Source organism: Dermochelys coriacea, chromosome 2 (assembly GCF_009764565.3).
Source record: "Dermochelys coriacea isolate rDerCor1 chromosome 2, rDerCor1.pri.v4, whole genome shotgun sequence".
In the NCBI taxonomy this organism is placed as follows: domain Eukaryota; kingdom Metazoa; phylum Chordata; order Testudines; family Dermochelyidae; genus Dermochelys; species Dermochelys coriacea.
In genome coordinates this window covers 205,302,339-205,357,271 of record NC_050069.1, presented here as the reverse complement: position 1 = coordinate 205,357,271, position 54,933 = coordinate 205,302,339, and the positions used below count along the sequence as shown (strand labels likewise).

Sequence of the window (54,933 nt, the reverse complement as noted above, 5' to 3'; positions counted from 1 at the left end):
AGTGGATGTTTCCTGTGTACCTGGCTGCTGTGCAGCAGAGTTGAAAATGATCACCAGATCTGTCACAACAGAGCATTGAGAGACACTTCCTGGAAGCCAATTCAGTTGACATACACAACACTGCATCTATACTGCCTCTCTGTTGACCCATCAATATCAAATTAAGCGCTATGCCTCTTGTGGAGGAGGAGTAATTAAGCTGACATAACAGGTGAGTCAGGTAGGCAGAAAGGACCAGTGAGTGTAGGCACATACATTATGAGGTTGATGGAAGGCAGTTTCCATCAACCTAAGTTTGTAGCGTAGACCAGACCTAAGATAGCTCTACCTCTACCCTAGAGCTTATTGTACATATGCACTGAAAGTCCCCTAGCCTGCCTGACTGTAGCAGCCAAAAAGAGTATGGTAAGGGAGAGAGGCGATCAATCTAAAGGATTAGATTATGAAGGACTTTTATTTTATATACCACTATTAAGACCTTAACTTGTATCCTTTGCTACACAGCAGCCAGTGTGGATTGCAGACCCCATAATAAAAACCTTGTTTGTTCTAGTGCCTAGAAAAAAAGGACCAAATTCAATAGTTATGTGCTAGCCTTGGCTCCATATTTCCTTATTTATGGGAGTTTTGTGTCTCTGTCTTACATTAAACTCAGATATTTAAATAATGTTAAATCTGATTATTAGGCCATGGAAGTTGTGCTCCATAATCCAAGATGTCATTTAAATTAAAAAAAAAAAAAATTCTAGTCATTTAAATGTGAGGATAACCTTCCTAACGCAACCAATGCTGAAAATATTTGTCTGTCTAGGAACAGCCTGCAATAAGATCTCTGTCCCTCTCAAGTTTCAGAGTAGCAGCCGTGTTAGTCTGTATTCGCAAAAAGAAAAGGAGTACTTGTGGCACCTTAGAGACTAACAAATTTATTAGAGCATAAGCTTTCGTGAGCTACAGCTCACTTCATCGGATGCATTTGGTGGAAAAAACAGAGGAGAGATTTATATACACACACACAGAGAACATGAAACAATGGGTTTATCATACACGCTGTAAGGAGAGTGATCACTTAAGATAAGCCATCACCAACAGCAGGGGGGGGGAAAGGAGGAAAACCTTCCATGGTGACAAGCAGGTAGGCTAATTCCAGCAGTTAACAAGAATATCAGAGGAACAGTGGGGGGTGGGGTGGGGGGGAGAAATACCATGGGGAAATAGTTTTACTTTGTGTAATGACTCATCCATTCCCAGTCTCTATTCAAGCCTAAATTAATTGTATCCAGTTTGCAAATTAATTCCAATTCAGCAGTCTCTCGTTGGAGTCTGTTTTTGAAGCTTTTTTGTTGAAGTATAGCCACTCTTAGGTCTGTGATCGAGTGACCAGAGAGATTGAAGTGTTCTCCAACTGGTTTTTGAATGTTATAATTCTTGACGTCTGATTTGTGTCCATTCATTCTTTTATGTAGAGACTGTCCAGTTTGGCCAATGTACATGGCAGAGGGGCATTGCTGGCACATGATGGCATATATCACATTGGTAGATGCGCAGGTGAACGAGCCTCTGATAGTGTGGCTGATGTGATTAGGCCCTATGATGGTGTCCCCTGAATAGATATATGGACAGAGTTGGCAACGGGCTTTGTTGCAAGGATAGGTTCCTGGGTTAGTGGTTCTGTTGTGTGGTGTGTGGTTGCTGGTGAGTATTTGCTTCAGATTGGGGGGCTGTCTGTAAGCAAGGACTGGTCTATCTCCCAAGATCTGAGAGAGCGATGGCTCGTCCTTCAGGATAGGTTGTAGATCCTTGATGATGCTTTGGAGAGGTTTTAGTTGGGGGCTGAAGGTGATGGCTAGTGGCGTTCTGTTGTTTTCTTTGTTGGGCCTGTCCTGTAGTAGGTGACTTCTGGGTACTCTTCTGGCTCTGTCAATCTGTTTCTTCACTTCAGCAGGTGGGTATTGTAGTTGTAGGAATGCATGATAGAGATCTTGTAGGTGTTTGTCTCTGTCTGAGGGGTTGGAGCAAATGCGGTTATATCGTAGCGCTTGGCTGTAGACAATGGATCGAGTGGTATGATCTGGATGAAAGCTAGAGGCATGTAGGTAGGAATAGCGATCAGTAGGTTTCCGATATAGGGTGGTGTTTATGTGACCATCGCTTATTAGCACCGTAGTGTCCAGGAAGTGGATCTCTTGTGTGGACTGGTCCAGGCTGAGGTTGATGGTGGGATGGAAATTGTTGAAATCATGGTGGAATTCCTCAAGAGCTTCTTTTCCATGGGTCCAGATGATGAAGATGTCATCCAACAGACTCCAACGAGAGACTGCTGAATTGGAATTAATTTGCAAACTGGATACAATTAACTTAGGCTTGAATAGAGACTGGGAATGGATGAGTCATTACACAAAGTAAAACTATTTCCCCATGGTATTTCTCCCCCCCACTGTTCCTCTGATATTCTTGTTAACTGCTGGAATTAGCCTACCTGCTTGTCACCATGGAAGGTTTTCCTCCTTTCCCCCCCCTGCTGTTGGTGATGGCTTATCTTAAGTGATCACTCTCCTTACAGCGTGTATGATAAACCCATTGTTTCATGTTCTCTGTGTGTGTGTGTATATAAATCTCTCCTCTGTTTTTTCCACCAAATGCATCCGATGAAGTGAGCTGTAGCTCACGAAAGCTTATGCTCTAATAAATTTGTTAGTCTCTAAGGTGCCACAAGTGTCCCTCTCAAGTGGGTGTTAACTTTGAAATCTAATTATGTAAATTTCACGGTCAACTGTTTAAGTATTAACTATTTCACTCCTGATCATACTAATCTGCAGTTAACATGTTTATCCAACAAACCCAGAATCCCATATCTTCCCACATTCAAAAGGCCCCAGCTGTCCACAGCTTTCCAAAATAGTCATGTTCCCCAACCATTTCTATAAATACTTTGTAGTTTTAGTTTGTACTAAAAAAATTCTCCAGTGTATTAAAAATGTAGGGGGCAGAGTAACTAGATAATGTTGGGTTTGTATTATTCATTTTCATATTTCAGTAAACAAATACCTAAATTTTAAGCTTATTGGAATCTGCCAAAGAAATTCCAATCTCCTACAATGGAGTATTGCAGAATGCAGAGTTCTTGGTATAGAATTTACACAGGCTATCTGCGGAGCATAGAGCTTCCCTATTATTAGCCTGAAGCGGACAGTAATACGAGAAGTTATGACCCCACCCCCAGCTGGCTCTCTGTTGGTACAGGATTTCCCCATGCAGGATCAGGGCCTAAGACTGCAGATTTATAGGAAATCTTTTAAGGCATTATCATTTCAATTTTTTTTAACATGTGAAATAAGGTTTTTTGTTTTTGTTTTTTTTTAAATATATACTAGAAACATATCTTTTGTGTAAACATGGGGAGGCTACCCACCAAAGTCCGCGGTCAAAAATATTGCAACTGTTTAGCCTTATGGTGGACAAAATCAGTTAGGTGTGGAATGGAGGATGTGTCAAAAAATATTTTGCAGACTTGCTAAAAAATAGTAAGGGTGAAGCCAAACAAACAACACTCTCCATAGCAAGGGGAGAGAAAAAAGGCATCATCATTACCAAGGTGGATTAGAAATTATGTAATACAGCATTGCCAACTCTTGCAATTTTATTGTGAGCCTCACGATATTTGGTGTTATTTTTTTAAAGCCCCAGCTCTTGGATTCAGGTGACTAGGTAAGAATCTCAGCTTTCATTTTTTAAAAAAAAGTAAGTTTCTAGTCCTATTGGTTGTAAAGACAAGCTTGAAAATATGACCCTTGAAGGCTCCAACACCAAAAGACAAATAAAAAGACCTCAATTGCTATTAAAATCATGATTTTGGGGGGGGGGGTAACATGTAAATTTTGAATGCCTAGAATTAACAACATTGTTAATATAAATTAAAGACTGTCATGAAACTGACCTGGAGAAGAAAATGGAATAATTCTCTTTTTCAATAACCTGAAGTACATAAAACAAAAATAGAAAATATGGGAAGAGTTATAGGAAAATTAATTAGTTTACAAAGGGCTGGTACCAATGATGAACTATATTTAGTGGTTATTCCCTTTATGCAATTAGTTTCCCTACAATTATCATCCAGTATGTAGGTCTGTATTCTTTTACTACCAGGAGTATAGACGCAAACTTTATCAATGTATTTAAAATGTCATTCACTACAATAGCCTCATAAGAAGCAGATCTCTTTTTAAGTCAGGGTCCCAAGAGGGAGAAACTACTGCAGGCTGTTCAGACTCAAGCAGACGTTGCAGAATTGGTTTGTACTCCCTTCCGAAACTTAAATGGCTAGAATATTTTTTTAAAGGACAGTTTGGATTATGAAGCACAAGGGGTAGATACTGGGGCAAATTCCACAGCCTGGTAAGGTTTAGCATTACTTTAATTTCTGAGTTTAAATTAAAACAGACACACAAAATTCCCATAAATAAGGAAATTTGGAGCCAAGGGTAGCACAAAATACATAGGTAATCTACCAATATCCTTCACGTACCAGCTGGGCTATTGCTTCCAGCTCTGTATTTATCATCTCTCTGAAGAAGCATAATTTATAAGTTCTTGGTTTACTACCGGTAAAAATATAAAACCTTGTTACTTTCTTGGAACAACTGTCATGTCTAGAATCCCTCTCTTCGATTACTTAATGATAATAGTATGTGTAGAAATACAATAGGTATAATGATACAAGCAGACACTTGACAGCACAGTCCTGTTCATCACTTTTGACCCACTCCCATGACTACAGATGTAGTGTAGCTGGAAAATAGGATTTTTCTGATAAATTTAGTACAAACAAAGGAAGGACATTTCTTATATTACACTAGTGGGCAGCCAGTCCCAGTAGGGTTACTGTGATTATTGGACCTAAAAATGTACCCTGAGCTCAACTGTGTGAAGTACATAAAAGTTCACAAAATGTAACAACCACCTAAGACTTTCTGCCTGCCTAGGAATTAACCATGGAAAACGGATCAAGTTGTTTTTAATAAATGAATGTTATGGACAGGTGAAAGAAAACCAAATAGAAAAACTGAATTAGTCCAAATAAAAATGGCCTACTGATATAAGTCAAGGACTGTGGTGAGATATTTAGTAAACAAGAAAATGTGGGAACAAAGTTACCTATGCCAAGTGTGGCTTTACAGAAATAGATTTAATTGGTGTACAAAATAACGAGGATAAAATGTGTCATCCACTGTTACTACCTTTTTTGGGGGGACGAGGGTGGTGGGGGCAGAAGGGAGATCTTAAAAAGAGATTATCCACAGCTCATCTCCCAGCTTGCCAGCATTGCAACTCATCTCAGCAGCCTCAAGTCAGAAAGAGTAGATGAGGCTAAGGGACTTTCTTCTCAAGAGGAAAACCAGCTACCCTTATTCTTACTTAAGGAACTTTGTTTTCATCTGAGAGTGCTGAAAGTCATTGCATCATCATGACATCCAGTCTTCACGCAATCAGTGTGGAATCTCTAATTGCTTCTTCCCTTGTTGTATTGCTTTCTATCCCCCTTCTTTACTCTCTCATTCTCTGGGCTTTTCATTGAATCCTGAAATTAACTATACTGCATTCATCCTTCCTTGTTAAGGAGAAAGGATCCAATCAGATGACCTCCATGACCAGAGCTTGAACCAGGGTGTAAGCAGCAGGTGTCATGGTTGACTTGCCAGCTAAAGCATCCACTTGTAATGAACCAGCTGTCCAGTCTTCCAAAAATATCAACAAAAAGACATGTTTCACCCATTTATTTTCTACCCTGTTTCTACACTACCTTGTATCTCTCTGTTAACAGCAGGGTAAGTGAATGCCCTTCACACATCAGGAAGATTATTAATGTTGTTTTTACTCTAAAAGGAAGGAGACTGATAGGGTCTGACTAAGTTTGTTTTGTATAATCACTCAACCACAGTTTCAATATAAAAATTTGTTTTAATTCCTTATTCTCTTTTTTGTTTAATCAATCAACTGTCAACCTGAATTAATGCTTTTGCGTGTCTGCCAGTAACCAAGTAAATCCAAGGTTCCTGTCAAAAATAACTCTGAGCCTATCACCGTTTAATGCTGGATGGTGAAAGAGTTTACAAAGATCTTTAACTCCTTAGGCCTTTAAAATCAGTATCAATACAACAGGACCCACTGTTCTAGGTGCTATACAATCAGAATAAATGATGGTCCCTTACAATTAATAATACAGTTTGAAAAACTTTCATTTAAATAAACATAATAAATATTTGTAAAAAATATATTTTAAATAAATCGAGACCAACAGCAGTTTTTAAACATAGGAATCCAGCACCAACCAATGAAACAATTATTTGTTAGAATCATAGCATCATCCAGTTCAGATTCAGAACTTTTAGTTAATGGAAACATTTTGGAACCATCTAGGTTTTGCAAAAACAAGGTTTTACTAACCCTCATAATTTTTTCCATGATTTTGTTCACATGTAGTTATTCCCCTCTAACACGTACAAACTCACTTATTGCAAGATTGGGTTAATACAGGAAAGCTAGAAATAGTGAAACGGACTTTTTTATATTCAGTGCCCAAGATGAGTGACGCGAGTAGTAAACAAACCATATAAGCGTTATAAAGTATAAATCTGTAAAGCAGCCCAAGAATAAAGTGCTTTGGAGTGTGTTCTTTCAAGGTTTTCTCTGTCTTAAGACCACCATTTGCAAACCTGTACTCATGAAAAGACTCCTGCTGGGAAAGCACTTACTGGACCAGGGTCTACATTGGTAAAGCCTAATATAAATGTTGAGAAGTACAACAGAAACATAGCTACACTATTCGTACATTGACAAACAGCACTGAGAATAACTTGCAGCCTTATTGACTGATGTAGTAGGGTCAGAGGAGTTCATCCAAGTTGTTCAGAAAAAAGTGGATCAAATGCTACTCACAGGTACACTTATTCACCCCACTGGGAGTGAAGGTGATTCATGGGAAGTTACCAGGACTGCATGAGTATTACTGAATGTGGCCCACCATGTTTCTCTTCACACAATCTAAACAAGGGAATCAGAAGTTATCTAGTTTGTTTTAAGTAAGTTTAGCTTGGTAGCCATTACCACATGATTGCTTAAGACTCTAGGACTAAAGATGTGTTTACTTTAATGCAGCAAGCAACAGATATGACAGGTTCCACAAATAAGTTGTACCTACTGAAGGCAGAAACTGCAGCTGTTTGTTTCTAACCAGAACACTGTCTATTGCCCAACCAGAAAAATTCTTCTACAATTCTAACAGTCCAACTTTCTCCATGTGTGAACCATTTTGTAACATATATAATTAATAGAGCCCACCTTTTCTTAAGCCCCCAGCGGTTGATGATCCACCTATTTCATTCTGTGCAGAAACAAGGTCCAGAGACTGGAGAACAACTACTCTTTAGCTAGGCCTAGTATACAAATTTCACAACCTTATATGCAATAGACTGGAAAAAGCTTTTGTTGATTTGCATCCTATCCTGGAGAGCTTCTCAAAGTCTTTAAATTATTGTAAAATGTTTTAAGAATTATGCGCTTTCAGGCACAAACCCACTTATGTTTTGGCTTATTTCACACTACTAGAGACAGTTGATTGATAGTAGCCAATCACTGCACCGGTATTTGAAGAGCAAACATCTCTAGAAGTACAGAACTCTGCGAGTCTTTTCCACATTGAGGTTTTTTTGTTCAAGAAGAGCAGAGTCCATATAGCATTCATCAGCATTTAACCAATTCCTTGCTTGTAGGAACTGAGACTACTTCACCACACACAAACTGTTCCTAAAAAAACAAAAATGAATAGTGTTATAACTAATTTCCACTGCCACCCCCACAAGCAGTATAATGCAAGATAATTTTGTTTAATGGCAAAACAGTTTTATTATAGGCACGGTTGAAACTGAAGCCTGAAATTAAACTTTCATATAAAAATACGCAAGAACTGATAACATACAAGTATGTTTAAATAGGCTTGTCACTTAGCTAACTAAAAAACATCATTGCTAATTTGGATTATGGATTGTAATTTGCTACAATTAAGGTTGTAACTAGCTTCCTATTATAAGAACCATTTTATGTACCCTCCTACCAAAAAGGAGTTTATTTTAAAGTATGTTCCAACTTGGTAAGAGGGAATTGGGGAAAACAATTATTAACATGTGAATTTTGGAAAAAAAAAAATCTAATTCAATATTTATTTTCAAAGTTTTAAAAATACTATCAACAACAACTAGCTCCTGTATATGGCACAGAAACTTCACATTTGATTTATGTGAGCTCCTTGACATGATCTAGTTAGCGCACAGGACTGTTTCTGCTAGTTTGAAATGTTTATTCACTCTGGGTTTTTGAACATATGCATATACGATTAGATCTCAATTATCTTTATGAACTTCAAAGCTGTGCTGATGGACGGCTGGAGCAGCGAAATGTGAAAACATTTATTTACAATACATGACTTTATCCTTAGAAAGCCCCTTTAATTTATAAAAAAGCCCAAAAGAATGAATCTACAATGACTTTTTTTCTCATGGAAGATCTCCCACCATTGCTGGCAATGGTGGCAGCATAAATGTAAATTGGCTGTTGGCATTACCACTGTTGTGTCACATAATTGTCTGGAACAGATCTAGCCACATGAGGGAAAGACTGTCTGCAGCCATCTATACTAACACCTATGCGGGTGGTACCAGTGCAACCACACTGGTTGCTGAAATACAGATAAGAAATTTCCTAGTGTAGACAGGGCCTGAGTGCAAATTCTCAGGAGACAGTTACCTACCTGGATGAGCCATTTATAGCTACCAGTGGCAGCTGTATGCCTGCAGTCAGATGTCCAGGCTCAGAACTTGTCCAGATGAAAACAGTGTGTCAACCAACATGTTAAAATTAACATGTTTTTAAACTAGTGTGGAGGTTTAACATCTTCACAAGTGTTTTACACAGTCACAGCTGACTCTAGGGGGAGCTTGGGGTCCTCTGGGACAAGCCAGCATGCTGTTAATATGATAAACCCTGATAGGTACATCTTTAAAACCCTGACACCTGTTTGCCTTGACGGTGTCACCCGCTGCCACAAAGCCACCAAGGAAGACAGACACTTGCATCCCCACGCTCCCGCTCACCCCTAGGCTGGCCCCATTCTCACCTGGTCATAGATCACCCTCACAATCAAGGAGCAGCTGGGGCAGGTGGCCACATCCTCCCCATTCTCCAAATCCTCCTGCAACAGAGCCAGGGACACAGTCATTGCTCCGCAACTGTGCTGCACTGCTGGTGTAAGGTTGCATTCCTCCACCTGAGCCAATGTGCTGCTTAGCTATTATAAGCTTGCTCATGTGAGCTAGAGTGCTCACCAATATCTGCTACCTTCACTCTGTCCTTACTGAGGATTAGCTGCCTTGCTAGTCACGAGGACTAAAGGGAGCAAATTGGAGGGGAGGGATGGACAGAATCATCCCACCAAATGCATCCGATGAAGTGAGCTGTAGCTCACGAAAGCTTATGCTCTAATAAATTTGTTAGTCTCTAAGGTGCCACAAGTACTCCTTTTCTTTTTCAGATATTCTTGTTAACTGCTGGAAATAGCCTACCTTGCTTGTCACCATGAAAGGTTTTCCTCTTTTTCCCCCCCCTGCTGCTGGTGATGGCTTATCTTAAGTGATCACTCTCCTTACAGTGTGTATGATAAAACCCATTGTTTCATGTTCTCTGTGTGTGTATATCAATCTCCCCTCTGTATTTTCCACCAAATGCATCTGATGAAGTGAGCTCTAGCTCATGAAAGCTTATGCTCAAATAAATTTGTTAGTCTCCAAGGTGCCACAAGTACTCCTGTTCTTTTAGTGGATTACAAGTTTCACTCCTTTAAATGATTTACTTTTAAAATGTTATTTTTATTACTCTTAGTACTTCATCATTTACCTTTGTTAATACTGTGCAGATGGATGTTACTGTTTGTTTATATTTTTAATAGCAAATAAAGTATCAGTGAAAATATTGATAGTTGCTAGTAGCTTTAGCAATCACATCTCACAACATTTCTAGTATTGTGATATTCCTTTTTAATTCTAAATTTGTGTTTCTGGTATTTTTTTTATTACACAATTTTATTCTTTGGCGTCAGATGACTTCCAGACTGACTGATTTCTTGGGTTCAGTGTCAAAACTTCTTCAGTTTCCTTTGATCTGCCAACGGGGACTGTCTTTGTCAACTGTTATTTGCCTCCCTATTCAGCACCCTAGTGCTTTTTCCATGTGTCACTACTTGTGTATAGAACGTGGCTCCAAAATAATCACTAAAGGCCAAATTTTTAAAGGTTGAAAGCACCTAGATGCCTTTGAAAATCCCCCTAGTCACCTAAATACCTTTAAAAATCTGGTCCTAAAGGCACTGTTCTACCTTGTATGAAATCCTTCTCACAGGCAAATTTTTACTGTAAATTTTTATATGCAATATACAATAAAATATACAACCCCAAGATGGATTCTTGTGGTTCTCAATCTAACAATCGTGTTATGCACCTGAAAGTCACGAAATTAAAAAAAAAAAAAAAACAAAAAACAAACCATAAAAAACATTTCTTGCTATTTTCCTTTTTGTTTCTGTGCCTTCTGGGGCTCTAGCTTCATACTTTGGTTGTTACCTCTCCCAAATAATCCATATACAGTAAAAGCTGTTTCATCCGGCACACTGGGGGGCTGGGGCATGCCAGTAAGTGAAAAATGCCAGTTAACTAAGAGGGAGGGAGTTTGGGTGCAGGACTTGGGCGCAGGAGGAGGGTTAGGGTGCCGGATCTGGGGAGCGCTCACCTCAGGCGGCTCCCTCCAAGCCGTGACCTGTCCCAGCTGCTCCTAGGCGGAGGCACAGCAGCCAGCTCTGCACACTGCCCCTGGCCCTGAGCGCTGGCTCCGCAGTCCCATTGGCTGGGAACCATGGCCAATGGGAACTGCAGGGGCAGTGCCTGCAGGCAGGGGCAGCGCGCTGAGCTGCCTGCCACGCCTCCGCCTAGGAGCAGCCAGGACAGATTGAGGCTTGTGGGGAGCTGCCCGAGAGAAGTGCTCCCCGGATCTGGCATCCCGAACCCCTCCCGCACCCCAACCCCTCTCTCATACCCAACTCCCTACAAGAGCCCACACCCCGTGCCTCACTCCGAACCCCTCATGGCTGTTCCTCTGCCTAGGAACATTTCCGGGGAGCCACACGGAGCCAGGTAGGGAGCCTGCCGACCCCGCGCCAGCCGGACTATAAACCGAACTTTCTATGAAGATTAGAAATACCAGCTGATAAAACTTTCCAGATGGTACAGGGCCGGATAACAGAGCTTTTACTTTACTTAAAATGGATGTACATTCCTATAACATTAAATATGGGTTTGAACCTCCAGGAATGTGATCCCCCCATCCGTTGTAACTGAAAATTTATTAAAAATCCTAATATCTGTAAGTAATCTCCCATCCTCTAAACACTATGGTGCACAATTTAGTCTTCTATTACTTCACTTGTTGCATACATAGATGTTGATTTTTCTAGTAGATTATTTATACTTCTAATTGCAGATTTTAATTTCACACCCTTTTATGCATGCTACATATTTTGTTATATTTCAGTGATGTTCTTCATTCTGACACAGTGACTGTTTTGTACTGCCAAAAATAAAGGATTCTTAAAAAATGAATGATCCCATTACTCTTTTTCATTGAGCTGGGTGGGAGGGCCTACCGCTGAGCTCATCTAGTTTGCTTTTTGGTGGAACTAAAGTGCCTTGTCTGACTCTACACTATGTTTTTCCAGGGGGATAGGTAATACATGTTCGTTACCGCGATGGAAAAATACACGTTTTCTTAGCACCGAGGACACGGATTACAATGCTGACTCAGGTGTTAATGAATCATTATTATTCACAGTTGACAACTCTTAACACTGACTGTTTGGCTAACCCTGTTTCTAAGTCATCGGAAGTATTTGTCTCTGAATGTCTGCAGCCCCACCCCATTTGTACAGGTGTCATAGATAACTAGTTAAAACTGGGGGGGGGGGGGGAAATGATGAGGAAAAGGCCTGAGAAACTGTATTTGAAACAAAACCAGAGGGCAGCCTGCTCATGCGTTTGTGCCCAATTACTGCAGACTCTCTGTGTCCTACCCTGCAGTGGAAAGAGGCGAAGGAGGACTGACAACACCTTCCTCCCGGCTTTTACGTACAACAGCCCCGCGGCTAACGCCTGCCCAAGAGGCAGGAATATCCTGCCTTTACCTGGGCCACGCGGGCCGCAACCCGCCCTCTGCCCCCCATCGCAACGCGCCGCCCCCGGCCCGAGAACGAGCGCGGCAGCCGCGCAGCGCACCGGGCTCTCAGCCACGGCTACCGCTGGCAGGCCGAGCCGGCGGCCGTTGGTAACGTTTCCCCAGCACCGGGGCGAACCCCAGGGCGGGCCCCGCGCCCCGATCGGGAGAGGCCGCCCCGCGCTCCGTACCCGGGTGATGAGGAAGCGGTCCCCGCACGGGCACGGGTAGCTGTAGGTCTCGGTCTCCTCATCGTACTCGAAGTCCTCGATCTCCACCTCATCGTGAAACACCGACATGGCCCCCCCACGCCGCCGTCGCCTCTCAACTACGCATGCGCCGTCCCTCTGCCGCGGTACTCAGGTCAAGTAGGCCGCCACGCCCCTTCCGGGCTTGCTCTTCTGTGTGCGCCAATCGCCCGTCAAGCCGGAAACGCACTGCGCGTGCGCCGGAATCCGTTTCCCAGCGGGCCATCGCTCACGTGCCATTCGCTGTCGAGACGGCGGGGGGCGTTTCTGTGACAGACTGCGCCACATGCGTCACAGCCCGCGGGGAGCCAATAGGGAGAGAGCAGAGCCTGTGTCAGAACTAGCGAGAGGGGAAAATGGAGCTGCTGGTCCCGTCAGCGCAGCTCCGGGGCAAGCACAGTTATTCCCCCAGAACCCCCCCCCGCCCTGGGGCACAGGTCCTGACGGGGCAGGCGGTAGTTCGCCTGCGCGCTTCGGGCCACTGGTCCGTAGGCGCCTGGGCGAGCGGCGGGGGCATGGCCTCGATCACGTGACTCTGGATGGCACTGGCGTCGCGGTTGGCGGGCGCCCCCATCACATGATGCGGATGCGCCGCCGGTAGGGCAGCTGGGGTGCCGGGAGCACGTGCGCGGGAAGGCGGTTGCGGGAGGAAGGGGGAGTGAGTTGCCCGTGTGCGTGCGTGGGCAACAAATCCCCGGGGACCCCGCCGCTTCTTCCTGGGCTGGCGGCTGAGGCTTGGCTGGGCCCCTCTTCTCTGTCTCCGCCCGGGGGGAGGCCCAGGCGGCCGGGACCTGCCTAGGCAACCCGTCGCAGGCGCGGGCGGAGAAGCGGGGCAAGGCCTTGCCAGAGAGCGAGGGAAGAGAGGTGCGTCGTGCCGCACTTAGCGCCCAGAGCGGCGCCGGGGCTCGGCGCGGAGCCTGAGCCAGGGAACCCCCCAGACCCGGGCGCTGGGCCCGCGCGCGCAGAGCGGCCCTGTCCGCGCGGCGCCGCTGAGCCGGGCCCGGGACTCCGTGAGCAGAGCGCGCAGGGAGGTCGGGGGTGACATGGGGCCCAGCTGTCAGCGGGAAGCTAAGGTGGCCGGGTAGGACCGGTGCATTTCCTGCGGGAAGAGTCGTGCTCTGGGAGAAGGGGCGGAGATAGTTTGGTCCTAGCTTTGGTCGGATGTTTCCTGTGCTGCGAGTTCCACCAAGTGTGACAGAAATATAATAAAAAGAAAAGGAGTACTTGTGGCACCTTAGAGACTAACAAATTTATTAGAGCATAAGCTTTCGTGAGCTACAGCTCAGTGAGCTGTAGCTCACGAAAGCTTATGCTCTAATAAATTTGTTAGTCTCTAAGGTGCCACAAGTACTCCTTTTCTTTTTGCGAATACAGACTAACACGGCTGCTACTCTGAAACTAGAAATATAATACAGGCCAATAGCAATATCGGTTCCAAAAGTGACATTCGTAAGTGGATGTGAGTGGCTGAAAGCAAATGTTTCCACGTGATGCTACAACCTAATCTAGCGGTGTTGATCCCATATAATGGGTTGCACACATGTATGTACGTACATAAAACCTATTACTTATATATGCTCATTATCAGTGACAGCAACCAGTTTCAGGATACCTCTAAAATAAAAGTTTGCAATTGTGACTCTTCTACAGAAGCGTTTGTTTTTAAGGCCCTTTTGTTATGCTATTAAGAAAGAGGAAAAGACGCCTGGCAGCTTTTTGTAGGTACAGTAGAATCTTGGGTTTCAGAGTAGCAGCCGTGTTAGTCTGTAGTCTCAAAAAGAAAAAGGAGTACTTGTGGCACCTTAGAGACTAACAAATTTATTAGAGCATAAGCTTTCGTGAGCTACAGCTCACTTCATCGGATGCATCGGATGAAGTGAGCTGTAGCTCACGAAAGCTTATGCTCAAATAAATGTTAGTCTCTAAGGTGCCACAAGTACTCCTTTTCTTTTTAGTAGAATCTTAGTTATGAACACCTTGGGAATGGAGATTGTTCATAATTCTGAAATGTTCATAACTGAATAAAACATGGTTCTTTCGAAAGTTTACAACTGAAAATTAACTTAAGATGGCTTTGAAACTTTATGGAAGAAAAATACTGCTTTTAACCATCTTAATTTAAATGGAACAAGTACAGAAACTGTTTCCTTACCCTGTCAATTATTTTAAACTCCCTCTCCCTTTTTTTTTTTTTGAGTAGTTTACATTTAACACAGTACTGTACAGTATTTGCTTTTTTGTGTATGTCTGCTGCTGCCTGATTGCCTGCTTCTGGTTCCATATGTGGTGGTTAACTGGTCAGTTCATAACTTCACTGTTCATAACTCAGGTTCTACTATATGTTGTTTTCTAACAGAACATTAGTGGAGTGAAATTTACAGTAGTGCACTCTACAAACATATTTTACTGTCATCTTCTAAAATGGCTTACTGTCCTTGAGACAGTTGATACTGTTTGGAGAAAAAAAATATATACTTACCGTGGTCAAACAGAATTTTAGCCCTGGGTGAGTGGGCCAGGAGTAAAGCATCTCCTGAGTTACTTGCTCTGTTCTTAGAGAGGGAGCAAGCAGACTGGATCCACTGTAGTGCTGTCCTGAGTGGAAGGAGAGGAACAAGGAAGTAGCACCACATCTCTAATAGGATTGAGGGGGAAAGGGAGGAATAGAGTGATTGGAACTGCTGCTGCTTTTCTTGGAGGGAAGGAAGAGGAGTGGAAATGGGAATAAGGAATGGAACAATTCAAATGAAGAGGTGCTGGGCAAATTAAAGCCCTTGTGCCCATCTAGGAGGGCAGTAGCTCCAAAATAACACATTTTATAGAGTGCTTATTATCAAAGCACTTCATCATTTTTTTTTTTTTTTAAAGATGCGCTGCAAAGGCATTCAGTTTGGCTGATTTGTTTTAAACAGTTGTGTTTTGAATGTGTTTGTTTCCCTTCAGTAGTTTGATAAAGTTGAAGCTAAATCTTCTTTCCACCTTTACTTGACAGTGCTATGGTTCATTAATAGGCGGGAATTAATTAATGGGAACAGAAAACATCCAGAAGTAATTTCTAGGATAGAATATCTAGCGCAGAATTCATTAGTTTAGGGAGAGGAACTCAAACTCATTTATAGGAGAGTTTGGAATTTATTAATTATAGGGTGATGTGTTAGAATTGATTTAGTTGGGGGTGGGAATTAATTTACATTGCCATGTTAATCATGTAGGGGTAGCTTTGAGGGAGCATGCTTGGTGGAACAGATTTTTTTCCACTAACTAGTAGGCTTAGCCTGGGTCTGTGCTACCAACTTATGTTGGTATAACTGTGTTGCTCGCAGGTATGGAAAATCCTCATCCCTGAGCCATGTAGTTATATCGACCTAACTCTAGGTGTAGACAGCACTATGTGAGCAGGAGAACATAGCTACTGCCTTTTGGGGAGGTGGCGTACCTACACCAATGGGAGAAGCTTTCCTGTCAGTGTAGGTAGCATTTTCACTAAGCGCTACAGAGGTGCTGTAAGTGTAGACAAGCCCTACAGTCATGTTTACGCTACCACTTGTGCCGGCAAAACTAATGTTAGGGGTGTGAAATAGAACACCTCCTGAGCGACATAAGTTTTGCCCGCATAAATGATAGTGTGCATAGTTCTATGTTGGTGGGAGAGCTTTTCGTTACGTGGCTTTATTATGTTGGCAGGAGAGCTCTCTCCTCTTGACAGAGTGGCTACACAAGTGATCAGTACAGCTATGCCGCTAGAAGCTAGCTGGTGTAGATACGGTCTTAGTCTTTAGCTGACTATTGTGTGTGTTAAGGTAAACTTTCAAGCCCTGACTGAGTATTGCAGCTCTTACAGCAAAACTGAGTCTATTTCTTTGTGTTCACTATAATGACTTACTATTCAGTTCATATTTTGGCCTTGCCTTCCCCCATTTTTAAAGTCTTAATTTAAAGATAAAAACCACTCCCCTCTTGAAGGAAATGGCACTGTCAAATAGGGCTGGCCTTACCATGGGGCGAACTGAGGCAGCCGCCTGAAGTGCCAGACTATGTGGGAGTGCCACTAAGACCCAGGGTTTAGAAAATTGTATCTGCTGCTGGTGCATATGTATTCTCTCTGCCCTAGATGCACAGAGATGGTGGAGTGCTGTGCTGGAGGAAGGAGGGCACAAGAGACATAAGAGGCAGGCAGGAGAAAAGGTGAGAGGGAATAACAAAGCAGCAGGAGCTGCAGGGAAAGAGGAGGACGAGCCTCTTATGTACCTTTCTAACACCCCCAGGAGCCTGGACTGATTAACACCAGCTTCTCAAGGAGTTTCCTGCTGCTTCCCTGAACCCACTTGCGGAGAACAGGCAGTCAACTGAAGTACCAGGAGCCAGTTAGGCCCTTAAGATGCTGATATCTTCCCTCACTCAGGCCCTGCTACCAGCCTACTTATTTGTCCCCTTCAATTGAGTGTTGAGAGTCACTATAGCTGGCAAAGAATAGCAGTCATGAGTGAAAGAAGAAAATGTCCTTCTGGGGCAGGATTTAGAAAAAGAAAGAAAGCAAAGGAAGCTTTTCTATCTATCTAAGCAGGAAGGAGCTCTCCTGAGATACATAGACACAAATGTTCACGGTGAGCCTTCCAGCCCCAGTGAGGATATGAGTGGTGAGGAGATGCCTGATCTTCCAGTTAGTCAGAGCGCAGATGACCTGGTAGCTACTGTAGCATCTGTATCTCCATCTCAAATGGATGTAACCATGCAGATTCCTGAAGAAAAGTGTAGATCAGAGAAGAGTGTGGTGGAGGCGCAAGAAACAGCTGCTGCTGAGTTTAGTTCCTTAAGTCTAAATGATCCAGGACTGTGGACCCACTTGAGCAATAGCCTGAGGGACTTCCTTGTACTGCCTGGGCCACAGCAAGTGAAAAACTTGATGTTCCCCAAAGACAATGAAATAGAAGTTTCTATCCAACACATTACTGGTATGAAATCCCTAATGGTGACATAGTGGAGAAACCATGGCTTATGTACTCAAAAACCCAGAATGCTGTTTTTGTTGCAAACTCTTCCAGTCTAATGTTCCAGCCACATTGGGTTCTACAGGAATAAAGGACAGGAAAAATCTGGCTAGAAATCTGGCATGCCATGAGAAGGCAATAAATCACCAGAGAGCATTCCATAGGTAGAAAGAGCTTGAGATGAGACTAAGGTTAAAGGCCACCATAGATGATCAGCATCAAGAGAAGATTGCATCAGAGTCTCTTTACTAGCAAAATATTCTGAAAAGGCTCGTTGTCATTGTGAGAGTGCTCGCTACTCAAAACCTAGCACTGCGTGGCACTTCAGATCAGCTGTATGTGCCAAACAATGGAAACTTCCTTAAAACTGTGGAGCTGATGGCTGACTTTGATGCTGTACTCCAGGAGCATCTAAGAGCAGTCACCACCCAAGTAATGTACGCACACCACTACCTTGGAAAAACAAATCAAAATGAGATCATACAGTTATTGGCAACAAAAGTCAAACAGAAGATTGTGGCAGATCTGAAGTCAGCAAGATATTACTCGATTATTCTGGACTGCATACTTGACATATGCCATACGGAACAAATGACTTTAATGGTGCGTTTTGTAACAACAACAGAATCTACTGAAAATGTCCTTGCAGTGGTGACTGTCAGAGAGCATTTTCTAGAATTTGACATTGATAAAACTACAGGAGCTGGTCTGACAAATGTGCTTCTTAAAAAGCTGGAAGATACGGGAATTGCAATAGCTGACATGAGAGGTCAGGGCTACGATAATGCTGCCAACATGAGAGGAAAGAACAGAGGAGTGCAGACACGGATCTGAGAGTTAAACCCTCAAGCTTTTTTTGTCTCATGCAGTTCTCATTCATTGAACTTGGTGGTCAGTGATGCAGTATCAGCTTTTAGTGAGGCGGCAGAATGTTTAATGTAATTCAAAGCATCTATGTATTTTTCTCTGCATCAGCTCATCGATGGCAAATTTTGAAGCAGCATTTGGGAACATCCTCTCTGACACTGAAACCTTTGAGTGCCACACGATGGGAAAGTCGAGTGGAGGCGATAAAGCCTATCAAACACCAAATTGGGAAGATAGATGATGCCATAGTTGCCATTATGGAGGATAATGCTATGACAGGAACTGTTCGTGGGAGAACAGTGGCAGAGGGAAATGGAATCACCAGAAACATACGTAACTTCAAATTTCTGTGTGGCTTAGTGTTGTGGCATGACATACTGTTTGAAATAAACATTGTAAGCAAGAGACTCCGAGGTCTTGATAGTGATATATCTGGAGTAATGGAACAGCTAGACAAAACAAAGTCATCCTTACATTCTTACTGGTTAGATGAGGGATTTCAAAACATTCTGAAGAGTGCACAGAAGTTGGCAGAGGAACTTCACACTCAAGCTATTTTCCCGCCAATTCAAGAATACAAGAGTCACCGAAGAAGACGACATTTTGATTACGAAGCATGGGATAATCCCATAAGAGACCCCAAACAACAATTCAAAGTTGAATTCTTTAACCAGGTGCTAGATTGTGCAATACAGTCAGCTGAACGTTTCATGCAGCTCAAGGGACACATCAGTATATTTGGGATGTTGTTTTATATTCCAAGACTCCTCACTATACCTGAAGAAGACCTACACCAGCAATGCACGGCACTAGAGTCAGTGTTAACACATGATGACATGCGTGATATTGATGCAAGTGATTTAGGTGATAAGTGAAAGCCTTTTCAAGATACATTACAGCAGGATCAACTCCAAAGGCTGTTCTGAAATATATGTGCACAAATAAGATGACTACCCTCTTTCCAAATGCTTTTGTTGCTCTGCGCATACTTCTAACACTTCCTGTAACAGTTTTCCAGTGGAGAACACAGCTTCTCCAAGCTGAAGTTAATAAAAACACATCTATGCTCCAAAATGACACAGGAGAGGCTGGTCGGCCTTGCAACCATCTCAATAGAGCATGAGCTGGCCCAGACAGTGGACCTTCAGCAGGAAGCAGTTCAAATCTTTGCAACCAAGAAGGCACAGAAAGCACCACTTTGATTATTCAAACAGATAAAAATGCCAGTGTTTACTATGCAGACAAGAAAAGTTACATTTGCTGTACAAAGATGAAGTGAGCTGTAGCTCACGAAAGCTTATGCTCAAATAAATTAGTTAGTCTCTAAGGTGCCACAAGTACTCCTTTTCTTTTTGTGAATACAGATTAACACTGCTGCTACTCTGAAAACTGTCAGTTGCTGTACAGGCGTTTGAAAATTAAGTGTTACTTACAATTTTTGAACAAGGCATTTTAAGTCGTTATTTCTCCTTTATTGGGATAGACAGCAGAGCAGTACCATGAGAGGAGTAGAACAGGAAGAAGGCAGAATTGAGACCTTTATAAATTTTGGCCCAAGCGAGGGGGCATGGGAGCATCAATTTGAGCTCCCCGCCTCAGGTGCCAAAATGTTGTGGGCCGGCCCTGCTGTCATATAAAGGTGGAAAGAAAGTTAGCTTCAATGTTATCAAATTACTGAAGGGAAGCAAACGCATTCAAAACACAACTGTTTAAAACAAACCACCCAAACTGAATCCCTAAAAGTAAGTTGCAGTGGGATTCTGAAGTTAGGCCATTTACCAGCAGATGTTGTTATGGTTAGTAGAACTGGTTTTTAAGGATATTGGGGGATTAAACAAGAAGCATCTTTGAAAAAGAACAGTGATGTTACTTGTTTTATAATTTTGTCAATTATGTCAAAAAGCCTTAGATATTCTGATATCCCTTATTAACAGTTGGCTATTGATTTTCTGAAATGTACTTAGCATCTTTGCTATTGTGATGTTGTCACATGATGTTAGTTATCTGCCAGTAGCAGGGTTTGAAGTTAAGGGAAAAAGCTACCTGCTGCCTATTCAAGTCTTTTCCTGTGCTGACGTATTCCAGTCTTTTCCTATGCTTTTCTTTTTGCGAATATAGACTAACAGGGCTGCTAACCTGACGTATTACTGTGGCTCTTTGGCAATGTACATTGGTAAATTCTGGCTCCTTCTCAGGCTCAGGTTGGCCCCTGTTCTAAAGCATATACTGCAGCAAAAAGTTTATAAACCATTGTTCAGTCCTGCTGCCTTATGACAAGACACTTTTATAGAATCCTATATTAAAAAGTTGCAGTGTACTGTGCAGATAAACACTACAAAGTTATCACTAATTGAGAAATGTTAAGTAGCAGCATCAGCAAACACTTCTTAAGTCTGAAATTGGGCATTTTAAATAAATAATAAATGCATTCCATTTGAGGGATCTACTTAAGAAAGCTCTGCTTTTGATTTTCACGAGAGACTTTATTCGGTAACCAGCCAATGCAGTTCTTAGTGAAAGCCTAGGAACATACAGTATAATCAGGCATACCGGATTGTTGCCATTTTAAAGAATTCACAGTGAGGGGAAAAAAAATCCATTCTAAAATCAATACACAAATCCAGTGTATGTCAAAGTAAGATTTTTAAATGTGAATGAGAGATTAAGAATACTTGTAGACATGAAGAGGCTGCGACATCAGTAAAATGCATCCTAAAAATGAGATCAAGAATTATGGTAATTCAATCTAAAAAAACCCAGAGGCATGTACTAACAGAAAGACATATTGGTTCATTGGGGGCCTGATCCTGAAAGTGAAGCCAAGGGGATTTCCTAGTTTGTTTTCTTGTACTATTCTTGATCACTTTGGTTTTGTCTGGTTGGTGCAGCTGCTTGTTCAGATAGTAGGAGGATTTGAATCTTAAAAGCTATATTCTTACCGTATTATGTAACTGCACCTTCAGATGAAAATGTACTGCTTAGGCTTTTACAAACATGAGTCTTATTGAGAATATGCAAATCACTATAGTGCAATATTATGCTTATTGCATCATCATGCTGTATGTTCGTTAGGAAAGATCAGGGTGTGTGCAAGTGTCCTAGGCAGTTGCTATATAAGCTTTCCCTTGCTGTCCAACCAGTATGCCCTCAGTGACGACCTGGAGGGACGACTTGTAAGGGTGAGAAGATAGCAAATAATTGAACAGGCATGGAGACAACTATCTTTGATATTACAATTTTGGTTGTGATTTTTATGCTGTGGGCACCTGCCCCTTGGGAGCAAACTGTGACCAACCCATTCCACATGGACCGCTGAAAGAAAAAAACTTTATTTTTAAAAAAAAATTAACTAGTATTTGATGGATATAAAATACATACTCAAAATTAGGTATGTTTTATAGTTTAGGATAAAGGGGAGATGTTTACTGGATATTGGAGGTTTTGAACTGTTTTCAAACCTGATGCCTATTGATTTACAGATGAAAGCAATCAAGTTGAATAATAAGAAATTGTTGAATAAGTATTTTAAATTGAATTTTTTCAGGAGCTGGTGACTTTGACCAGGGAACACCATGGCCCACACTACCATTTCTGCTGCTTTTGCTATTCCTCAGTTACTGAGAGGTACTGCTCGAATTTTCCCCACTCTTTCTGCATTGTTACGGTTGAAGTACTCTGCTTTGTGTTACTGCACAATGAATGGGTAGGTTATCAGTCTACAAACACGACTAAATATTTTGTTTTTAAAGAGATTGTGATGATAAATGTCATGAGTGTCAGAGGCTGAACAAACTTTAAGGAACTTTAGAAATACTCTATCAATCACCTGGTTGTATTTTAAATTAGTAAGTAGGGCTGGCTGGCAAACAAGAATTCCATTCACAAAAAATGTTGGTGTTCAGACTGGGTTTTTGAAATCTTTCAACAATTTTTGTGAAAAAACATGAGAGGGAGACAGGAATAACCTAATGTGGGCATTTACCTGGGTTGTGGGAAACCCTGGTTCAAGTGCTTGCTCTGCCTGACCCAGATGAGTGCCCTAACTACCAGGCTATAGAGTTACTCTCTGTCTATCTCTACTATTAGAGTTGCTCCATTTTGTATAACTAAGTAAATATTCATGGGCGAGAGGTTCTACAGCCCAGTAGTTCTCAACTAGGGGAACATGTACTCTGAGGTCTTCCAGGGGGTACATCAACTCATCTAGATATTTGCCTAGTTTTACAGCAGGCTAGATTAAAAGCACTAGCAAGGTCAGTACAAACTAAAATTGCATACAGACAATGACTTGTTTATACTTTTTTTTTATTTACTATACACTGCAATGAAGTATAATATTTATATTTCAGTTGATTTTATAATTATATGCTCAAAATTAGAAAGTGAGCTATTTCAGTAGTAGTGTGCTGTGATACTTCTGTATTTTTAGGTCTGATTTTGTAAGCAAGTAGTTTTTTAAAGTGAGGTGAAACTTGAGGTACACAAGACAAATCAGACTCCTGAAAGGGGTACAGTAGTCTGGAAGGGTTGAGAGCCACTGGTGGTTAGGGCACTCACCTGGGATGCAGGAGATCCAAGTTCAAGTCTCCGCTCTTAATCAGGCAGAACATGGACTTGAACTTTGGCCTCCCAAATCACCGGTGAGTATTCACCAGGCTTGGCTGTTATGGTGCGTGTCTGTGGATCTCTCTTTCTCTGGTTGTGACCAGAATTTCCACCCTGGACCAGAGAAACCTGTGTGATGAAAGTTTTGTCAAAACAAATGTTTGTGAAAAGTTTTTGTTTTTGGAAAATGAGGATTTTCTCTTGAAAATTTCCCAACCAGCTCTAGTATTAGCATTGAGATTAAATCTGAGGTGAGATTAGTGTCTGACTTCATTTAATTTTTGTTTAAATTAACATAGTGTAGAATGGCAGCTCGATTAAAGTGGTTACATTGTCAATAGAAACTTCTACCATTTAAGCGAAGCACTAATACTTTGCAGTTGCAATAATGACGTTAATCTTGGTTTGCTTTTTGTTGAAGCACAATGAAATCCAAAAGGAAAACGGATCATCTGGAGAGAACGGCAAATAACTTTCGACAGGAGGTTAGTGTTCTGTTCTACAGAAGGGAAATGTTGTTGTTTTGTGTTATGAAGAGACTGGATAATCCTATTTGATGGTGATCAGGCTTCTTTCTTTTCTATATGAGATTGTGCCATTTGTCATTTTTCTTTTTTGCATTTATATTCCAAAGACACTGTTATAAAAGGGCATGTTTTCTTTTGGATGGGTGAAACAAAATGATGTTAAAGAATCAATGGCTGTCATTCCTTTTTGACATGTTTAATCAGGAATTAGTGGTCCTCTAGTTCAGTTTGGATCGTTTTAGTTAAGGAAATCTTAGGCTCTTATTGTTTGTGGTACCATCATTGATACATAGGCTTTTAAGGAACCATGCAATTTTTCCCTGTTTTTAATTTTATTTTCTAGTGTTTTAAAGGTTTCCTGGAAAGAAAGAAAAATAGCTCTTGCCTTCTTATATTATGATGTATAAAGAAGGGCTGAAAAATTCAGAGATCATTTGGTGAGGGAAGGATTTTTCTTTGCTTATGTTAGGTTACAAATATAAGGAATGTCAAGTCTTGTCCTTCATCAGAACCAAAGAACATCTTCTAGAGGTTTCTTATATGTACAGTAACTCCTCACTTAACGAAACATTAACTGGGACGTCATTATTAGGTCATTGGTCTATTAGAGAACATACTCCTCTTATGTCCTGCAGTGTTCCCTTAGAATGATGTTTGGCTCCCGCTGCTCCGCCCACCCAGTGCTCCTGCCGGGGAGTGGGATGAGGGCACGGGGGCTTGCCCCGTTCTGCCTGCCCGGTGCTCCTACCGGAATCCACTTGCCCCAACTCCACTCCCCTCTGGAACGCCGGACAGGCAGAGTGCAGCAAGCCCCCATGTCCCGACCCTGCTGTGCCCCTGCCTCAACCAAGCTTCACAATCATCATTGGTGAGTACAGTATTAAATAGATTGTTTAAAGTTATTTAAAACTTATACAGTGTATGTATGGAATGTCTTTTTTCTGGTGAAAAAAATTTCCCTGGAACCTAACCCTCCCTGTTTACATTAATTCTTATGCGCAAATTGGATTCGCTTAAAGTTGCATTTTTCAAGAACATAACTAGGATGTTAAGTGAGGAGTTGCTGTATTGTGAACTTCCCTACACTTTTGATTTAAGGGGTGAAAGTGCTGCATCTTTAACATACAATTTTTTTCTTCTATTTTGTAATGAATTAGTTTAAATAAGTTAACAAACGAGTTGTAAATATTCTGAATATAAATAACTTGCTTTCTCCATTAATAAGGTTTCACTACTAGAGTGATTCTATATCTTTTTTTTGAATTTCAATGTGGCTGGGAAGTGGAGGTATGTTAAGGGATGAGGATTGGTTAGCTTGAAGAGAGTATGAAGAACTATGCAGGGCAAGTAAAGGAAGAAGGGTTCAGTGCTGCTACCTCAACTTTCTGGAACATCTGGGAAATTATTTTTTCCCATGCTTAATTTATTCTTAGTTGTTACATGTTGTCACTTGATTTCTGACCGGTTAGAAACTGGTCAGTTCAAATCTCCTGTTTAGCTGTATATTCTATGTAATTAGCTTCCCTCTCCACATTACCTTGCTTGGTTTTTGTAATCCTTTGGAAAGATTAGTGGAGGATATTTCTGTGTTGCAGTAATGTGGATGAGTACACTAACTATACATACTCAAAGATATAGCATAAGTAGCAAATGCAAGAAAGAGGGGCTGAAACTTTGTCCTCTTTCAATGAGATCCAGATTAAAAGACCCAGACATTCTTTTTTATTTTTTTCTCCTGCCAAAACTTGATCTGGGCCAGTTGGTTACTCTTATGGATGGTGAGAATCTTCTTTGAAGGTCCTTGATCACCCTACATCAAACTTAGTTTTCTGCACTAACTTACTTCTGAGTAATAATTAAAATTCCAGTGTTTTGTCAAAAATGTAGGCCAAAGAACAACTCAGGGGGGGCGTTGGGGAGGGAACGGGAGAAGGGATGTCAAAAGTCTATGCACATTTCCTGCACTAAGACCTTTACATAAGAGAAACATTTAAATAGCCTACCTGACACTTGTCTCGTTATCCAGTGTGACTGCATTTCCTGTTTAATATTGTCTATTAAAGTGGAAAAGAAAAGTACACTTTAACTTTGTTTTAAGTTGGCAAGTGTCCTGTTGTTTTACTGGACAGTAGACATGTTCAAATGTTGTTTTATGGAGAAATTCATTTCCTGCCATGTGTTTTAAATTAGAGCAAGACTGGTTAAAGTTTCATTTGTTAAATTATTTGATCTTGTACAGATGAGAAATGGCACAATCACGTGTTGTAGGAAACATCAGACTGGGAGAGCTAATGTAGTAGATGGCATTAAACATTTTTTTAAATGCTTTACAGCCTAAGACATAGACTGGCCTATTTACTAAATTAGTTATAGTAATTCTGTTTTGCTGAATTTTCAACAATAACTAAAAAGTCTGTAGGGGAAGGAGGATGGACAGGTATCATGCAAGTTAGCTGTTAATATTATTATAAAACAAGAATTGTATGTTTTGATACACATTGCTGACAGTCTGTTTGTATCCCTGTATTACTGAACATTAGTATGATTGTTTTATCCTGTAGATCAGGGTGGGCAAACTTTTTGGCCCAAGGGCCACATCAGGTTTCTGAAATTGTATGGAGGGCTGGTTAGGGAAGGCTGTGCCTCCCCAAACAGTCAGATGTGGACCAGCCCCCGCCCCCATCCAACCCCCCCCTGCTTCTCACCCCCTGATGGCTCCCCCAGGACTCCTGCCTCATCCAACCCCCCCCAGTTCCCTGTCCCCTGATGGCCCCCCTGGAACCCCTGCCCCATCCAACCATCCCTTCTCCCTGACTGCCCCTGGAACCCCTGTCCCTGATTGCCCCCTGCCCTATCCAACCCCCCCTCTCCTTCCTGACTGCCCCCCCTGGACCCCCATCCTCTGACCACCCCGACCCATATCAACACCCCAGACCACCACCCCAAACTCTCCTGCCCCCTTACCGTAGTGTGTTTGTGGAGAAAGCATTGATGATCCTGCAACAGGATCAACTTGCCCATTGAAGTAAACAGGAGGGTTCAGCCTATGACAGCCTCCATTGTAAGATCTGCCCCTTATTTAATATAGGGTTATTCGTCGTAGCTTGTCATTAGCCTTTTAGCTGTAATATTTAGTAAGTCAGAACTATGGGTTTCAGGTACCCCACTCACAACCAGAGTCTTTGCTTTCTGCCAGCAAGAAAAATATGCTTGTATAAAAGTTTCCCTCCATTCTCAGTGACATATTTGGCCTTGGGCAAAATGCTGTTATGTCACAAGTGGTCTCATCGAAACACAGAAGTTCATTATTTAGCTCCCTTTAGTGTTCAGCCATTTATTGGATGATCGAGTAGGATCACTTTCCCAAATGCTAAATATCTCAGGTTTTTGATTGTTTTAAGAAATCTTTTATTTTAGGAGGTATTGTGGTGGTTAAAGCATAAACACGTACCCTAGAATGAGGTTAGTTTCTGCCAGAATCAGGTATAGATGAGAGTTTGGGTACAGTGAGGCAACATATATTAAATTAGATATTTGCAACTGGATGGCATGTATTCATTGAAGAAGAAAATCAGAAAAAATAAACTGAGGTTTAAAATAGGAAACACAGCATGAAAACAAAACACTGTAGTGATGCTGGCCACTGAACAACATTTTTAACTGTAGCTTTTCCCCCACCAAGCCTCAGAAGTAGGACTCAAGATTTCCAAAATATTTTATTACTGACCATGCAAATAATGGTTTCTTAGCTTCTCTGGTAATTGATCCACATTATGTCTGTAGGTTCCATAATGTAAATGTGTAAATTCATGGCTAGATGCAGGTTAAACTGCATCTTGTACAATAAGCAGTCCTATGACATGAGGCAAGGGGAAAGATATGCCACTAATGTTGTGGAGATTCCAGTGACCATAGTGATTAAATTCTGTTTGACTGACTGAAATGGAAACAAGTAAATATATTAATCTACAAGTGAAAAGTAAGTTTTCATTCAGAGCTACTGAAAAAACAGATTGAATTAAATAAAATCACAAGTTTAGGTTTGTTTTTTCTTCGGTCATTTTATATATCCAGTTATTTATGTAGAATAAATACTCACTCCAAACTTCTCCCTGTGATACTAGTCAGTTACTAGTCTCCTTTTAAAGGTTGCCTTTGTCAACATTTTTTACTTGAAGATTTTCTACCCATTTGTTTTGATGACTTTTTTTGCTCTCAAAACCAAAAATAAACTAGGCTTTACTTCGTTTCAGTCAAAACATTTTTATGTTGCTGGGCCAAGATTTTCAAAAATGACTAGTGATTCTGGGTGCCCGTCTTTATATGGTAAAGGGGTTTGTTTTCCAGTGTGCTCAGTGCCCACTTCATGCAAATAATGCCCCCTTAAAGTATCTTGAATTGGACACCCAAAATCCCACGTTTCCCTTAGACTGGTACTTACCATAGGTCTGTATAAATCAGATTTACACTTTTTGGTAAACTGGAAGGAATACTTTTACAGTTAGAAGTGAACTATTTACAGATAATTATTTCTGTCAGTTACACACTGAAGTTTGCAACAGAGAACCTAAGTGTAACATTATGAAGTAGTAAAAAAATAAAAGTTAAACTTTATTCTGAGGAGAAGAAGGATTATGGGTAAGGAATCGGGAACAAGCAATATATAAAGATCGCATTGTATTTGTTAAATGCACTAGACCAGGGTTTCTCAGAACAAATTATTTGGTGGCCTCAGAATGTGACCACCAACTCTTGCTGGTGGCCACTCTGACAATTTTTCGTAAAAGACTTGATTAACTTCAGGAAAAACATAAATATGCACATACACATCCAAAGCATTGCAATTCGTTTATTGGTAGCTAGTAAGTCTGCTGTGAAAAGCGATATTAACAAATATACAAGTATCACTTTTCACAGCAGACTTACTCAGCCCTGGCAAGTTTGGGGACAAATTAGGCCCTGGATGGGGGGTCAGGAGAGGTAGTGGGGGCAGGGAGGCAGCAGGGGGTTAGAACCCAAAGCCCTGGGGCCAGAGGACAGAGCCCAAAGCCACACAGCCATAGCCCACGGCTGGAGACTGAAGCCCCACAGCCGGAGCCTGCTGCCCCGCCACCCCAGGACTGAAGCCCAAAGCTTGAGTCCCACTGCTCCTGGGAAGGTAGGGAACTCACCAACTGCTTCTCTAGTGTTGTGCCCCAGATGTCTCCAGAGGGGGCAGGGCCCAACCCCTGCTGGCGACCCCAGAAACCAACACTAAGGTGGTGTATCTAAGAGCACTAGGAAGGGGGAGTAGCCACTCCTTCCCCATCACAGCCCAGGAGGCTGTGGCCACAAGAAAAGCCCCTGGTGGCCGCATGCAGCCATGTTTGAGAAATGCTGCACTAGACTGAGGGGAGAATGCTTATTCTGTGAACAATCTCATGATTCTTATTGGGAGATCTCTCCTTCAAAGATACCATTCTGAACAGATCTTAGGTATATTTTTATTTTCTGTTAGTGAAACAGTTTTACATAACTAGGTAACCCAGCAGTTTCCGAACAATGGGTCATGATCCCAAGTAGGTCACAGTAATCCTGAGTGTGGGGAAAAATGCCACTTTACAAAATGGCATCCTTCACATAGCATGACCTTCCATGTACCTTTTGTGCAAGGACACGCTGGGTGGAGGATGCCATTTTATGGCACAAATTGGCATCTTCAATGTGGCGTGACCTCACACTGTGTCCTCCATGTTCTCTGGTGTCATGGGAAGCAATACATCTGAAAATAGGGTCATACAGAGCGTAATGGTCAGTGCTTGTACTTGGAAGTATCACCTAGTGATTAGGGGCTGGGCCCTTCTTAATGCAGAGAGGGATGGTAGGGGAGCCCAGACCCTCCCACTCCACCAGGCTCTAGCCCAGGGCTTGTAAGGTTTCAGCATTCAGGAACATCTTAAGGCTGCCCTCCCTGGGACCTTTTCTACCACCCACTTTGTTTTCCAAGTTTTGCTCTCTTTTTCTATTACCTTTTCACAACAGAGTCTAGCAGATCAGCTCATCTTCTCTAAGAGTTGGCTTGTGCAGTACCCCTCCTCAGGAGCTAGCAGGGTGGCCTTCTCTCTGCCTCGTAAGCAACTCTCACCTTCTGAGTTGTTTGGCTTCCGTTTAAGCTCCACTTTAATTTGGAGCATGCTCTGCAGCTGCGGCTGGGCGGGGTCATCAGAGCACAGAATTGCTCTTTAAACCCTTCAGCTCTTGTATGCGGTTTCCCATCACACAGAAAAAGTTTGGGAACCACTGGTTTTAGCCCCAGATTCACCAAAGATCACCTCACATCCAATTTAGCAAGCACAGTAATAGTCCCACGAAAACTGATGGAACAAGGTACCTTGCTGAGTCAGGGCCATAGTGACTGTTTAGAGTAGTTCCATTTTAGAGATTTTTGGATATCTGAAGAGTCTTTATTTTGAAGATTACTTCACGATTTCCCTGTCATTCAGTTCACGCTATTTGGTGTGTGTGAATGTTGTACATTATAGATGTTCAAAAAAATAGCCAGATGGGGATAATGTTGCACGTTTGTATCTAGATCAGGGATGGGCAAATTTTTTGGCCTGAGGGCCACATTAGGGTTCCAAAACTGTATGGAGGGCCAGGTAGGGAAGGCTGTGCCTCCCCAAACTGCCTGGCCCCTGCCCCCTATCTGCCCCCTCCCACTTCCTGCCCCCTCCCGGGACCCCTGCTACTAACCGCCCCTCTGGGAACCCATCCCCTATTCAACCCCCCCGTCGCCTGACTGCCCCAACCCCTATTCACACCCCCGCTGCCTGACAGGCCCCTTGGGACTCCCATGACTATCCAACTGCCCCCTGCCCCTTATCCAACCCTCCCACTCCCCGCCACCTTACCATGCCATTCAGAGCACCAGGACTGGCATCCACGCCACCTGGCTGGAGCCAGCCACACCATCGTGCAGTCTAGAGCACTGGGGCAGGCCGGCGGCTTTCGCAGCCGCACTGCCTGGCAGGAGCTCACAGCTGCGCCACCCACAGCGCTAGCTGCACAGTAAACTGAGGCTGCAGAGAAGGGGGAACAGCAGGGGAGGGGCTGGGAGCAAGCCTCCCTGGCCAGGAGCTCAAGGCCAAGCAGGAGGGTCCCATGGGCTGGATGTGGCCGGCTGGCCGCAGTTTGCCCACCTCTGATCTAGATTTATTTATTTATTTATTTATTTATTTAAAAAAGAGGTAGCCAGTAATCTAGAATGTATATAGTTACATTATTTTAAGACAGATTAAATTGAATTTTATACACAGGTTTAGATTAACCCTGATTAAAATTTCCAAAAAATCTTGGAGTTGTAGTATACATTTAATGAGGTGTGGTTTTCTGTGTGTTTCCATTATTATTTTGCCACTGTGGTGGATACTTGTTAATGTTTTAAAATTATGAAAAGCTATAGTTAATGACTCATAATTTCCATGGACGGTCTCAAGCACATTTGCTGAAAATGACACCACTGTAATATAATGATTCATTCTCATTTCTCTAGGTTATATCTCCAGCAAAAGTGTGTGGTATCACCAATGAATCTGAAACAGTTAAAAGACTTCGCTTGGCTGTCACAAATAAGGATTTTACTTTTAAAGCAGGACAGTGGTAAGACTTCTCTCTGATTTTGTGGGGGAAAAATTGCTTACAGAAAGCCCAGGATGATGAAATGATAAAAGGAAGATACTGGGATAATACATCTCCATTATATTTATATAACATACTATTTTAGTCATAAATGCTATATAAAACAGCTGATAAATTCAACCTCATAATTGTAAACTATGCTTTATTAAATACATCTATATTTCATATAAATAGAAACAATAAAAATCAATATTTGCCAGTTTTCATTCCTTCAGTGATGACCTGTGGTTTATATCCATCAACTTTTTGCTATATGAACATCTTTACACACTACTTGTATTCCATTACTCTACCTGTACAGTGGAGCAGAGACTGAGTGCTGCAAATTTGAAAGTTAATTTTAATTTGGTTTTACAGTTTTATAATTAAAAAACCCCAAAAAGTAATGTTGACCTTTATCCCCCTAAAATTAGATCTGCTGGGTTAGTTTGGGTAGGCGTATACTTGAAAACAAACCCAATTCACTACTTAGGCCATTCTATGGATTAACTGTTGACACTTCCCAGGGATACCCAGGGCTTTAAGGCTCCTTGCTACCACCTGTCTTTATCATGAAGAAGCCTTGTCTGTGCCTTTTGGGGGTTAGCTCCCCAATTCTACTGGCCATGAGCAACACAAGTACTCCCCTCTAAGCCTTGCAAGTCCTGTAGTTACTCTACAGGTAGCAATTGGCACACACCAATCCTCTAGCCCTCTAATCATTTCACTGGAATGACCAGCCCCTCGTTCGCTGGATGCTTGCAGTGTTCACAGATTTGCTTCTTCCAAAGAAACAGTACACCCCAGTTTACCAGTTCCACCTCAGATTGCTGCTCTGCTGAACAGATATATTTAGATATATTTATGGTGAAATCAGGAATAAAAGTTTCTTTAACAAAGCATGGAGATTCAAAGTAATAGCAAATAGAAGTATTGGAAACAAAAATGGTTACATATAAAATAAAACTATAACATGCATGCTAGACCCTAAACATAATTAACAAGATATTTCATGTCTAATTAAATTTTGCTCACCCAAAAATTCTTGCAGCGATTTATAGCTAGGCTGGCTGTGATCCTACTTTTACGAGATAAGCATGCTGTCAGCTTGCCTTCTCGGTGAAGGACCTGGGGGTTTGCTTGCATCCAATATATAACAGACCCATCCTTTTTATTTATTCATAAACCAGAGCACCCCTCACCCAGGTGTATGTTGCCTTCTGGGAATTCACTCTTTTCTAGATTTTGCAAGCTCTTAGTTAACCTGTGGATCAGTAGGCAAATAGGCATCCATTGTGAGGTATACAACACACAGATGACCAGACAAGGACATAAGTGTCTGTTACCTCCTGCCTGAATGGAACATTTCTGTGTTATGTCATCTGTCTTAATTCAAGACCTCAAGAACGTAATTTTTAGTATAGATATATAACTCCTTAAATATTATCTTTGTGTACATTTTGCACGGAGTATGATGACCAGTGGGTGAACTATTATGCATACATCTGACGGATACCTGTAAAAACCTATGCACCCCCTGTGCCCTCTGGCAGTTGGCACCAAGCAGTCTCTGGGTCACAATTGCTATTTAAACAATGTTACAGTTTTAGGAGTGTTAGAATTTTTCAGGATCAGGAGGAATTTCATGTTTCAACTCAAATACTATTTTGTAGGATAAGTTTTATAATCTGGATCTCTCACTCTTGACAGTGAGAGACAAGGTGGATGAGGTAATATCTTTTATTGGATCAACTTCTGTTGGTGACAGAGAGAAGCTTTCAGGCTTACTCAGAGCTCTTCTTCGTTTCCCAGATCTGAAGAGGAGCTCTGTGTAAACTCGAAAACTTCTGTCACCAGCAGAAGGTGGTCCAATAAAATATATTGCCTCGCCCACCATGTCTCTCTGATATCCTGGGAGCAACACTGCAAACAACTCTTCACAGTGGTCCTTTAACTTTTTTTTTTTTTTTTTAAACTTCCTGTTGGTTTAGTCCAGCTGGAAACTGCTTTTGCTGGAATCAAAGTTTAACTGCTAGGGTGTTAACAGCATGTGTTACCAGTGTAGTCTTAATATCCAGACTCTTACATTTAGAACCAGAAAAACAAGATGTTGATTGCAATAATTTTTGTTTGTGGAGCAATTTGTTGCAGTTTTTGCACGTGTGGAGTGACGCATATTGAATTTTTGCTTTCCAGTTCTTCGAAAAACACATTTAACCATCAAAAACGTTTTAGCAATTATCACTCTGAAAAATGAAAGCTTTAATTATAATTACTCTTTTCATATTTTTTTTCTTTGAAAGTATTCTGAGGCTGTTTTTTGGCATGGCAACGTCTCTGTACTGGAAGCTATAAACTGAGGTCATGTTTTCTGAGGAACAGTGCCAAGAATCAACAATTTCCTGAATAGAAAAGCCTAACCATGTCGGTGACATACGATAGTGAGATGCCAGGAGCTAAAGTTTGTCTTCACAGCATAAACACAGAAAATGCAGCTTTCCTAATCTTAGTTTACATAAACAAAAAAGTTGATTTGTTGTCCCAGGATATAATAGACTTTTGTCGTCTATCAGGTTACAAGTAATTAAAATGAGATTTGTTGAGAAGAGATTTGTTGCTGTAATAAGGCATTTTGAATGTGACAGATTGTGCATGCATATGTTTGTTTGTAAGTATCATGAAGGACAAAGGACCAGTAACTTTTAACTCATCTTAATACTTCTAACTTCTTATTCCAGCAACTGTTGGATATTTATCTCTTTTCTGAATCTTTGACTTTAAAAACTTTTAAGAGACAAAGGAGGATATGTGACTGAGACATACCTACAAGTTTACAAATTCTCTTTCCTCTTTTTAAATGCAGCATCTTCCCTTATCTTGGCTTCCCCTTGTTGGATATATATATTTTTCTAGAATTACTCCGCTTAAACCATCACCAGTAGTGTATTACTTTGGAAGTCCTCCCATGTCTTCTCATACATGTTAAAGTAAGGCAAGCCTTCGGAAGCAGCAGTCAGTTTAAGATGATATACTACAACATAGTACATAGCCCACTAAAATGTCTGTTGTCTGTAGTGAGCTAGGTTTAAAACATTATATATTTTTTTAAAGTACACACTTGCATAAATACTATTTTAGAAGGTAAAATCTTTACTTAAAAGTCATGCTTTTTAATCATTTTTGTTTGACTTTAATATGATCTCAAACAGGGTTTTAAGAAACTAATAATTTCTGCTGTCCATAACCAGAATACTTACTTTGGCATGATTGTGGACCATGATTTGTGGTTTAAGTGCCCTCTATCCTAGTATGAGCATTCCAGTTTATTCCTTTCCTGTAAACAGTGGTACAGAGCTTTAGTATCCTCAGTTGAGATGTTCTTTGGTACAGTAAGTATTACAGCACAGAATTGGATCATCTTTACTCAACTTCCCAGTCTAATTACTTTAGAGCCTGTTTACCAGAGGTGCTCAGTACTGACATTTCCATTTGAAGGCAATGGGAGCAGCAGGCACTGAGGACATCTGAAATTCAAGCCCTTAATTTCTCTAGATTAGGTAGTTTCCTCAGGCCTCCTGTCCTGTAAAACAATGCATCTCAGCCTTTTCAGATTGGCAACCCAAAAAATGACGACAGTACATATACTATAAAAGAGTAAAATAAATGTATTAATGATAAGCCTATGTAACTTGTGTGTGTGTTTTTGAGAGACTGATGGAGAATACTTCTCTCTGAAGGGCAAGGGTGTGCTGTGAGTGGATATGAGAGTTTTTCTGTGCTTTAGATAATAAAATTGTCAGTGCCTTGCCTCCTAGCCTTCACCCAGCTGCCGTTTATAATCTTTTTTGGGATCACAACCCACCAGTTGAAAACACTGCTCAAAAACACCCATGCAATAGAAGTTAAACCACACTACTACCATCCTCATATAACTAGCCAATTTAATGATTCATTGTGCATTATCTGGGGCTATTAAAGAAGCTGACAGACATAATTTTGATCAGAACTGAATATTTACTTTACAGCATTTTGTGTGGGGTGTCATCTCAGGCCTTAATTGACTAATCAGTCATTCTACCATATTTAGCAGTCATTACCACTGTGCTCAGTTCACAAAGTGAGCAGCCCAACTGACTAACATAAAATTTATAATAAAAGAGTCCAAATTTTGGTGTTTGCAGCAGAGAAGTGGGAATGTTTTTGACTGCTTACATATTAAGGCATCTCTCTTTAGGATTTGAAAATCACCAATAGAAGATTCCGAGTTAAGACCTGATTTTCAGAGATGATGGAACATCACAACTCCCATTGACCTTGGTTGATGCTCATCACTTCTGAAAATTACCCCTAGTTTTCTGAAGTTATTTAAACTGAACTATGAGGTATCTGTCTCTTTTGTTTGTGAGTGCAGCTGGATGAAAATGGAAGACAAAGAATTTTAATGTTGTTGAGCATTGATTTTGACTTTTATCTGCTCTGAAAGTAACATGACCTTATTTTTCAATACGATGTGAAACACATTTACTAAGACTCCAAATTTTTTTAGTAGGCTTCTTATATTTTATAATATATTGTTGTTCTATAGCTTTACTAGCATCATTTTGGAATGATCCACATGCAGAGAGAACCCCTGATGGCAAAGGCTTGTCTTGTAACTTGCCAGCCACTGATATACCTAACATTTTACAACATGTTAATTTTTGAACTTTTAAGTTCTTAAGTGTGTGTTTTAAATTTAGTTTAGACCAACACACATTATAAGAATGCTTCTTGTACGTTATCAAAATGTTGTATGTCACTAGAGGGTGCTGCAGTTTAGCATGTAAAGCGGTATCGCTTATTTTAGTAGCTTTCATTTTTTGACATGTAAAAATAAATAGGTATGTAAAGAATTTTTTTATAGTCATTTCTTACTCTCAGAAGAATGCATGTGTATGCCATTAAAATCTGTTTTCCTAAATTAGTTTTCCAATCCCTTTCCCAGTAAGGTACAGTAGTTTGAAAATGAAAGGGAGTATCTGTGGTGCTGAAAATGGTGGGAACTGAGTCCTCTGGCTGGACCATATTGACTTTTTAAATACATAGCTAGACTTAAGTAAATGACTAATAATGTAAGATTATAGTACCCCTTTTTTATACATTGCAGTTAAGCCTCAAGAACAACCTAGAAATGTGCCAATATAATACAGATGTATTTTACTTTCTGGGAATCTGGAAATAAAAAGAAATAATCCTGTCCCTTTACATTCATAGGTGAAAAGAATTCTGATTTAATGGCATTACTCAAGCTGTGTGTTCGGATGCCAAATGCTTCTTATTGTTAAGCTAGTAATAAAAAGTGGTTACTCAACTTTGTAAAAAAAAAAAAAAAGTTTTGTTCAGTTATTTTGTTAATCAAAACATACAAATACAAAAACTGCTAGTGCACTGCCTCTGTTGGGTTCTGAACCTTATAGAAATCAAAATGCACACATTTTGGTAAATATAGAGTAGTTGAGATCAAGCCAACCGCTTTCTGTTGAAGGAAACTCGGTGAACATTCTCTCACATTGTTTTTAAAGTTCCTTTTATTTAACTGTTTCTTAGGGTAGATTTCTTTATCCCTGAAGTTGCCGTAGTTGGTGGATTCTCAATATGTTCCAGCCCTGGTCTACTGGAACAAGAGAGAGTATTGGAACTGGCAGTAAAACATACTGTACATCCTCCTGCTCACTGGATTCACACTCAGGTAAACGATATTTGCAGATGATGATTACACACTGAACAAGTCATTTTTCACTTAGAACTTGATTCTGTCCCCTTGAAGTCAGTAGCAAAACTCCCATTGACTTCAGTGAGTAGGATATGGGCCCTTACTAATACACAATTTCTAAACATCTCATTTAATTGGCCCTAACTTTCGTCATGAGTAAAATAATCTGCTTTGTAAGAGGTCGTGAAATAGCATAATTTGTGTGTGGTAACCTGAGTCTAAAGTTGTGATCTTCTAACTTGTTGGTGCCTCTCTTCTGAATCTGGCTCTTAGATACAGCTCTGTTATATTACATAGCTATATCTAACATCCTGTATTTGTCGAACTTTTCAGCAATCATGTTTAACTGAAGGGTCACAGTTAGTAAGTTTAAATGTTTATACAGTTACAAATGGTTGACAGACAAAAATCTTGTGTTTATAAAAGGGACCCTTATGTTAGTAATAAATAATCGGTAAAGCAACACAATACTTCAGAGCTGACAAAATCTCAATACTCTGGATTACACTTTGAGACAATTTAAAGCCTTTTTTTATTTGTTTTTGGTCATGCTAAGAGTGGTCTGATTCTTCTCTCCCCTGCTGTTTTGTGATGGGTGGTACTTGAGGCCTTGCAGAATTTTTTCTCATACATTCTCCTATTACATTCTCCTATACAATCTCCTTCCTTAGAGGTTTTTAAGGTCAGGCTTGACAAAGCCCTAGCTGGGATGATTTAACTGGGACTTGGTCCTGCTTTGAGCAGGGGGTTGGACTAGATGACCTTCTGGGGTCCCTTCCAACCCTGATATTCTATGATTCTATGATTCTATGATTTACCACAGTTTAATTATGGTCACGAGATTTCCTTCCACGCTGTTGCTCTTTCATTCGGATATCATCCCTCCTACTTACTACCCTATGCCTATCGTCCGTAGTTCTCTAAGTGTGGCTCCAAGGTCTAGGCTAACAGATTCTTCCAAGGTTACAGCCATTGCTGCTCTCTTTATTGACCAGAAGAGTCACAGTAATAATCAAGCGATGAGAATCCCCAGGTTGATCCTAACCCAGCAGTTACCATGTGACCTTGCACTGCACTTCTGCTGCTGTTAAATCAGGTTAGTTTCATGCATCACTGGACTTTAAAAGAAATGACTTGTTTTGAAAGGCTATGTAGAAAATGTAGACCAATGTCACTGGCTACACACTTAAATATACAGGGACGTTTCCTATTTCTTTGGTGTTGCTCAGTACTACTACTGAAAGCTTAACTTAATCTTCCATCTCTGAAGCGGTTATCCCTCCTTCACACTGCTATTGAATTTTCTAGGTGAATTCACAGGAAAATACTCAGTTCACATGTAAACTAGTTCAAAGGCTGATGCTGCAGAAGAATCCTCAGGATATGAGCTAAGTTTTCTATTAAGCAAGTGCTTTATTTCTGTAATGAGGAAAGGGGAAGGAAAAAATTTAATGACCTCTTTGAATCTTGTGACACTTATTTGGTAGGGAAGCTGTGAGATTTAGTTAATTAAAATTAATTTTTAATGCATTTTGAGATTCCAGGATAAAGGATGCTTTAGAAGTACTAAATATTATTTGTCTTTATTTACTTATTGCACCTGATTTTTTCAAATTGATTTTTTCATATTTAACCTTTAATACCTTATTTATAATAGTATATTTCATCCTGCGCATTTCCAATACACTTTATAATCTTAACTTCAAGAAGATACACTTCTGTGGATAAAGTTGTAGTGTAACTTTTTTTTGCTATTGATCCATCTTCTTTTTCCTCTCTCCCTAAGCCATTTCAGTTCAATGCTTGCAATTTTAGTAGAATATGCTAGTTCTATGCTACAGGGTGATGCTTCCCCACCAAATCATCCCAGAATTAATAGTCTTCACTAACATGGTGACTCTTAATAATAAGCTTCTTCTCTAATGTGGTTCCATTAGTATAGATGCCTAGGTGTGTCTTGCTCATCTCTCAATCAGGTTATTCCATTGGTTCCTGAACTGCACAGGGGGCTGCTGGTGTAAAAAACAGTTGCCTAACTCAGAGCCACACCCCATCCTGAGGCCTGACTGTGCTCATTCTACAAGAGGCCAAGGTGGTGAGGGATACAAAGTGGACAGGGATGGGCACTTTTGTCTCTTCCTGTTTTATTTTCTGGGAGAAAGTCTGTCTTCCCCTATTCCAGGTGGTACTTGACCTCTTCTGAGGCCTGGAAGAAAGAAGGTGCCTCTGTGAGCCACGGAAGAATTGAAAGAGCCTGCCAGTGTGTTGGGAAAAGAAGGAGGAACTGGGCTCAGAAAAAACACATATAGATTGTCTACTACCAGTTGACTGACAGATAAGAGGTATTCACTCATTTGTCAACATTACACAGTGCAATTAGCAAAGAAAGAAACATTTTGGGTTTTAGGGTGATGATGGTAGCCACTGAAGGTGCAGCACACCAATACATGATGATATTAGCTGGCATGATATGACTTTCGAAGACCAATCCTTACTGATGATAAATCCGACTCCTCCAACATTTCTAGCAGCATCTCCCTTTCTGAACCTCACAGGGATTCCATCCTTCCAGTTGACTTCCAACTCCTTCTTTCGTCAGGTTTCGCAGACACCGAGAATATTGCATCTTATCCTTTTTCTTCTCCTCCATCAGGTGGTTTAACGTTTCCTCCCTCACTAGCAACCTACAATTGTAAGTAAACACAGCGAGGGTTGTCTTTTCCATGTTGGCCTAGCACCAAACTCTCGTTGCTCAATTTTTGCTCCGCCACCGTAGAACAATTCGATGATGCACAGGGAACCTTTTACTTGTGTTGTTTTAGCCGTTAACTTCAAGCCATCCCATTGGCTAGATGGGCAGGCATGCATACCTCCTCAAGCTTAGCTAACCTTCAACCTCTAAGGAGAAGAAAAGCGCTCGTTCCTCTGAGAGAGCAATCCCCCTGCCTGTATTGGATAGTCCAACACCTTTGTAGCATGGTTAGACCTACCAGGGCATATGCCCCGCTACTATAGTGGTCAGACGGCCAGGGTCACAGTTGTGCCACGATGAAGTGCTGAGGTAGGATTTTGCATCTTCAGATGGAGTCAAAAGCGACCCTCAAGGTCATCCAGGCCTACGCTCCCACAAATGCAAGTGAGGATGAAGAAGTGGAAGAATTCTACCGAGAGCTTGAAAGAGCCCTCGCGCAAAAGTCCACTTACACTGTCACGATGGGAGATTTCAACGCCAAAGTCGGGTGAGGGAAAGCTGGTGAAAAGTTCATAGGGAGATACGGCATGAAAGGAAGGAATGAAAGACGAGAAGGCCTGATAGCGATGGCAGAAATGAAAGAACTGTATATGGCAAACACCTGGTACAAAAAGAAGACCGCCAGAAGGTGGACATGGATCATGCCAAACACAAAGAGCAAGAATGAAAGCGACTATATTTTAGTCAATAAAAGGCGCGTCGTTCAAGACGTCTCTGTGGTGCAGCCTTTCAAAACCTGCAGTGACTATCGCCTACTTAGAGCAAAGTTAATTTTCAACGAAGCAGTGGAAAAGCAGGTGTAACAGATGGCAAACAGGAAACAGCAGCTGAAGACATTCGATGAAGCAAAGCTGAAGAAAGCGATTTCTGTGTTTGACTGGAGCCAGATGGAAAAGTGTGAGGAGAACTATAGTATCTTTGCTGACAAGCTGAGACGTTGCATAAAAGCAGCTGAAATTGAAAAGCTGAAGGCGGCGAAGGGAAGAATCTCTAATGAAACTAAAAGCTTGTTGGAGAAGCGGAGAAACATGAAAAGGAGCTCAGATAATAACCTTGAGTACTCCATCCATTCTGTGCAAGCTTATATATGTCGAAAACTGAAGGACAACTTTGAGAACTTCTGGAAAGAAAAGCTCCTCAAAACAGCTGAATCATGCAAGAGCTTCAGGACATGCAAGTGAGAATTGACGCAATATAGATTGAGCGTAACAGCATTGAAGAACAAGGATGGAGAGACGGTAATTGACAGAGCAGGGATGGAGGTGGTCTGCAAGGACTTCTATACAGAACTATTCATAGCAAGGACTTCTATACAGAACTGTTCATAGCAAGAATCAACGTCCCTCTCCCAATGCTCCAAGAGTCAGAAGAATGCATCCCCCCTGTAATCGTCGGTGAAGTCCGAAGCCCACTACACCAGATGAAGAAGGGAAAAGCTCCAGGCAAAGATGGAATAATGTCAGAAATGATTTCTGCAGGAGGCAGAAAACTTGGGAAGGCCCTCGCTTTAAGATTTAGTAGCTACCTTGAAGGAAAAATACCATCAAGCTGGAAGGAGTTGAATACCATCTTGCTGCACAAGAAGGGTGATAGAGAAAATCTTAAGAACGACCATCCTATATGCCTGCTCTCTCACATCTACAAGCTCTTTACAAAGGTGATAACGAACCAACTCTCGCAGAGTCTGGATGCAGGGTTTTGAAGAAATTTCAGCATGATCAACCATATATTTACCCTTAGGCAGCTCCTAGAAAGAGCGAGGGAATACAAACTCCCGCTGTGCATTGCTCTTGTCGACTATGAAAAGGCCTTCGATAGCGTCGAGTTTAACGCAATATTAAAGGCGCTCGCAGAGCATTAACACACAGTACATCAGTTTGAAGGAAGCAAATACTGGATGTACAACAGACCTTACGCTCCTCAAAACTCTCCTCTGCATCCCAATCGAGAAAGGCGTAAAGCAAGGAGATATTTCACCGAAACTATTCACTGCCTGCCTCGAAATAGTTATGAACAAGATCAATTAGAGGAGTGGTGTCAGCATAAACAGAAAACGATTATCCCATCTCAGATTATTGGACAACATTGTACTAATTGCCGAAAGCACCAACCAACTGCAGAGCATGCTATGAAGACTCAACAAGAAAAGCAGTCAGGTCGGCCTGAAAATGAACTGCTGCAAAACGAAATACATGCGATCAGACGTCTTATGAAAAGCCTGAATAACTGTAACAGGAGAAGAAATCGATGAAGTGGAACAGTACATATATTTGGGCCAAGAAGTTAATATGCGTCAAGACCTGAATGGAGATCTCTCGCGAAGGATTCGGGCAGAATGGTGTGTGTTTAATTTCATCAAAGACATCCTCAAAGGAAAAATCGACAAGACCACATGTACAAATATCTTCAATTCAACAGTGCTGCCAACCATGCTGTATGGCAGTGAAACATGGGCACTGAAAAAGAGAGAACAGCAACTGTCGTTAGCTGAAAGGGCAATGGAACAAGCTATGTTGGGAATTTCCCTTCTGGATCGCATCCCAAATGAAATGATCAGAGAACACAGAGGTGTGACAGGTATTGTCATGGAAAGCAGACATAAGATGCGATGGGTGGGCCACACCGCCCGGCTCACGGACAATAGGTGGACCGCAATCATTGCCGAGTGGTACCTGCGAGAACAGAAAAGACCACCCGGTTGGCTTCCAAGAAGATGGGAAGATGACATTGTTAAATGTTTCGGATGGACGTGGAGAAGAAAGGCAAGAGTGCGAGAAGAATGGCAGATGTGTTGTGATCGGCGCAGTCTTAACGACAGCTGAAAACCAATCGATCCAGGTGATGGTAATCACTTTATGGGCCTCCTGCTTCTTTACAATCCCAGTTGTATGTAACACTCTGCTTCAAAGGATCTTTCCTCATCTTGGTACAGGTAGTCTTTTGGGGCTTGGACCTTTTCCATCAGTGACAGGCATATATTAAGTAATCTACTCTTCATAGTAGATCTGGCTGAGACAATGTCACTTAACTCTAAGCCCAAGATTTGCCTTTTTGATTTTGCTTTACTTATTGGTTTGTAAAGCACTCAAGACAGTAATTTCTCTGTCTGTTGGAGCCTCACAAGTGACTAGCTTAATCTTCAGGTTCACTTCATAAATGGTTTTTTACTAGTAGCATCCCACCAGAATGACAAATAAGGGTCAGTCTTTTAGCCTCCTGCCTCAGCATTTTCTTTTTTGTTTTTTCTCACCTTAACGTGAAGTGATTTCGTCTCGTCTGTTTCAATTGCTATTCCTGATAATAGAAGAGACTTTCTGGAGGCGGTGCTTTTTGTCTGTGACTGATGACTTGCTGTTCCTGGAGGATTTTATTTTCCTCCTTTTCTGGTATTTTTACCTCTCCTCCTTTTTTTGTTTGTCCCTCTTTCCTGCTCTTCCCCGTCTGTGTGGCCTAGAGTGAGAACATAAGATTCTGATCAGGAGTTCTGTCCTCTGTTCCTGGTACTGCTGCTAACTCGTGACCTCTGACAACTTGCTTAATTTCTCTATCTCCATTTCCCCCTTCATGCAAGGGTGTCAGTCTGGAATTGAAAAAGCTTTCTCATATTCCAAGAGGACATTACCCCAGTGTGATATACTTAAGGCAGTTTCACTTTTCCGCGTAATAAACTTCCTTTGCAGAGTTGCTCCCAGAAACTACCTCCATTCATATGTGGCTGGAATTTTGATTTTGAGGGGGAAAGGGTAACATTTTTACCACGTGATTTTTGTAGTAGTTTAATAAAGCAGATGAAACTTCTCTTACAGTGATATTTCTTTTTAGGAGGTTCTCTCCTTTTTTTGGTGTGGCAGTGGGGAAGACGGTCCTTTTTAGGTCCACAAAACTGCAACATGACTTCCTCCTTTCCCCTTAGCAGAGCCTTTCTGAGAATAAGGGCCCTGGACTTAATGGGAATCTCAGACTTTAACCTTGGATCTTCACAACAACACACATTTTCATTGTGAAAAAATCCTAACATAAATCACTCCTTAGTGTGAAATATCCTGCATCAGCCCTCATGGGGGAATGTCATCAGTCCTCCTTTATCAGGGCAGTGCCTTGGCCTGAAGATAAAAAACAGGCCCCTTCAGGGCACTCAACCAACTGACTTCCGATAACTGGGTTAATTTTGAGTGTGTGTTTTTAAAATACTTGAGCTTCCCCTCACGGTAAAATATGTAAAAACTAACAACGATTATCTTATTCTGAAGCCCAGCTTGTCTTACGATTTAGCGATGTATGACAACTTGTATTTTGTCCTTTGCTTTTAGTTAAAGTTAAAATATTATCTTTTTTTCTGACCCTAGTGCTCCCTTGACTCAGAAGTGGCTCTGCGAGTGGGAGGCAATTTTTTCTTTGATCCTCAACCTGCTGACTCCTCTGTAAACCTTGTGCTGATAGCAGGGGGAGTAGGAATCAACCCATTGTTTTCCATACTGCTACATGTAGCAGATTTTCATAGAAATCAAGAGAGTGAAGAAAATGGGTATAAAATGGGAACAGTGAAGCTGTACTATAGTGCAAAAAACACAAATGAACTCTTATTTAAGGTAGGTAAAAAAAGTTTTTCTTGAATTGTTTGTTCTTTTCAGAAGGCTTATTGTTCAGTTTGTTTGTATTAATGTAGTGAGGAGGAGTGCTACTCATAGACCCAGGCCCCTCTTGTGCGAAGTGCTCTACAAACACAGAACAAAAAAAACTGTCCCTGCCTCAAGAAGCTTGCATATCTTTTTTCCTGCTCCCTTTGACTTCTGTGGTGCAGAATCAGGCCCTGTATGTGTAAATGTTCTGCCTTTTCCCCCCTTGTTGCTGTTTTATTGAATTTAAATACCTTTGATTTGCTTTCTGTTTGGGAACATCTGACCTTATGATCCAGTGTAATGGTTGCCAAAGAGACAATTGAAAGTTAGTCACAAGGTTGTCAAGTCGATCTGTAAAACCAGTTCTAATGGAAAATGTCATCTTCTGAAAAATTCTTGCTAAAATTACGCACAGGCCCATACATGTTCGTGTATCTTCAGGGTGCCCACATTTGGAAAAAATTGCATCATCAGGAAGCAGCATCAGTACATGAGGGGGAACTTATAAACTAATATAGGCTTGTGGCATTAACCACAGTTGCAGTTAAAGCACAAATGTTTCCAAAATAAGCCTTTCAAATTTCTAGTCAAAAAGCTATGATTCTTGTACAGATCTAGACAAATTACCTCCTCAAAGACAATTAGCCAATTTTTCAAAAGTTGCATCTTATTTTTGATGCCTCTATTTCTGAGTACTCTTCTTAAGACACTGATTTCTCCCCTGAAGACTCCTTGACTTTAGTTGGAGGTGTGGGTTCTGATCATCATTCCTGATAATCAGACCGTTGGTATTTAAAGCTGAGTATATGAAACTAGAGACCACTCTCTTGAAAACAAATTGTATAGTTACACTGATGGAATTTCAGAGAAGCTAGGATTCAGCTTTTTTCAGATTATGTGATTCACATTCTTGGCTTGTACAATAAGAATTTATCAAATTGATCAAAATTGTTGCTCCAAAACATTTTTGCTCCATTTCAGAGTAGCAGCCGTGTTAGTCTGTATTCGCAAAAAGAAAAGGAGTACCCGTGGCACCTTAGAGACTAACAAATTTATTAGAGCATAAGCTTTCGTGAGCTACATTGTCTACAGCCAAGCGCTACGATATAACCGCATTTGCTCCAACCCCTCAGACAGAGACAAACACCTACAAGATCTCTATCATGCATTCCTACAACTACAATACCCACCTGCTGAAGTGAAGAAACAGATTGACAGAGCCAGAAGAGTACCCAGAAGTCACCTACTACAGGACAGGCCCAACAAAGAAAACAACATAACGCCACTAGCCATCACCTTCAGCCCCCAACTAAAACCTCTCCAACGCATCATCAAGGATCTACAACCTATCCTGAAGGACGAGCCATCACTCTCACAGATCTTGGGAGACAGACCAGTCCTTGCTTACAGACAGCCCCCCAATCTGAAGCAAATACTCACCAGCAACCACACAACAGAACCACTAACCCAGGAACCTATCCTTGCAACAAAGCCCGTTGCCAACTCTGTCCACATATCTATTCAGGGGATACCATCATAGGGCCTAATCACATCAGCCACACTATCAGAGGCTCGTTCACCTGCGCATCTACCAATGTGATATATGCCATCCTGTGCCAGCAATGCCCCTCTGCCATGTACATTGGCCAAACTGGACAGTCTCTACGTAAAAGAATGAATGGACACAAATCAGACGTCAAGAATTATAACATTCAAAAACCAGTTGGAGAACACTTCAATCTCTCTGGTCACTCGATCACAGACCTAAGAGTGGCTATCCTTCAACAAAAAAGCTTCAAAAACAGACTCCAACGAGAGACTGCTGAATTGGAATTAATTTGCAAACTGGATACAATTAACTTAGGCTTGAATAGAGACTGGGAATGGATGAGTCATTACACAAAGTAAAACTATTTCCCCATGGTATTTCTCCCTCCCACCCCACCCCCCACTGTTCCTCTGATATTCTTGTTAACTGCTGGAATTAGCCTACCTTGCTTGTCACCATGAAAGGTTTTCCTCCTTTCCCCCCCCCGCTGCTGGTGATGGCTTATCTTAAGTGATCACTCTCCTTACAGTGTGTATGATAAACCCATTGTTTCATGTTCTCTGTGTGTGTGTATATAAATCTCTCCTCTGCTTTTTCCACCAAATGCATCCGATGAAGTGAGCTGTAGCTCACGAAAGCTTATGCTCTAATAAATTTGTTAGTCTCTAAGGTGCCACGGGTACTCCTTTTCTTTTTGCTCCATGTAAACCATAACTGAATATTGAAGTATTACACTCTGTTGAATATATCTGTGCACATCGAATGGCTGAACATATTTATTGGTATTGTTTCAAAAGATGTGGTGAACGTAGTGCTGCTGACTGTTGTTGGATTGATAACCCTGCAGATTGATGTCTTTTTCCCATAGAACAGCAGCATGTGTTACGTAGCATTATTTTTCAGCATGCAGAAGAGGTACAGGTATCCTATGTGAAGTGGCAGTGCAAGTTTGTCAACAGTATCCTGCAAATGTGTGTCAGAATCCTGGTCCAGAGATTAAAGGGTTATTTGGTCTCCCTTTTCATTTGGTTCTTGGCCTCCCAACAGAGGTAGCAGCAATTCTCACAATTTTTTTGTGATGTGAACATATGCATGAGGACAGGGGTGGGCAAACTTTTTTGCCTGAGGGCCACATCTGAGTATAAAAATTGCATGGCAGGCCAAGAATGCTCACAAAATTGGGGGATTGGGGTGCAAGGGGGGTGAGGGCTCCGGCTGTGGGTGTAAACTCTGGGGTAGGGCAGGGGGATTGAGGGGTTTGGAGGGCAGGAGGGGGCTCAGGACTGGAGCAGGGGGTTGGAGGGGGCTCAGGGTGCAGGCAGGCTCTGGGAGGCACTTGCCTCAAGCAGCTTGTGGAAGCAACGGCATGTCCCCCCCGGCTCCTACGAAGAGGCACGACCAGGCGGATCTGTGTGCTGCCCCATCCACAGGCGCTACCCTCGCAGCTACCAGAAGCAGTGGCATGCCCCCCTGTAGCTCCCATGAGCCATGGTTCCTGGCCAATGGGAGCTGCGGGGGTATTATTTGGGGCGGCGGCAATACGTGTAGGAGCTGGAGTGGGGACATGCCACTGCTTCCAGGAGCTGCGCAGCAAGCCCCTGACCCCACTCCTCGGTGAGAGCTTGAGGGCCAGATTAAAAGGCCTGGTGGGTTGCATGTATCCCATGGGCTGTAGTTTGCCCACTCCTGCACTCGGAACTGGAGTAAGTTATACATAGGCCACTAAACAGCGGTCATATAGTCATGGCTTGTTTGTTACAGAACTGGGCTGGATTTAGTGACCTCATGGTGAAAAGTTCTCACTAACAATCTGCTCATTGCTATTGATACGTTAAAAATAATACTATTTCAACCAGTGGAAAGAAATTTTCAGAGGTATAGTGTATTTTTATCTCTCTGCTCTATCTTACTGAGGTACCCTGTATTTTTTTTTTTACTGTACTATTGTTGACCTGCTATGTCAGACATGCCAACTCTCCCTTATTTTTAGTAATCTCTTGATTTTTTACATGTAATTATGAAATTACTATTTCAGCCTTAAATCTTTCAATTTTGCAAGTCTGCACCCGTGCATGCATATATATATATATATATATATATATTTTAAATGTATGCCTGTGTCACTATCCACCACTCGGGTCCTACGAATATAGCAAATAGTGTTGTGGCCGCTGTGGCACATGCACAGACTGCACAGTGAGGGTCTGATAGGAGGCAAACCATGATGGTTTAGAATGGGTTGAAGCACTGCTGAATTAACCGCTCAAACCAGAGGCTGCGTGTTGTGCTCTAGCTGCCCCGCATCTAGCCTGCTGGACTAAGTTAATGTGCTGTAGATACCTAGAGCACTCCAGGAGGGTCCGGGTGCAGCAGTGAGAGCACAACATGCAGCCTGTGCTGTGGCCCTACAGCTTGTCTTCCATTAAACTCTTACCCAGGGAGTCTGCAGGGGAAGAGAAGCCAGAGGGGTTGGAGGAGGCAATGACAGTAGAGTAGGAGAGAGGGAACATGACAGAGGAGAGAGAAGAGAAGGATCATCATCCTGGGAAGGAGGTCCAAGGTGAGGACTGACCAGGATAATTGAGGCTCTAAGAGGCATAGGCGGGCAGCTTTCCGCTTCCCCGTCTGCCTTTGACCATAGACATGGAAGGGATGGGGGAGGTCCTGGTTTCTTTAGGTGGAGGGGAAGGGAAGGGAAGAGAGGGGAGGTGGGAAGAGGTCAAAGCAACTTCCCTAATTTTTTTTTTTTTCCATAAACATCCCTAAAAGTCTCAGAGCAAAAAGTTGGCATCTCTACTATGTTTTGATTATGTCTAGGTGAAATAAGCTGAATTCTATAACATTTTTTAAATGTTACTTTTTTAATTTGCTTACACAAATTTCACACCCAGAAATGTCAAGAGACTGAGAATTTTTTTTACATAATTTGAAAACACAAAAAGTCCCCCCCCCCTTTCTTTTTTTTGCACGAAATTTTGCATATGTGAATTTCAGATAGGTGGGTTTGGTCAAATTTATACTTGAGTTTTGACAAAATAAAATAGAGATGGTAGCACAGGGCAGGGAATAATGCTTCCTTGCATCACGGGGGTGCCAAGGCTAAAAAACGTTAGTTATGAGGTGCTCAGAATTTGCTAATGCTAGGTGTGTAAGTACCTATATAGATTTTCTTCAAACAACATTTTTTTAAATTGCTTCTGTTTTCCTAACTCAAAAACGTGAAAACAAGTTAATTGGGGGGAAAAAAACTGTTAATTCTTTGTTTTTGCCAGCCCTAGTTTTGATCAACCATCATGTTGCTGCTAAATCTCATCATACTATGTTGGTTGTTTAGTATAGTCTAGTCCTTGTGATAATACTTTGCCATCATCTCAATGTTTATGTGACAGTTTAAGGATTGAGAAGTACAGCACTTGGATGTAGGGTCACTGATAACACTGTTAAAGTCAAATCAGCACAGCTTCCATAAGGGAAAATTGTCTCTCTAATGAGTTAGATTTCTTTGAAGAACTCAGTGGCTTTTGGTCATAAAGGATTGAAGAAAATAAATACTAGGTAAAGGGCAAAGATCTGTGTGGATATAAAAAATGGCAGATCAATGTGATCTGCTCTTCTGAATGTGGATAAGTAAATGGGTTGAATGCCTGAGGCTGGGGTCACTACTGGGTTTGGTTTAATATATTAATGACTTGGAGGAAGTAGACAGTGAATGGGTGAAAACTTCAGGTGAAACAATATTTTGGTTTGCAAAGACTGAAGTTTAGGAAATTCTCAGCTGTATTTAAACACATTAGGGGATTGAGTAGCAAGATGGCTGAGGTTATCCAAGGTAAAATGCAAGGTGAAGCCTGTTAGTATAACATTGTCTAAAGTGCTCATATCTGCCGGTAGACTCTAACTTCTATTATTCTCCTGAGTGGGGAAAAAAAGAGTCAATTTACCCATTGCATAGCCAAATTAGAATAAAATAATTTCTTGCATATGAAATGAGTAAAATAATGCAGAAGCTGTTGTGACATTTGGCAATGATTTGCCCTCATCTAATGAAATGTCTGAATGTTTGATCACAGCACTTTAATGACATAGTTACAAAGGCAAGGAAGATGGCTATAAGAATGTCAGGGCTACTTTTATCCAATGATTCTATAGTGGGGTTGTTTAGTGTCTCAGGGACAGGAGTTAGGTACTTAATATATTAAACTATGCAAAGAACTGATGAGTCCCTCTTCTTAGTTACTAAAATCCTGTTGCATAGTATGAGATGACACACTATGAAATTAAAAGACAAGATATTTAAATATAAAAGGTAATGTTTTTTACTGTGTCTGTAAGAAAAAAATCTGGAAACTGTATGATGTTTGCAGCAAGCCCTCTATTTGTCATGCTATTTAGATTACAAGTTCTTTGGGATGCAGACCATCTCTCACAGTGGGTCTGTAAGTGTCTAACACAACGGGACCCCTTATTGGGGCCTATAGACTTCATTGTAATACAAACAATAAGCAATATATTGGGGGGGGAAGTGGGTAATTACATCATCCTTGTTTCTCATTTGTGCTAGGCAAGTCAAAATTAATCAAACCTTATGCATCCAGTTGAAAGGTAGATTGCCTGCAGGACACAGTAAAGAATTTTCCTTCTACACGCAGTATTGCATAATTAAGCCAGATGCATCCTGTGGGGCAGAGAAGGTGTTTGCTTCCACTAAAGCATCTAATGTTCTTTGCTGCTGGGGGCAGAACAACACACTTGCACCAATAGCTTCGTTCAGTACGACAATTATTAATGTTTGTGTGTTTTATAAATAAATATATACCATTTTTAATGGGGGTGTCAATACTTTCTACAAAATTTACCTCTGCAGTTTTGTGAGCCCATAGCCTTTGTATTTGAATGTTTTGCAAGAGAACAGAGTGTGATAATGAGATGTGACTAGAGATTGCATTGCCACATTTGAATGATTTATTATGCATGTTCTTTCTTCATGATCTCTTGAAATTTAGCATTCAGAATATGTATGAAAATTCTTTGATAAATTTGTACACCAGGATGGGGCACGCATGATCATTGCTTGGTGCTCCTTGTTATCATGAGACAACTCCATATTAAACTCTCCGGGAAACCTTTAGTGCTTCAGCAAGGATACAGAGGACCCTTTAACCCCCCCCCAAAAATATTACTTGTGAAGTAGACCTTCCTTTCTATCACCTTGTCAAGTTACAGTAAATCATTGCTCTGACACTTTTGCATGCTCTTAAGCAACTTCATAGGCAGTTACTGTTGCCCAACACTTAGAAAATGTAGCTCTGTGATATATTACCCACTATATACATTATGCCATATTAACGTAGTTACTGCCAGTCTCTGCTTAAATAGCTGTCTCAAGTTTCTTTAAATGTGAACATGACTGTTCTTCCCTTCCCACCTCCCAGTCACTATGAGAAGAGAGATCTTTTCCCCAGTGGTGATCTCATTGTCCAGCTGCCATATCCATTTTGTACATTAGTTGTCAATTGGCAGATTCAGACAGACAGAATAAAGAAAACCACCTCTGGCGCAAGGATGGTGGGGAAGCACTGCCTTTCTCTGCACCAGTTTTTGTCATTGAGGTTTGTGTAGAATCATGGCCTGCACTCCATGAGACTGAATGCATAGGCAATACATGTACAAGTAAGGGGGAAGTCTGTGAATCTGCTTGGGAACCTGCTTAGCCAGGTCCTGAGGTCTCCAATCTTTGGGAGAAGATCTGTCTCAAAAGTACCACAGAACACTGCACAGTTCCATATTATTGCTAACTTCTGTTCAAAAGATATGCAGGGAAGTAAAAATGGGTCAGTACGAAGGGTATTGGCAGAGCTGTTTGCAGAATTGTCTGTCTGTATGCCTTATCCTATTTGAAGTCCTCTTACTTTCATGAACACTGAAGTTCACCCCAAAATTAAAAACAGGTCTTCAAAGTGAGTTCAAGAACTTCTCTATATACCTCTCTGTATATACACTGGAGTTAGGCTTGTTCTTATTGACTGGGAGACCCATGACAGTTTACTCATACTAGTGGGTAAACAAACAAATGATAAAATAATCCAGGATACCATCACAGAATATAGCTTGGTTTTACTTCATAATAATCTAGCAAATATCCTATAATATACTTTCTTTAAAATGAATTTGTAGAGCACTACCAATGCCCTTTTATAGATATGATAGCCCCAAGTAGCTTAGAATTTAGTTCGGGGTGGGCAAACTGCAGCCCGGGGGCCGGATCTGGACTGCCAGCAGTTTTAAGACGGCCCTGGAGCTCCCACTGGGGAGGTGAGGTCTGGGGCTTGCCGCGCTCCAGTCAGGGAGCAGGGTTGGGGGCTGCTCCACACTGCTTCCAGAAACATAGAAGCCAGAGTGGGGACATGGCTGTTGCTTCTGGGAGCTGCTTGAGGTAAGCACTGCCTGTAGCCTGCACCGCTGAGCCTCTCCCTGCACTCCAACCTTCTACCCCAGCCCTGATCCCCCTCCTGCCCTCTGAACCCATTGGTCCCAGCCCGGAGCACCCTCCTACACCCAAACTCCTCAGCCCCAGCCCGAGCCCTCCGCACCCTACTCCCCAGCCGGGAGCCCCCTCCCGCACTCTGAACTCTTCATTTCTGGCCCCACCCTGGAGTCTGCACCCCCAACCCTAATTTTGTGAGCATTCGTGGCCCACCAAACAATTTCTATTCCAAGATGTGGCCCTCGGTCCAAAAGGTTTGCCACCCCTGATCTAGATAGTAACTAACGAAGTCGTAGTTGTGAGACTTCATTACAGCACTTGTCTGGTATGTTTTCACTGAGAATTGGCATGAGGCCACTGGGGTTTTGGTGAGACTGATCACATTTGTGGATTACAGAATTGAGAATTAGTGAGTTTCTACTCAGAGTATTAATAGTATTAAAATGTATCCTGTAAGTGGTTTTAATTTTTTTAAAAATAGGCCGGTAATATTACCAAGGGGAGGTGGTTCCAGGCTTGGACCTAATGGTCTGGACAACTGAAATGCACAACTTTGTTCATTTTAAAGTAAAAACATCAGGTTTCTGGAAGGTGGAGGGAGGAAATGGGGACCAGTTTGCCTTTTTTGACAGCTTCACAGCTGCAAGAGGAGAAGCCACAAAAGAGCGGAAATAGTTATAAGATGCAAGTGTGTTAATTACAAACAGTTGCAGAAATGGAGAAAAACATCAGCAATATAATTGGTTGCATATTCAGATTCCAGATAAAGAAGTCCAAAGTCCTTAAAAAGTTCTGGCTTGTTAAACTCAAACCATCAAATCCTTAAATAGAGAGAATATGATGTGCAGAATCTTAGTAGATAATACAATCAACCGTGTTCTGGGATTCTGTGTACACATCTGCTTTGATTTAATAGACTCTCTGTGGTATGACCAAGTATGTTTAACATTCCAGAATAATATCTTTGGTTTGATGAACGAATTTCCTGGAAAGATCACATGCAGTTTCCACGTTACCCAACAGAGTTCACAAATCTGTGAAGAACTTCAGCCATATATAACTGGTACGTACTGTGGTGATGCCTAGAGATGTTAAAGTAATTGGTTCAGTGGGAGTTATGACTTTAGTGGTGTTCAGCCTATACTTTGAGATGTTTGATGAGCATAATATAATGCTTTACAATATCTAGAAAAATCATCATACAAAATGGGTAGACGCCCAATGGATAAGTGGGAAAATTTGTACATGAGAAACATGAATGATTTAATTTGTATGTACTTTTTGATCCTCTGAATTATCTCAAGTATGCTTGCACAAGTTCTGCGTTACACTTGTGGCTGAATTACTTCTACTTGCTGTTGATTCTTATTTACACTTCATACCCAGTCCCCTCCCCTGCGTGTTCAACACTTATATTTATTTTGCTTAAAGCTGCAATGACAAAGCAGGATAAACCCACAGCCTTTAAGGTGTCCTTGGCATAGAGAGAGAGAGATCTATTCTCAACGAAATATGGGATATTTTAGTTTTACAGTATTGTATTACTCTTAATGGTAGTTGAAGAACTAATGTCCTGTAAATTGACACTGTGTTTTCTTAATAACCTGAAAGCTTAGATCAGTATTTAAGTGGTTTTGGATGCCTGTGTGTGTGTGTGTGTGTGTGTGTGTGTGTGGTTTCCCAACTTGAGCAACCTTAAACAGGTCTGATTTTCAGAGGGCCAGTGTCAAAATGCCAGAATCACCATGTTAGAAACTTTAGGCCACTGCCTTTTGACTGTATAAATATCTGTCTTCATATGAATTTCTGTTCTTAACTACATGTGTTCTCTTTGGTAGAGGGAAGAATATCTGAAAAGGAACTAGAAAAAAATGTGTCCAAGGATACTTTATGGTACATCTGTGGTCCACCTCCAATGATAGAATCTATATCCAAACTACTAGAAAACTTTGGTGTTCCTACAGACTGCATTTACTTTGAAAAGTGGTGGTAGCAACAGCTACTTAGCAGAAAATAAAAACTGAAAACCAATCTATGTATTTTGATAGATAAAAAGTGCCTGAAATGCACAGAAGATGGACTCTACTATGACCTCACTGACTGCAAGACTTCACTCTAGGCACATGAAATCTTCTTGTATCTAGTAACAATTCTTAAATTATCCTATAATGCACTCTGATTTGGGTCATTGTTTTATTGCTTTTGAAAAAAAAAAGCATAATGTATTTTATATTAAAGACATGAGCCATTTGATTTTTGTATTTCACTCATGTGCTATTGATTGATGTAGTACTTTTTTTTAATTAATTAGGCAGCTTTTTAAACATTCAAATATTATTTTCATTACAACTGTAACTTAACTTGCAATTAACTAAATGTGTAAAAATGACCAGATGTAGTCTGTAATAATTCAGACCCTAATTTTGTAAGCTAAGCAAGGCCAGACTGGGTCACTAGTTGGTGAGGGTCTCATCTCCCAGCTTTGCAGATAGTGATATTGACACAATACAAATATTGGCACAATTTCCAGAGTCCTATTTAGATACTGCAGCCTGATAAGGGTGCTGGTTTCCTGAGACAACT

At 41.3% G+C, this 54,933-nt stretch overlaps 2 protein-coding genes across 8 annotated transcripts; one reads left to right on the top strand and one right to left on the bottom strand.

Annotated features, from left to right (window-relative positions):
* Window positions 1-6,215: 6,215 nt before the first annotated feature.
* DPH3 (diphthamide biosynthesis 3) lies at window positions 6,216-12,630 on the bottom strand. Of its 2 annotated transcripts, XM_038393160.2 has the most exons (3): window positions 12,495-12,630; window positions 9,167-9,241; window positions 6,216-7,800 (listed from the first exon to the last, which is right to left on the bottom strand). In XM_038393160.2, the coding sequence occupies exons 1-3, from the start codon at window positions 12,600-12,602 to the stop codon at window positions 7,738-7,740; spliced, it is 246 nt and encodes an 81-aa protein (XP_038249088.1). In that variant the 5' UTR covers window positions 12,603-12,630; the 3' UTR covers window positions 6,216-7,737. The 2 variants fall into 2 exon arrangements, with proteins under 2 accessions (XP_038249088.1, XP_038249089.1); XM_038393161.2 differs by lacking the exon at window positions 9,167-9,241 and having other exon boundaries at window positions 12,495-12,626.
* Window positions 12,528-54,616, top strand: OXNAD1 (oxidoreductase NAD binding domain containing 1). 6 transcript variants are annotated; one of them, XM_043509097.1, is made up of 9 exons: window positions 13,677-13,751; window positions 13,956-14,000; window positions 21,951-22,109; window positions 23,433-23,496; window positions 31,070-31,176; window positions 36,781-36,922; window positions 44,045-44,287; window positions 53,305-53,413; window positions 54,189-54,616. In XM_043509097.1, exons 3-9 carry the CDS (start codon window positions 21,979-21,981, stop codon window positions 54,341-54,343), a joined length of 951 nt encoding a protein of 316 aa, XP_043365032.1. In that variant the 5' UTR covers window positions 13,677-13,751; window positions 13,956-14,000; window positions 21,951-21,978; the 3' UTR covers window positions 54,344-54,616. The 6 variants fall into 6 exon arrangements, with proteins under 6 accessions (XP_043365031.1, XP_043365034.1, XP_038247477.1 ...); XM_043509096.1 differs by lacking the exons at window positions 13,677-13,751; window positions 13,956-14,000 and adding an exon at window positions 12,528-12,666 and having other exon boundaries at window positions 21,951-22,030; XM_043509099.1 differs by lacking the exons at window positions 13,677-13,751; window positions 13,956-14,000 and adding an exon at window positions 12,645-12,666.
* The last annotated feature ends 317 nt before the right edge of the window (window positions 54,617-54,933 follow it).

Bases quoted from the DNA above. Each gene is read 5' to 3' on its own strand.
- OXNAD1 (XM_043509096.1), top strand. From the start codon at position 12,601: ATGGCCCCCCCACGCCGCCGTCGCCTCTCAACTACGCATGCGCCGTCC. The intron at 23,497-31,069 runs GTTAGTGTTCTG...TCATTTCTCTAG, and splicing joins CAAATAACTTTCGACAGGAG to GTTATATCTCCAGCAAAAGT. The intron at 36,923-44,044 runs GTAAACGATATT...TTCTGACCCTAG, and splicing joins CTCACTGGATTCACACTCAG to TGCTCCCTTGACTCAGAAGT.
- DPH3 (XM_038393160.2), bottom strand. From the start codon at position 12,602: ATGTCGGTGTTTCACGATGAGGTGGAGATCGAGGACTTCGAGTACGAT. The intron at 9,242-12,494 runs GTACGGAGCGCG...GCTCTGTTGCAG, and splicing joins ACCGCTTCCTCATCACCCGG to GAGGATTTGGAGAATGGGGA. The intron at 7,801-9,166 runs GTGAGAATGGGG...TTGTTTTTTTAG, and splicing joins TGAGGGTGATCTATGACCAG to GAACAGTTTGTGTGTGGTGA.